This window comes from Canis lupus, chromosome 25, assembly GCF_003254725.2.
Source record: "Canis lupus dingo isolate Sandy chromosome 25, ASM325472v2, whole genome shotgun sequence".
NCBI classification, from domain to species: Eukaryota; Metazoa; Chordata; class Mammalia; order Carnivora; family Canidae; genus Canis; species Canis lupus.
Window position 1 is genome coordinate 3,904,421 of NC_064267.1, and position 72,089 is coordinate 3,976,509.

At 38.2% G+C, this 72,089-nt stretch overlaps 1 protein-coding gene and 1 long non-coding RNA gene across 38 annotated transcripts; one reads left to right on the plus strand and one right to left on the minus strand.

Moving 5' to 3' along the window:
- Positions 1-8,557: 8,557 nt before the first annotated feature.
- Positions 8,558-45,604, minus strand: SERTM1 (serine rich and transmembrane domain containing 1). Of its 37 annotated transcripts, none has more exons than XM_049101208.1 (7): positions 45,467-45,597; positions 43,609-43,659; positions 33,291-33,568; positions 31,939-32,039; positions 30,750-30,807; positions 30,504-30,527; positions 8,558-11,437 (listed from the first exon to the last, which is right to left on the minus strand). In XM_049101208.1, the coding sequence occupies exon 7, from the start codon at positions 11,245-11,247 to the stop codon at positions 10,924-10,926; it is 324 nt and encodes a 107-aa protein (XP_048957165.1). In that variant the 5' UTR covers positions 11,248-11,437; positions 30,504-30,527; positions 30,750-30,807; positions 31,939-32,039; positions 33,291-33,568; positions 43,609-43,659; positions 45,467-45,597; the 3' UTR covers positions 8,558-10,923. The 37 variants fall into 37 exon arrangements, 34 of the variants coding, with proteins under 34 accessions (XP_048957165.1, XP_035575607.1, XP_035575596.1 ...); XM_035719714.2 differs by lacking the exons at positions 30,504-30,527; positions 33,291-33,568; positions 43,609-43,659; positions 45,467-45,597 and adding exons at positions 12,978-13,076; positions 14,492-14,630; positions 16,040-16,164; positions 32,537-32,633 and having other exon boundaries at positions 30,750-30,811; XM_035719703.2 differs by lacking the exons at positions 33,291-33,568; positions 43,609-43,659; positions 45,467-45,597 and adding exons at positions 12,978-13,076; positions 14,492-14,630; positions 32,537-32,633 and having other exon boundaries at positions 30,750-30,811.
- On the plus strand, positions 32,750-35,840 carry LOC125753622 (uncharacterized). The gene is made up of 2 exons (XR_007405872.1): positions 32,750-33,585; positions 33,846-35,840. It is a non-coding gene; the product is annotated as an uncharacterized LOC125753622 (long non-coding RNA).
- Positions 45,605-72,089: the final 26,485 nt, after the last annotated feature.

Here is a 72,089-nt window from a genome sequence, read left to right on the forward strand (position 1 = left end):
CAAGGAAAAAAAAAATGCAGAGAAAGGTATTGGAACGCAGTGACCAGAGGACTGCCTGGGGGAATATGGGGTTATAATGCAAGGAGAAGAGAGAGATTTGAGGTGGGGATGTTCAACCTCCCATCTCAGTGTGTCACATGCTGCAGGGAGTTCAGACAATGGAGCAACAGAGACTTGTCTACTGGACTTAATAACAAAAAAGTTGGTGACTGTCAGCACTACAATTTCAGTCAAAGGTGTATGTGAATGCAAAACCCAGACTGTGGTAAAAAAGGAGTGAACGAAGCCAAGAAGTGGAAGCAACTCTTTCAGAAAATCTAGATGATAGGAGGAAAAAGAGTGAGAGCTGGGATCCCAATTGCTGCCTTGGACAATTTGCATTGACTCACTCAAGGACCTTCTTAAAGACCAGCCTTTATTGACTGGATAATTTCCCTCCACAACTGCTCTGACTGTTCCTGGCAACCTTGGTCTCCTCCTAATTCCTGAGTGATGCTCCCAAGGTCTTATCATTTTTCCTACTTGCTCTCTCCCTCCTGAGTTAATTTAGGACAAGGGAGTCCCATCCAGAGAATAACAGTGTATTATAAGGAAATGAGCACTTTTAAAAGCACTGCTCTTCATATATGATGAGATTCTTTGGCTAAACTGTTGTGTCAAATCTGATATACTGAAAGTGGCATAAATGTGGGAACAGAGAGTGTTATTAAGATATTTTAGCTATATTTTAGAATAGAAGTAGTACTGAGAGTAAGAAAAAGCCATTCCATCACCAAAGCAAATCTAATCATTCTAAATGTTTTTTATCATGAGGTAGTGAGCTCTGTCACAAATGATTGGATCCTGCATACTGATTTCATAAATCAATTTCTTCCATCAATGCTTTCTCATGGCATTGTAATCATAAATCAAATTGTATGAAGAAGCTTTTGGAAGATTGGAACATAAATGTCCCCTTGAACTTTAGTTCTGCTGGGATTACAAGTCAGGACAGTTGTGAGTAGTCCAAGTACAGGAGAACAAGCTCACAGATGTTGCTGATTCTGAGCACAAGGTAGACAAGTCTCTAAGTGAGATGGCTTTTTGTCCCTGGGAAAAGTTGAAGAAGTCAGTGGAATCCATGGAGAAGAGGAAACTTTGCAATTAATGAAGGATAGCGTCCGAAGGAGGGGGGAGATCATGTGGTGGAACACATTATTCTCATAAGTTGGAAGGAACCCAAACCAGGAGGCAGCAAAATTTCTAAAAGGGAAAAGGAATTCAGGCAGAACTGTGGATTTCATTCAGCTCTGTAAGGGGTATAGGATAAACTGTCTGCACGGTCACTGAAGCAAAGAGTACAAATAAGCTTGAAATACTTTGATATTTATATGGAAGGGCTGATTGAGAGCCTCAATAGTACAGACAGAAAAATTTTAAGTCTCATAAATGCCAGGTTTATTGAACTGAATAGGATCCTTTTTCCCATTCTACAATTTGTTGGGTTCTTTGGCTTATTCCTACTTTCCTTGTGTCCTCATGAACATTTTCATGACATATGGTATGCCCTACTTTATCAAACTACTTCTCAATTCAAAAACTCAGTGATCCAAGCCATGGTTACCTATCTTCCAGTTTGACTTCTTTCCGCTCACTTTTCTAAGCAAGAGAATACTTGTTATAATTTCCATGATGAAATAGAACATTGGAACGATCCTTAGAAACCCTCCAATTCAAGTAGTTTCTATCAAATTTGTAGATGGTGCCTATGAAATCATTGTGGATCAGTTTTCCTCACAGGTTTAAGGGCCCTAAAGCTGGTCTTCTTCTGGGAGTAGAGTGAATTTGTTTTCTGCGTGGTTGGTCTTTCACTCCCTCATTCATTCTACAAATGTTACTAAGCCATCTTACGTGCCAAGAACTGGGGGAAAAAAGTAAGATTTTAAGGTTTGCAAAGCACTTTCAAATGTATTATTATTCCAACTCTAAAATAAATGTGTGAAGCAGATGATCATGTCATTCTCCTGCTTATGAGTGCTCAGCAGCAATCCCCAGCTATAAGATAATGCCTGAACCTAATATGGCATTAGATTTAAGCCCTGGCTGTCTGAAACTGTCTCCCACCAGTCCTTGGAAGTGCCATAACTAGCAATTTTGTCATCCCAGGGTCATCAGCAGGAGGCTTACCCTCAGATCCTCAGAAATGGAGGTGTATGGGGGTAAGATGGAAAGGAGTGACCTCTTCACATAAACTCTTTGCTCTTGATCTTGTATTTCAGGTTCCTTTTCTCTACCCAGTAAAAGTGCCCTGGAGGGTATCTAGCTACAGCCTCTAAGGTGCTGTTCAGAGACCAGGACACCAAGAATTAAGGTGTCATACCAGGAGTAGAAGGCTGAGACACTTTGAAAGGTGGTCCTGTGATGGTCTGCTTTCCTGCCTGTGTGTTATGTGCTAATGACGTGGAACACTATACAATTCCCAAACATGCTAAGTAAGCCCACTCAGACCTCCATGTCTTTGGACTCGGTGTTGCTACTGGAATACTTTCTTCAGCACCCATCCATGTAGCAAACAGCTGACTCAAGCATCCTCCACTTGGGAACAGACTTCCTTGTTTGTGTGTCTGCTGAACCTTACTTCCTTTAGAGCTAGTTTTACAACTACTAAGTTCTTTTTTTTTTTTTTTTTTTTTTTTTTTTTTTTACAACTACTAAGTTCTAATAGCAGTTTGTCTTCACTTGTAGTCATTCAGCTGAGTCTGGGTTGGCATGACACCATGCATTCATTTCTATTAAGTGAAAACAACCACCAAAACATTTGGAATTGGATAGCAAAAGCAAGTGGTTAATATTATTTTTAAGTTGCCAACCAGTTGTTTTCATACATATATCCTTTGTGTGAGTAAGGAGAGCATGTAGATCACATCAGTAGATGGAAGACAGAGCAAGAAGTCAATTCGCTGCGTAAGGAATCTTTTTTTTTTCCTGTTCTCTTTTCCTCCCACATAAATCTGTGAAAGCTTTGTCTTGGTTTATAGATTTGTTGGCTGAATCTGAGTGATTGAAATTATAGAGGTTCAATAACCATTTTTACTCTGTAATCTTCAGATGATCATCCTTTAGATAATAATTTAAAATTTAATTTGGAGGAAGATGGACTTCTTTGTAACTCAAATAGCATCTCCTCAGAAAAGTCTCACTTTCTACTCCTGTCTAAACTTTCAATCACATTTAATTCTTTCTATCTCCTTTTCCTACTTTATTTTTTCTCCTATTCACTTAAATTATCAAACCTACTATATATTTTACTTGTTTATCTTATTATTGTCTGTCCTTCATTAAAATGTAAATTTCTTGAAGGGTTTTTGTGTTTTGTTTACTTTTGGATCCCAAGAACAAAAAACAATGACTGGTATATAGGTGGTCAAGAAATATTTGCTAAATGAATGGACACCTTCTTTTCATCAGAAATGAATCTGCTGCAAGAAGGGGTACCCTGTGGCTCTTGCATGTTTGTCCCCATGCTCCCAGGCTGTCCATGGGTCTGAGATGTGTGTTCACACTCCAGAAGCAGGGCTCTTTCTTAGTATGCACAGGTTCAGCGTCAAGCACGTCAATGACAAAGGGGGCCATGTGGAACCTAGGTCCATAGTTAGGTAGGAGAACAACACCTGGTGCTCTTTTCTCCATTTTCACTGACCACGTGTTCATACTGGTCTGGGGCGTACTATAAACTTTAAATGTTTAGTTATTTCTTCCTCAACCTGCCTTTGTGAGTAAACATTTTCCCAAATATTTATATTAAAAATGGCTATTTCTGAATGAAAGGAAGAGAGGAGTAAAGCATAATAATGAAATTGTAGAACTTAAAGCCCAATTTCTTTTTAGTTGAAGCTTTGATTCTGCCACTTACTACTTTTGTGATTTCCTTAGTTTCCTCATCTGTAAAATGGGAATAAGAATGATACCTACCTCATAGAGTGTTATGAGTGAACACATAAAACTCTTAAAAGATTTTGACTCTGTAAGTGTTGGCTATTAATACTATGTATTATTCCTGCTTGAATAATGGCCTTGAACTAAACCAGTTTACTTTTATTACTAGTGGTAAACATGTTTAGATATTTTTAATTTTATTACAACTGATATTATAGTAAATGAATCTGGCATTTTATTTTTTAAAAAGATTTTATTTATTTATTCATGAGAGACACACAGAGAGAGGCAGAGACACAGGCAGAGGGAGAAGCAGGCTCTCTGCAGGAAGCCTAGATCCAGGCATTCCAGGATCACACCCTGAGCCAAAAGCAGAAGCCCAACCGCTGAGCCACCCAGGCGTCTCAAATCTGGCATTTTATTAACCAGTATTCCCTCTGGACTGGCATTTATGCATGTAGACCACAAAAATAATGTTTAGGGGCACATGGTTGGCTCAGTGGTTGAGCGTCTGCCTTTGGCTTAGGTTGTGATCCTGGGGTCCTGGGATCGAGACCCCCCCACATCAGGCTCTTCACAGGGAACCTACTTTTCCCTCTGCCTATGTCTTTGCCTCTGTGTGTGTGTGTCTCATGAATAAATAAATAAAATCTTTTTAAAAAAATTATGTTTATAATGTTATATGTCTGGGTCCCCGGGACATCTTGAATTATCTTCTGAATTATCAGGGTTACTACAGCTCTGGAGTTGAGTGAATTTTATGGTCAAAAGAAACTAGAAGCTACTTTTGTGAAAAGTAGTAATCCATAGGTAGCAATGTGCAAAAATGCTTTAATAAGTTTATATTCTTGAATGCAAGGGATAATTAGTACGAAGACTACTCTAAATATAAGGAAATAAGGACAGTCTGGAAATCAACAATATTCTGTGCAGCCAAACAGCTCATACTGGGAGTTCAGAGGTGCTGGTCAATTAGGCCAACGCTGGATGATTTGGGCAAATAGATAGAGGTGTCCATGTTGCTTGACTCATCTCAATCTGACTTTCCTAGATCATTCATTGGACTGTAACCACAAATCCCTCCAGCATATTTATTATGCTTCATAAATCAAATGGTGCTCACCAGCAGTTTTGGTTCTTGATCTCTCTACCATTATTGCTTGCATTATGACACATTACTCTGTCCCTAACATGCACAGTCCTTGGGAAGGGGATAGGCTGAAATAAGTAAATACTGCTGTTGAGTTCTTCCCTTCATGGGTCTTCACTGAGGTTGTGGGGAGAGACTCATATAGGGAGTAAATGAAAGCAGAATAGTAGAGGTTGAATAAAGAAGAATAGAAAAGAGATTAAATTCATGAAGGCTAGGAAAGTAGATGGTAAGCAGAAAAAAAAGGGGTGGGGGGATTTGAACCTTCAGGTGCCAAAAGTTCTAAATTATGTTTGCTTGATGTTTGCATAGACAGTATTTACTCACTACATAATGAGCAATATAGCATCAGCTTACATACAATTTCTACTTAATCCTCACAACTTATAAGGAAATAACTAATCTCTTTAGGTTACTAAGATCTGGAGGCTCAGAAAAGTTGCCGATGGTCACAGAGGTAATATTTAGGGCTTAGGGATTTGAACAAAGCTCTGAATCCGTACCCTGTGTTCTGTGGCATGTAGAGTTAGTTAAATAAGGCAGGCAGGTAGTTGAGAAACTATTCAAAAATGTCACCTATTCACAAGAGGCTAGAATCATAAGGAATAAGCCATATAGTGCATAAAGAATGATAGCTTTCTCGGGAATGGATTTTTTAAAGGAGTAAAATTTTAAATGCTTTAATGCTTCAACTTTACTCAAGTATTAGAGTTTTATTGGAACATTAGTCACACATGATGTTGAAAATACTGGAATAAGAGTTATCATGGACTAAAAATGATTCAGAGAGTATAGCAAGGGCCAAATGGGGACAAGTAAAGGGAGGAGAGGAAGGGACTGGGAGAGGTGTGTGTGTGTGTGTGTGTGTGTGTGTGTGTGTGTGTGTGTGTATATAAGAGAGAGATAGAGGAAAGGAGGAAAGGAGGTGAATGTGTGGTGGAGGAGGAAGGGAAGAGAGTTGTGTGCTAACACTAATTCTAAGCTAAGACCGTTTCCATGGCTAGAAGATGAGCAGATATGATATTTGTAGCAGGGAGAATAAGTCTCCACCCACTCCCATACCCCATCCAGGTTGGATCTGAATAGGGCTTTTTGTCTATCTCTAGCATATTTTCCACAAAACAGCTAGAGTAATATTTCTTAAACATAAATTCAATTATTTAATGGCTCTGCTTAAAATCCTTCTGTGGATTCCCACTGCACTCAGAATAAATCCCAAACTCTTACTATAACCTACCAAGCCTTACATGTTCCATCCTGGTGCACCTCTAACTCCCTTCTCTGCACCACAGCTCTGTGACTTCTCTATTCCCATAAGCTGAGACATTTCCTGCCATAGGGCCTTTGTACATTCTACTTCTTTTGGGAGAATATTCTTCCCAACATACTTCAATATTTATGTATGATCTCATCAAAAAGGTCCTCCCCTACCACCCTATCTTAAATAACTTTCCCTTGTCTATCATTTCACCATTTTATTCTCTTCCTAATGCTAACTGTAATTATGCATCTTGTTTATTCATTTGTTTTGTGTCTTTTTCACTAGATTGTAAGCTAGCTTGAGGGCACGTACCATATCTGCTTGCTATGTCCAGTGCCAAGGGACTTATGTCTCCTTACAGTGTTCAGCATGGCAAAGACCCTACTTCAAAATGGATCTTTTCTGAGATAAAGAAAAGCAGACAGTGCTTGCAATGCTTTGAGGAAGTCTTTATATAGTCATATGTGACTAGGGGGGTCAGTGAGCTCTGTTGCAACAAAAAAGGAGTGATTATTCCTTTGAAAAGGTGGACATATAGGCACAGTTTTAAAGTAGAAGGATGAGCATAGGAACTACTGTACTCTGCTTGCCATTAAAGGCAGGGTGAAATTGAGGTAAATGGACTCTGAAAATTGAGGTATGGTCTTTAAACCTCGAGAACTCTTGTTTGTTCATGGGAGTGCTGTATGTGTATGGAAGAAAGTGTATGTGCGTGAATTTCTCTGTGTTTGAGTCTATGTACATGCACACAGACACATGTGGGATTTAAGAGCTGCCCACTGGATAACCAGAAGAAAGAGAAGCACAGTTATTCTCTCACAGATGGAGAGATTCCAAGTCCTGGGAGACTTGGAGCTTCCCTTGAACTCCTCCCCCACAGCCTTCCCTCCAACACCCACCCACACTCACCCCCTCCACACACACACCCTTGGAGCATTCTACCCTGAGTAATGCAGGCTCTGGGAAATGTGGTACTAAAGGCTTGGTTCTCTGTGTTATACCACCTGGGATGGATCCTGGTGGACTTTCCAAAGCAGAGTGAGACCTGGCATTGACTTGAAGTGGCAGCCTCTCCAACAGGGAAAGGCAGACCTCAGGCAGAGCCAATTCTAGAAGCTGGCATTTCTCCCTGAGAATGTTTTTCTTTCTTTCTTTCTTTCTTTCTTTCTTTCTTTCTTTCTTTCTTTCTTTCTTTCTTTCTTTCTTTCTTTCTCTTTCTTTCTTTCTTTCTTTCTTTCTTCTTTCTTTCTTTCTTTTTTTTTTTTAAAGATTTTATTTGTGCATTTATTTTAGAGAGAGACTGTGTGCACATACCTGTGTGAGCAGGGGGAGGGCAGAGGGGAAAGAGGGGAAAGAATCCCAAGCAGATTTCATGCTGAGCTTGGAGCCCAACACAGGGCTCCTTTTCATGACCTTGAGATCATGACCTGAAACCAAAAGTTGGAGGCTTAACCGACTGAGCCACCCAGGCAGCCCAAGAATGATTCATTTTTTAGATGTGCTACTGTTGCCTTTGGATTGTGAGAACAATCTGGTATACTAATACAGTATAAAATGTCTTCTCTGATTTTATAAATCCCATCAGTTTGCCCCTAGTCCTCTAACCTCATCTGTTATATGTGCATGGTCTCATGAAAGTGGTGTTGTGAGAAAGAAGGGAGGTAACTTTCCTCATGTCCCTCTTATACTGAGCCGAGTATGATTGCGGCAGTTTTCCACTGAGGGGGGGTGGGCTGGAATTCAGTCTTACAGGAAAGTGAGTAAGATTGGGGTGGGAGATGCTGTGAGCTGCGCATGGAAGGGGAACTTAGCTTGGAGAAACAGCAATTGCTTAGGCAGTGGACGAGAGGTAAGACCTGTCTCCACAAATACCCTAGAGCAATATATGTGACCCTTCCTTTGCCACCATGTGTCACACTGATCATAAGCATCACCTGAGGTCCTTGTTACAACTATTAGTTCTCCAGCTCCACTCAGGAGGTCTGGGCTGTGGCCTGGGAACCAGGATATTTTCCAAGCATCCAAGTGAATCCTCTGATCAGGGAAGTATGGGACTCAGTGCTCCAAGGCTAGGGCACTCTTGCAGGGGCAGAGGGAAGCTGACATTGGGGTCACTCATTAGTGACCCTGCTTCAGAGAGGATTCTCTCTTCAGAGAGAATGACAGAAAAACCTCCTTAGGAGAGCAGATTGTAGACCACCTCACTGAACACAGTAAGAGAAGAACCAGAATTTCAATGGACTCTACTTCTTTATTTATAAACCAGTCTTCCAACCTTTCTGAACTTCTTAGACAACATAAATTCATCTCAAACTGTACAATCTTTTATCTTGGTCAACCTGACAAGTCCTAATTTTTATTCATGAATGTTGCTTCTAATTACATTGCTTAACCTGGAGAGCAAGAACCATTGCGGCAGTGGGGGGCAGGCAGGGGTATGCCTGCAGTTTTTAAAAAGCAGTTTTACTTTCAGAAGGAAAGAGTATAAAGTTACCCCTTAGAACACATCATACTCAGATTGTCCTATTGTGTGGCAAACTTGTTCCTTTATTATTATTTTTTAAATCACTGTATCCATATCCTTTCTTCCTTAATAACCAAAATAGCGCAAAATTATTAATCAAAAAGCAAAAGTGATAACACAGATGCCTCTGTAATTCTGTAGCTTTCACACAACTTTTAATTGGGAGTGTGTGAAAAATATATATACATTAGTACATACACATACATACACACACACACACACATATTGAGACACTGCTGATAATGATCTAAAATAGTGGAGTTCTTCTAGTCCAGCATTTATACTACATAACACTGCAACGCACTGCCATACTTTAAATGGCAGCAAAGGCAAATTTTTCACTAACTACACGTTTTAGGGCAGCAACTCTGTGCAGGTCTTACAGTGTCTGGGGACATTTTTGATATAAGTGGTCTGATTTAAGTGAAGCTTCTGGATTAAGAAAAAGAAACCTTTGGATCCTCATTACCAGTCCTCATCTCTCTTAGCATGTTAGCCTGACAAAGATATACCTTGTAAAAATGTTGAATTCTTTATTCTGTTTGAGTTACTAGAGAGTATCACCTGCACAGTCAATCCACAGGGTTTACTGAAGCTCCACTACTTAAGATTAGAAAATGTTTTGAACAAGAATGATCCAGTTGCCATGGGAAAACAGGGCATAGTGATGCAGTGGGCTCTGTAGGCTGACGAAGTTCAGTGTTTATGCTGTGGGCCATTTATTTTTAAAATTAAATTAAAATTCTTGCTCTGAAGAAGCTGTAGTTTATTTGCTTTGTTTTGTTTTTAGGGGAAACTTGATTTCTTCCATATTCCAAGTCTGTGCTCACATATATGCTTCATTTCATGGACAAAGCCCCCAAGCTCAGGGCATGGGCAACCACAGTATGGTGGCTCCCAGGATCACTAAGCTCCCAGCAGTGATATAACTTGACTGTCTATGATTTTTAATAAAAACATACATCCTAGAATTCTAATGCAAAGTCTTATGTTGACATAGAACAACTAATTATCAGAGACATGTAACATTCGTGGAGTATATAATAACATGTATATTAGTAATTTAGTCAAGTAAGTTTTGCAACCTAATGAGTGAACAAGCATCTGACATCTGGGAGCCTTAACAGAATTCTGCACTAAAATTATAAAGACTATGAAACTGAATAAAGGAACATGCTTACATGACTGCTAGGAGTTATTACTGCAGAAAACAGAACTAAGTGAATATTTTCCTTATGCTTAATTTCCACTAATGGAAAGTATAGATATAAAACTCCTTGGTGTCTCTTAGGGTGTTTCTCTTCGTAACAGCAATTATCACAAAGAATTATACAACTGTAGGGGTATTATGACTATAACATAAGTAGGAAAAAAAACCTCAAGAGGCAAAAATACATCACAGACTGCATCATAACGCATATTTGCCTTGCTATTAAAAGTTAAACTCTTCCAAAACTTTTCCATGACTTAATTCATCAATAAATGTGATTTTCATTTTTTATATTGAAAATAAAACATTTAGCATATTTTGCCTCCGGTTTTAGGAATATTATATATTAAATCTAAATTGACTCCTTTTTTTTTTTTTTTTAATTTGGTGTTTCCACTTTATCTTTTAAATATGGAGACTATCTTCTAAGGAGATCAGACTTAATTTTGCCAGTTTCTGCTAGCTTGGTTGGTGTCACGGTTTTGTAAGAGAAATGAAGCACAAGAGTCCATATTCAGCACCCACTGTGAGGCTGCCTCAGTTGAGTTCTACCTCAAGCGTCCAGCAGAGTGAAATGAACTGATATCCACCTTGAAGAGGTCCACTCCGACTTGTCAAGTGGTTTGTGTGAAATTCTGCCCCTTGAGGTTTGCACACATATCTCTGAGTCCGCATCAACTCCTACATTCACAAATGAAAAGCATCATGAATGGAACAAGAAATGAGGGGTGGAGGAGAAGAAATAGCTCTAATTGGTTGGAAAAGAAAGGGGTTATTTCTTTCATGAAGCAACTGCTTGATATGACACTTCCTGCAAGGGAAAACCTAGGCTGCTGCAGCATTCAGGAATCCTTCCATCATCTTCATGAGGAAAGGTTTGAGAAAGTGGACCTTTGAGAGGAAATACTACAGACTTCCAAGTTGGTGAAAGAACTTCCAGCATCGCTTGGATACTCCGGGTAGGAGGAGCTGGAGGAGATGATATTTTTGAGCCTCTGGAGGGCAATGATTAAAAGCAGAAGCAGAAATGCTAAAAGGCTGAGGAATATGGACACATAGATGTAGACATTTGACAGGTGGCCTGAGGAAGGGTCCACTGATGTGGAGAGGGATGTGGGAAATAGCTCAAGGAAAGTTCCATTCTCCACGTTACCCGAAAATACAGATGAAGAGTCAGGTTCAGACATCTTTATGGAGGATCAAAGAATGCACAAGTATGTTAAAAGTCAGTTTCACACAGGGGTTAAAAAGGACAGAATCAGCATTTTTTTTTTTTTTTTATGATCGCATCAGCAAAGATTGCAGGCAGTTAAATCAGCACAACAAAACTTCTTCGTTTTCCAACAAAGGCAGCAGGGGATCAGGTGTCCTTTGTCACTGTGAAAACAAACAAATAAGCAACAAAAGAACAGCTGAGTGCATTATTCACAAAATATCACATTTAAGTCTCGTTTCTAGTTTTCACTTCAAGAAGGGAAGAGAATGAAATTACTTCTCCAGAAACAGATATGTTTATGTCATAATATTACAAATGATGATATAAAAATGAATTTTTATTTTATTTTACCTCCACAGTACCTAGGTGCCAGGATTCTCCAAGGAACTAAAATAAATAAAAAGGAAAATACATTTCTGATGTGCTCCATCTGCTGTGATTTCAACAGATGCTCCAAGTGGATACTCTGAGAATAGGACCCAAAAAGTCAGTGCCAAGCCTTCCTTCTCCAGAAAATTAACTCTGTACACCTCCAGCCCACGAGCACCTTCCCAGCCAGTATTTATCTCTACCACACTTTGAAGAATCACGCCACGCATGTAATGTAAGTTTGCTTTTTGTTGAGCATTTATAATTTGATTTGTTCAGAAAAATTCATCTTTTGAAATGAGGGGTCATTTCTTCATATTTCTTTTCATTCTTCCTGTGCACGTTCTGCATACTTCAGTACTGAGTAAAAAACTTCAGATTAATTTAGAAAAAAGATCAGATTCCCTCTGAATGGTAGAAAGTAAAAGGTTCCCTGTCAAGAGACGTAGGTTTGAGGCCTGAATTCCCCCTTACCTTTGGGGAGTTGGGCAAATGGCCTACATTTTCTGAGTTTCACTTTTCTCATCTGCAAAATGTATAGCATTTGCCCCATAATCTCACTATGTTTTTCAGGGATCAAGAAAATAGGCATGGAAGCACTTTGTAAATTGTAAAGAGTTGGGCCCAAAGAAAAGTTATGGTGTGTGTGTGTGTGTGTGTGTGTGTGTGTGTGTGTTAATGGGTGTGGAGAAGGAACAGTTTTCTCTCGGCCAGGAGGCAAAGAATGCTCTTCACCATATACTCCCTCCTAATGCGGTCCCTGTGAGGAACACCAGAAGCAAAGCAGACAGGTAGGTAGCGAGTGGGATACCACATGACTCCCCAGGCTTCCATTGTGGGTGCAATGTGTCTCAGACACCTTCTCCTCTATGACTGGAAAAGTCACAGCCGGTTTCTGCCTGGGCCTCCAGCCCACTTAAGTCCACCTGGGGGTGAGGAATACAGCCTGAGGGAGGATGATCCCTCCGGGCAGATGACTCAAGTCCAGAAAAGATGTTCTCCCTAGCTCTTTATGGCATTGGATCCTTTTGTTGTAAATTTTTAAATCTTCATGTATCAGAGGTAGTGAAATGCTAACATGAAAAGATCCACTCTGCCCCCCTGGCTTTCCCTTTCCCTAAACTCTACCCTGCACTTTGTCTTGAAAGCTTGCCTTTCCCTTCTGTTCTCCAGATCTAATTAAGTACTGATTCTTTAAGGGGTTGACATTGGCTGCTGTGGCCAGAGCTGAGCAGCATTAATGATCTCCGGAAAGGAGGAGACACTTCTGAGAAGGCTGTGATACCATGCAGGCTAATGATCTTAGTGAGTTCCTCAGAGTAGGCCACATACCGTGTCTTAGTAGTTCCTAAAATAATTTGACTCCTACTCCTCATTATGCTTTGCTTGGTGATTTTAATTCCATTAGGCTGCTACAAGCTCCTAACGATCCTTTAAAAAAAAAGAGAGAGAATCACAGTGGGACTCAAATGTGTCACACTGATTTGGCAATCCCTTGCCTTTTTATAGTATGTAAATGTCTTAGCCATTCATCTTTAGGGAAAATAGAGCTTCAGAGGCAACATGAAGTATAGGAAAGAAAACTAGGATAGAAACCTTATGGGCTGAATAGGAAGAAATATTCTTTGTTCTGGAAAGACCTCCCAAGTCTTCAGGAAGGAAACTGAGAGACAAAAAGCTAATTGATTTGACAAAAGAAACATCTCATTAGAAAATAAGCCAGGACTTTGGGCTTTTGCTTATCCCAATTCTTTATGCCATCTGGTCTCAATTTTCCTATCATTTGAGTTGTAAGGATTTTACATCCTCTCTTCCTAGCATAGGTGAAGGGACTATGCGTTTTGTGTTTCTCACAGACCCTTGGTAGAGCAGATAGAGTAGGAATTATTCTTCTCACTTTGTGGATGAGGAAACTGAGGCACAAAGATATGATTTGCTCAGGGTACACAGCTAGACAGTGACAGAGGAGGGACTAGACTCCATGCTTTAACTATGTTCTTAGTTTTCTCAACTGCAACGGAAAGAGGAAAATTATGAAGACTTGTGCCATTAGTTCCTATCTGCCACTTACCCTGAGCGAGCTCACAGTTTAGTCTTTTCAGTTTTCCCATTTGTGCAATAACGTTCACCTTTCCTACCTTGCCAAGAGGTCCTGAGGTAGGCTGTGAGAACATTCCATAACCATCCTTAGGAAATTATAAAAGGCTATCCCAAGTAAAGTCCCAGCAGACAGGTAATTCCTTCTGAATGCCTAGAAAGGCTAAAGGAACCTTCAAAGTCTCTGCTAGCCTTACATTTCTGTCATGTGCAGGTCACAGATTCAGCTGGAATTGGACTCACTACCCAAATCATTTTCTGGGGGTGGGGCCAGAGGTGCAGACAGCGTCACTAGCGTATCAGCAATTTAGAGACAGAGCTCATGACTGGCTACCAGATGACTTGTTAAAACAAAGGCATTTTGTTACATGTAAATATTCCAAGAATACATTTCATATCCTGAAGATCTCCTTCTTTCAGACAAAAGTCCCACTGTGAACTTCAGCTATCTATGGAATAGTTTATAGGACATGAGACTTAAGAATTTGGGGAAAGCACCTCATCTTCCAAGTGCTCTTGGTAGAATGGTGGACATGAACAAATGAAATCTTGTGTCACTATTTGACATTTCTCAATTAAATATATTCTCCTTTAAGTGTTCTCCCAGTATTTCAGATTTAATATCATTTCCAGAATACTTTGTAATTTTAAATGACAGATACAAAAATTTCATTTCACTGTTCTACTCTGAAACAACAGAACATATGCACCGTTAAAGATCATTTTAATTTGATGGCATTGATTCTTACTCTCTTATTGAAGTCTTCAAAATTGATAAATCCTTTTTCTCTCTGGTGAATGTTTTGATAGTCTATCTATAATGTTCAGGATGAAGCCAGTTGTATGTGTTCAGGACTTGTGACCATGTGAATGAGGTCAAAGGTGGCACTGTGAAAATGAAATCGAACAAGTATGTTTCAAGATGATGCGTCTTGGGCTGTTTCTCCGCAAACAGATCAGGTTTAAAGAAAAGAAGAGAGAGACTTCATCTTAAGTGTGTAGCCTTGACCTGTCTCAGGGCAGCACCAGCGTACTGTCATTTTGGTGGCGCCTAAAGCCACATGGGCATTATGATGCTTCTTTTCTGAGCCATCCTCAGAATGTGACTTTGGAGAAAGGAAAATGAGACAGCTGGATCATAACATTATAAATGAAGATCTGTGTAAATGCTCTGGTTCATAGCTTCTTTCCCTTTGTCTCTTGTAATAAAAATCTGTGCTGGGAAGAAATCTGCAAAAGGCAGTCAGTCACCGATGGAAGTGAGGAAGAGTGGAACTGTAATGTCATTATGAGCCCAGTGAGGTGGGGAGATGGAGAGACAGCAGATAACAGACAGACCTGAGGGTCTCTGGTTCCATGACACTCAGCAGCATGCCTCTGTGCCTCCTCTGGAAGGATGGAAGCTTTCCTTCCCACGGAGTGATTATGAGAATCATAAAGTTTTAGACGAACAAAAACGTACACTCTGACATGTACCTTCATGCCTGGTAAAAAGAAAAAGAGCCAACAGACCCCAATCTCTGAGTCTGCTCACACAATTAATCAGTGAGAGACCTCTGGTGGCCAGCAGGAGGGCGAAGCCTAGGCCATGGCTTTGACTTCTGTAAAATAATGGCTATGGAACTCAGCCTACAGTCAGCCTCAAATCTGGCACTGCAATTTCTGAGTTTCTGAACTTTATTCAAATACATGTCTATGGGAGTAACAACTATTTGAGAGGTTTTTTGTTGTAGAAAACTGGGATAAGATGCTTTGTTGCTTTGCAGATATAAAGAGTGCCCTGGCTGTTAGGATGTCGAATCAAAATTTTATCATTATCAAGTCCTGCTATGTCATTCTCCAAAAGGCAGTCCTCTCAAACCATTAGTAACGATTTGATAGATTTGATAAAGTATTAACATGACATGGCAAAATGCCTGTTTCTGTCTACAAATACAAACTTTGATATTATAATGTAATGATATACTGGATCTCTTTCTCTATAGAACACATAGAAACTACCATTTCCAAAACCAAGTAGCGACCTTATCATGTTGAAGCAAAGCTGTTTTCAGTTCTACTTAGAAAATAGTATGCTTTGTATGAGACCTAGAGCCATTCTCTCCCATTTGCACAATTATCTTCTCTCTTAATGCTTTTTCTTTGGCTGATGGCCTTTTAGGTCATGTTAGATGAGAGAAGGTTGGTGCTGACATACATACTCCCCATCTACTCTTTCCTAAATATAAATTGTCACTTGCAGTCAATGGCAAACACTTACCCACTGGACTCGCTATAATGCAAATAAAGTTTATTACCTTATGTGCTATCCTTATTCAAAGATGATTCATCCATCCATATATCTGATAACTGTTCTTACTTATTGGTATACTGTTTTAGGAGGGTAGAATTGTATGTGAATTCTGTTTCTGGTTCCATGTAACTATCCAATAAAAAAATAAAATTAAGTAAGGAAATAAACTGAGTCTTTCTCTTATCAAATATTGAATCAGAGTACCATCTTATGAGACGAAATGTAGATGAAGAGTCTGAATAATACACTGGAATTCATGGATCTAAACTGGATAATGTAAGACAAAAATTTAAAACTAACATTTCTCTTTACCCACTGTTCAAATGAATGATCAGAAAACAGAGAGTTTTTTCATAGTACTTTGGTAAAAACTTTTTAAAAATGACAAAGTAATAGTTTCATATCAGATAAAAATTTATTTTAAAATATTTTAATAATTGATTTCTAGGATAGGTCATTAAGTTGCTTTGGATTCAGACCAGTCTCCTGTATTTTTCTACCCTGGTGATGACTTTTGTCTATTTGGATTACTTTTGGGCTCAGTAAAAGACTTCCTTAGCAAAAAAAATATACTCAGAATACTTTTAAGCTAGATCAGGGCAGCCCTGATGGCACAGCGGTTTAGCGCCGCCTGCAGCCCAGGGCGTGATCCTGGAGTCCCGGGATCAAGTCCCATGTCGGGCTCTCTGCATGGGGCCTGCTTCTCCCTCTGCCTGTGTCTCTGCCTCTCTCTCTCTCCCTCTGCATCTCTATGAATAAATAAATAAATCTAAAAAAAAAAAAAAAAAAGCTAGATCAATTATTTTTGTCCTAATTTCTTTAAAAATTAGTTATCCACATAAAGTACAATTTACAATATATTCAGAATATACCTTTCTTAATAGATAAAATGATGTACTGAGTGAAGTTAAAAAAACACACACAAGGGATCCCTGGGTGGCACAGCGGTTTAGCGCCTGCCTTTGGCCCAGGGTGCGATCCTGGAGACCCGGGATCGAATCCCACGTCGGGCTTCCGGTGCATGGAGTCTGCTTCTCCCTCTGCCTATGTCTCTGCCTCTCTTTCTCTGTGCGTGTGTGACTATCATAAATAAATAAAAAAATTAAAAAAAAAAAACCACACACACACAAGAAAGTATTTCAAAAAGGGATATGAACGTGACTATTTGACCATCCTCCTTGTACAACCTCACATGTAATTGTAGATAAGACCTATCACTGCTTTCCTGGAAAAATCAAAGTATTATTCTTAATAAATTGGTGTTATATTTATATTCCATTTGAAGATTTTATGTCCAAAACACTGCCTTAGTAAGAATGATTATTTAAGAATGACACTCCTTTAGAATAAGATAATTTAAATGGATAATTTCCTGTTAAAAACATAGGTCAAATACAAAGCCACGGTCTAGGGGTAGCATTTTCATGATTCTTTTATGACGTTTAGAGAAGACCAGGGAGGGCTCTGTCCTACCTTTTGGGGATACTGGACCCCTCTTGGCTAACATTATTAGTCTAAATCAAAATGAGAAAAGTAGCAGCTTGAAGGCTGAAGGAAGCAGGAGCTGTTTAAGCAGCAGCAAAACAATGAAAGTTTCTTTTAGGGAGGAGAGAAAAGGTCACTGGTTTAAACACTTGATTTAAAGAAAAAGCAAATAGCCAGAGGAATAATGACTTGAAGATCATAGGCAAGGTCAAAATGAATCAGTGGGAAGAAAGAAGGTAAGAAGACTGGCCTTTCAAGATGTTAAAGTATTTTTAGTAAGGGCTTTCAGGTCATTTCTCTCCCTCCACCCAGATCTGATCATTTCCAGTATTTTAGAAATATAATACGAAAAACATTTGTTTTGGAGCAGCTAGAATTGGTTAAATCAGAGCATTAGTATACCAAAAAAATCTGACTTACTTTAGTAAGTCTAGATACATTTAAAAAAATTCTCATTAAACTATGCTCTGGTAGAAGAATGGAATGGTGTTTTCCCCTTTTCCACTGTCTCTCATTCTCCCTCTAGAATTAAAATAATTTATATCCAATATATTTTTGGTCTAATCAGAAATTGCTCATAACAGTCCCTTTATACAGTATGACACTGGGAAAGAGTTTGTTCTTATAAATGTAATTTTGTGATTGTCACAATTTTCTTTAAACCTTCACATTGTAGACCTCTAGGTATCTCCAGTCTACTCTCTCAGGCTCCAGGGAACTTTGGGTTCCTCTAAAGCTGCTTTAAGAGAACAGGGTAGAGCTTGGAAATTTGGTTTCTCAACAGCCATTTGATGAAGTCCACTCTAAATCTAAGCAGATTCCTCAGAAGTGGGCAGCCATGGGCCATAATGCCCCTCACAATAATCAGAGGAAAACATGATATTATATTACTCCCTAACAATATTTTTATTTCTACTGCTGCCTTCCTCTTTAAATACATGTATTCCTCACTTCATAGCTCATTGTCATCACTGATTCCTCTTTATCTTGATTTCTCATTCCAGTTCCTTCCATCTCCTATGGGTATCCAAGCTAATGTGTTTAATGAGGACCTTTCTGTTTGCATGTTTCTATAAATGCCTGTCATTGTTTTGTATACATTTTCTTGTAACTTCTTCTCATCTCATAAACTTCCAATTTATAAGAATGGATATATAGTAAATATTTCATTCATTCCATAAATTAAACTCCAAGCTTCATCTCTACTTAAAATATCTTGATAATTGAGGGAGGGAAGAGAGGAATATAAATTATATGATGTATCCAATTCTCTATTTTTGCACACAGGAATATGTCAAAGACTAATAGCCATCCTCTATTCATAAAATCACATGCACAAATACAGTTTAAAAAAATAGTGATGACATAGTTTGTCTGAAAAGAACTTCAGTGTTAGCAAATTAATTAAGCAAGCCCCTATTCATGTCTATCTTTATTGACAACTACAGTCATGTATTTGTTTCAGCTAAGGTGCTTTATAGTTTATTCCTTAAAAATAGATTGGAATATCACAAATGTATATAAATGTTTTAGGTCTTGCATTTTAAGTCTGCAGCTCACAAAGTTTTCTATGTGATGACATTTTTAATCAAGGCACAGCATTTACTTGAATTAATGAACCATTGTCCCTCATAATATAACTACAAATAGAACCTTAGTTGATTACATAGTGTGTGAATTACCCATCTCTTCTGGGTATTAGCCCAGTGTTTAGCATAATATATGTAGGAATTTTGCTAAATAAGTTGTCTTGTTTTTTCAGTCTTCAATGGCTGACAGTCAAAGTATGATGATGCTTTCCACAGTAAAGTGGATATTTTAGAAAGAATGAGTAGTAATTGGCAGCTTAGGCAGGCTGTTTTGGATACATCCAGTTTTGGCCATATTACATGATTTAGGAGTCAAATGAATACTAAGAAAAAGAAATAGAAGGCCGATTTCAAGATCTAGCCCCTTAATGCAGTGCCAGATCCTTGGACCAATTAAAAGAAAAAACAGCTTCATTATAAAGGACATTATTAGGACAACTGGGAAAATCTAAATATAGACTGCACATTAGATAACTGTATTAGGTAAAATTAAATTCTCTAAGTTGGATATAGGAGAATGTTACTATTAGCAAATGCATGTCAAACTTTGTGGCCATAAATGTCATGTCAGCAACTAACACTCAGCTATTTCAGCCAAAAGAAAAAAACAGTACACACATTTATATATACATACAGAAAGATGATGAAGTAAATATGTCAAAATGTTAACAATTGGTTAAACTAGTAAAAGAATATATAAATGTCTATTACTATTTTTACAACTTTTCAATAGATTTGGAATTTCTCAGCATATGAGTTGGGGAAAAAATGACTTATCCCTGAAGATATTAAGAAAATATGCTTTGGGTGCTGGGGTGGTTCAGTTAAGTGTCTAATTTTTGGTTTTGGCTCAGGTCATGATCTCAGGGTCATAAGATGGAGTCCTGCTTTGGGCTCTGCACTCTCTTCCTCTCCTCTGCCCACCCCCCACATAGACTCTCTCTCAAATAAACACATAAATAAATCTAAGAAAAGAAAATATGCTTGGCATAATATGCAGTAAATCAGCTAAAATGTTAGAAGCTTCTAAAGAAACACAATGATAGAACCTGGTTCTTCAAAGGAAGCTTTCCAATTGCATTAGAAAAGCTCAATTATTTGCTGCTATCATGAGCTCCTTATGCCCAATTAGCCATGGGTACTAGAAGTGAAGCATGAGAGGATGAGTTAGAGGAAATTTAATATGCCCAGGAAACTGGATCCATGGTGGTGGGAGATGCTGCCTAAAGACCAGGAATGGTGACTCGCTAGCCAGCCTAACTCATGACTTCACTGCTGCTATCAACCACTGGTCTGAAACTCAGTCTGGACCTCCAGAATCATGGAATCTAATTATGTTCATCTTATATCATCAAGTCATCTTCAGAAGCGGCCACAGATATCTCTCCTATAGTGTAAACACCCAAAGATAAGGACTTTGGAGGTATACTGGGTCAAAAGAGAATAGTTTTCTTTTCCCTTTTTTTTGTTTTTAATTGAGATATAATTGACATATAACATTATATTAGTTTCAGGTTAAATAAATAGGTTCTGATACCAGTTCCAACTTGTGAGATGGGACTGGGAGCCATTCTCTACACCAACAAGCAATTCTAGGAACATTAGCTGAGTGCCCTACAATTCAACTAAATTTTAATACTATCTATTGAGAGATAGCATCAGATGCCATAAGGTCAAGGGTTCGATCTTACAAGATCCTCCCACACAACATACACACTTCAGACATCAATCCTAAGCCCAGGTTGTTACCTGTGTTTCTGACTGGCAATAAATCAGAGGTTCCCAAGCCCCTCTCTCAGGTTCAATTAAATTGCTAGGGTAGCTCGCAGAACTCAGAGAAACATTTTACTCATTAGGTTACCGGTATATTATAAAAAGATATAACTCAGGAATAACCAGACAGAGGAGATGCATAGGGCAAGCGATGGGGAAAGGGCATAGAGCTTCTCTGCTAAGTATGCCATTCTCCCAGCATGTCCATGTTCTAAGCTTACCCAGAAGCTCTCTGAACTCTGTCCTTTTGTTTTTTTTACATAGGCATATTTGATTAAATCATCAATGACTGGAGATTGATTCAACCTCTTGCCCTTCTCTCCTTCCCTTCCCTTGAACTGAAAGCTCCAACCCTCTAATTACAGGGGTGGGTTCCTTTAGTAACCAGCCCCCAACCATTAGGTGTGGTTCAAGAGTCACCTCATTAACATAACAAAAGACACCTTTGTGGCATTCATCATGTAGGAAATTTCTAGGGTGCCAGAAATGGGGAGGAAGACCAAATATATATTTATTATAAATCACAGTATTACATAGGTGCACACCACAATGATTTGATATTTGTGTATGTTGCAAAATGATCACCACACTAAATCTAGTTAACATCTATCACCTCACATAGTTTTTTTTTCTTGTGATGAAAACTTTTAAGATCTATTCTTTTAGCAACTTCCAATAAATAATACAGTATTATTGACTATAGTCACTATTCTGTACCCTTTATCCCCATGACTTATTTAATATGCAACTGGAAGTTTGTACCTTTTGAACACCTTCACCTATTTCACCCAGCCCCCCACCACCGGCCTCCAGCAACCACTACTAGTCTGTTCCCCCTGTCTCACTTTAGGTTTGTTTTGTTAAGATTCCACATATAAGTGACATCTATGGTATTTGTATTTCTCTGACTTATTTTACTTAGCATAATGCCCTCAGGTGCAAGAAAGAGTAGTTTTCTAACAAAGACAAATGAGTTGGACTCCTGGGAAGCCCAGTGGGAGCCCACAGTAGTCAGTGAGGCCCAGATTCTACACAGGGACTGCAGGAAACAATAGCAGCAAAGAAACTTAAGTACAAGTGGGAGACTCTTTAGGCAGCAAATGTCAAACAGGCTTCAAACAGTAAGTTCCACAGATCAAAGAACTCCTACTCCTTACAACTCTTAACCCAGCCGCCACTTCCCTGATCACCCTGTTTTGGTGAGTCCTCCAGGGTGGCAAGATGCTAAGTCTGACCACAAGAACCCTCTTATAGTCCAGGATCTATGTTTTTTGAAATAGGAGCCAATAAACAATTTAGAAATTGAATCATCATGCAAAATGCAGCTACAAATGAAAAAATAGAGGATACTGATATTAATGGTGCTTTTGCCAGTCATCATCAATCATATGACTGCAAATATAGCTAGGTACCCTAAAATGATGAGTACTAGATGAGTCAGATTTTAGACAGAGGTTACATAAAACACCAATCCTATAAGGAGACAAAGTCCTCTCTTATGGCTCTGAAATTATTCATCTACCAGGATTTCCAGGTATACCAGGGAGGGCAGGGGACAGAAAAGGACATTATGTCCTTCATCAGGAGAGCATGTTCCCATGTGGGATTTCCCATGGTCCTGCTAATTCTTGGTGTGAACCAAAGAGCAGAGCTTGTCTCAATGCTCTCTCTTTTTGTTTGTCTCTCTCTCAGGCAGTACAGTGAACTCAAACGTCTGGCTAACAAAGAAAATGTCTACATGTTCCTCGTAACATGGAACAAAATGATATGGCAGGCTATCAAGTGTGGGAGGAAATCAAGTCCTCAGCAGCTTGTTGTCATTTTAGATAACTCAAGACGAGAATCTGTCAGAGACAATAGGGAAGCAATAAACAAGTGTAGGCTCAAATTCTCCCAAAATGTGTTAAACTTAAAAATGTAAGGAGGTGGGGGCGCCTGAGTGGCTCAGTCAGTTATGCATTCAGCTCAGGTCATGTTTTCAGGGTCCTGATATGGAGCCCCACATTGGGCTTTGCACTCAGCAGGGAGTCAGCTTCAGATTCTTGCTTTCCCTCTCCCTCTGCCCACCCCCAACCCTGCACTCTCTCTCCCTCCTTCTCAAATAAATAGAATCTTCAAAAAATATATACATAAGGAGGTAAAATTGAAAAAAAAAACAACTAGGAATTACTTAAAGAAAACAGATCACTGAAATAGTTATGTATTCTTTTAAAAATATAAATAAATATGGTTTTATTCAAGGAAACCATGAGTATCTTTTAAATGAGATTTAACTGGCTTTGTCCTTTATCAGAATGGAGCTCTGTACTTTACCCTTAAGGTGGTAGGCTCTGTGTTTTTTATTCACTTGTCGGAATAGCTTTGGTCAGAAACACATGTTCACATGTCACTCACTACTCTTATATCTAGTTCTCTTTTATTTCAATGGTGTGGGCTGGGATGTAGGGGGTAATCTTGCCAGAAAAGTTGTGGAAAGTAGAGGGAAAGAAAGAAGGTGAGAGAAACGTCCCTGTATCATTGTGGAATGGGAACATCTTCAGAACATCATAGGCAGAAGGTACACCCAGGATATTATGTAGGAGAATGTCCAGCACAATAGTTTGGGAAAACAGTAATATCAACATGAACGACAGTGGCCAATATTTGTTAAATAAAAGCATATACTAATTTTACATGTGTGTTCATGTGCACACACGGTGCATGTGTATTTTTTCTAATCTTCACAGGTCTTTAAGATAGTTATTATTATCCTTCACCTTTCTTTAACAGAAGAGAAAATTAAGGATCAGAGAATTTAAAAGATTACCCCAAAGTCATCCAGCCACTTAGAGGCAGGACTGGAATTCAAATCTATATCCCTATGTCTCCAGATGCTCCATGCTCATTACATCTCTTCTCTCTGGGGAGCCTGAGGTTAAATGAGAGATAATTTCAAGACTTGTGGCCATACGTGCTGTTCGTGTGTTTCTGCTGTTTCTTCTTCCTTCCAGGCATGTTGTAAGATTGTATGTTTCCATCCCCTGTGTTTTGGCTGATGAAATTTGGGAAAAGTGACATGTCATTCTGTGTAGAAAATGTAAGAAATATAAGTGTGAGATGCAATAACTGTATATTAAGTATGGGGCAGCTTCTGTCCCAGGTAAACTGGGTGAGCACCTTCATTCCTTGCTGGCCTTTTTAATACTTAGTGTAAAAACTGAATGCACTTGTTGTTTTAAGCCATAATCTATCTTCTACTGACTAAGATCTTACTGTACTATGACAGCAGAGGTTATGCTGGATATTCAAGAAACTGACTATAAAGAAATCAAATTCTGAATATAATTGAGAGTTGCATGAATTGTCTATGTGATATATTAAAACCCCCTTATAGCACTGGTGAGAAAGAAGGTTGTAGAGGACATTTTGATTAGCTTTAATTCATGTAAGAGTGAGGTTTAAAGAGATGAGAATTAGCCACTGGTATAGTCAAAACATATTGCCTAAAAGCCAGGGCATGATGTACACTACTGTATAAGGATAGTCCTGAGCAGCTGTCACTTAACATACACAACTTCAAGCGGGAATAGGTGAGAGATAGTAAAGATATTAAGACTAACTCGTTACTCCTAATGGGAAAAAACAAGCAGTACTGTTCTATTATACAAGTAATGGACAGTGGTATTGCCTTTGGTTAAGAAAAACTATATTTTTTAATGCATTCATTTATTTATTCAACAAATACTTGTTAACTATGTATAGGAAGGTGATAAAATATCATCTTATATGCAAGAGTCTATTGCCCATACAATTTTTATAGTGACCATCTTGAGTAAGAAATCTAAAAGACCTTTCCTATATTATCTGTGTTATATTATATGTTCATTTTTATCTGGCCACGTGCTGCCTTTCCAGTCTCAATTTTTTTCCCATCGTTCTTAAGATTGGTGGTCCAAGTAAATCAAACTATTCTTGATTTTTCATAGTTTTATTTTTTAAAATATGTATGCTTAATCCTTATATTTGCACATGTCTTTCTTGCTAATTCCACCCAAAACCCAGTTTGCTGATTGATTCTTCAAGACTTCACTCAAACTTTCCCTCCTCTGTCTCATCTAGTTATTCACTCATAATACAAATCCCCACCTACTTTCTCTACACAAATTCTGGATCTTTCTTCTGTATCCTTGTGATAATTTCTGTATCTCTTTACACTAGCATTTCTCACATTTTATTATACTTCTTATATTTGTTTACCCGTTGGCCTAAAGCTTTGATGGGCTATGAACTCCTAAAACAGAGGACTACCATTTTACTCATCTTTATAACCATGAACCAGCACAGTGTCTATTTATATAAAGATGCTCAATAAGCATCTGTAGGATAGTTGCATGAATAAAAGAGTAAAGGAATGAAGAAATTTAAAGCTTCTGGGAGAGGTATTCCATGTTTGTTTTATTTTGGAATGCAACATAATATTTATTGAATGAATGAATAAATGATCTCATATAAAATCATATCAATTACTCAAAGTACTCAATATTAAAGAATAATTGTGAACACACCCTAAATTTTATAAGTATTTTAATTATGGCAATAAAATGTATCATTTTAGGTTCCAGAGCAAACTCAGCATACTTTTTATCAAGCAGTTGCCTCTTTCAACAAAAATTTTATTTAGTCAAGTATCTACTGGGATAACCAAGGAAAGGATACAAGAATCCACTATAAATATTAAATTCACTACTGTGAACATAGCTGAGGAGTTGTAACAAATGTATTCTGAAGAGCACAATAAAAATTACAAGAGTTTACCATAGTGAGTCAATGAAGACCTGACTGGATGTGAAACAGAATACATTGTTTTGTTTTTTAAGATTTTATTTATTTATTTGAGAGGGGGTGGACAGAGACTGTAAGCAGGGGGAAGGAGAAGGACAAGAAGACTCTGTGCTAAGCATAGAGCCTGACGTGGGGCTTGATATCAGGACCCTGAACCTAAATCAAGAGTCAGGTGATCAACTGACTGAGCCACCCAGGTACCCCAGAATACATTGTTTTTAATTTCAAATGTTCTTTAAGTTAAACTTCATGATAATCCCATCCTTTGAAAATTACTAAATCCCTTATAATCACAACCCTTAGCACTGTGTTCATCTGGGGAGATAAAAAGGGTCAAGGACAATACCCAATTTCCAATACCCACAGAGGAAGGCTATTATAATTCAGTACATTCAGGAACATTATATGCCATGTACTCTGTTAGTCACTCGATCTCAAGGATTAATTCACCCTCACCTCCAAAAAAAAAAAACAAAAAAACAAAAAAAAAAAACAAAATCAAAACAGAACAAAAAACAAAATTCAATAGAAAATCAGCACAGAAAGGGGAAATGTTTATATTTTTATAAATTTCACAATTTAACTACAAAGCTCCACACTGGAGATCATTGCTACTCAAAGTAGCCACATGCCTCCCTTAGGAATTATGTGGGTTATGAGTCCTTGTGAGATGAGGAACTTGTAAAGCACTGCTTCCTGCATCCAGAATGTCTTGCTTTAAAAAAAAAAAAAAATCAGCTAAACTACAAAGTGTGCTTAGTGCTTTATTTGATTTATATTCTGGCTCAAGTTCCATATCTCAGGGTGAGTAACTAACAATTCAAGGGCTGGCATTAATTAGGTACATGGACTGTATGCACTTCATTTAGATCATAGCCATGGTGTTGTGAGCAGTGATATCCTAAGCAGTATGGTGCTAGGAAACTAATCCAGACCTCAGCTTCCTGGAAAAATAATAAAAGCAATAAAAACACATGAGCACAAAAGATGCAAACTTTTTTCTTTTCATTTGTTCTGGAACTGATTTAAAATATTTATCATGTATCTAAGTTATTCCTTCTTTTCCTATGGCCTCTCTCAATATTAACTTTCCTCTATTTAAAAAAAAAAAAAAAAAGTAAACAATACCAAAACAAAAATCAACCAAGCAACCACAAAAGGAAATCATTTTTCATAGAATTGGGTAGCTATAAGTCCTTAAATATCAGAAAACTGAAGTCTCCAAAAGTTAAGTAAATTAAATTTTGAAGGTCATTGTTTATATGCCTTCTGGAAAACGATGGCAGAAGGAGATAGCTGGTGATTGAAATCACAAATGAGGAACCCAGAATTCTTTTTCTGGCTCCAAATCTACTCTAGATTCAGAGCTAAGCCAGGTGGCCAACAAGAAATTAGATGAAAAACATGTTATTTGGTTTCTTTTGTTATTCAGAGGTTAATTCATCATATGAATCAAAATATTTGCCATACAGGGTCCAAATATGAGACCAAAACATATAGGGATAATAAAGAGGGAACAGAGGAAAGATCTCAAAAAGTGATTCCAGTAAACCAGACCAACTTTGTTGGCAAGTAAACAAAAGTAGACCTTTTGAAGGCCTGAGAACCCATTAATATTTCCTGGTCACTCTAAAAGTCACAGTGCCCCCTAACCTTGGACCTGACTCATGGAAATTGAGGTCAGCAAGCTCACCAAGGACTTTCTCATGAGGAATAGTTAAAATGACAGGTTGCCAAGGTATGTGAAGGCCATTAAGGAGAGTATTAGTAAATATATATTTTTTGGCCTGGGTTCCATTTACAAGGGTATTTTCAAGTTGAATACATGAATCATAAATTATATACTTATGACTTTGTGTACTTCTCTATATGACTGTTAAATATCAATTTAAAAATGTACTTTTTAAGGGCAGAAAATATCATGTGCCAGGTATATAAAAGATACTCTGGGTCACAGCAAGGAATGTCTACTACTTGTTGGATGAATTATTTGAGTGCTTCCTTTTTCATCCAAAAATGTATGGTATTGTAGGCTAATAATACAAATAATACATTCTGATAATTTACCCCATGGGAGAAGACTAGGTAAGTTTAAAAGGCACATGCACAAAGACATATTCTGTAGCTAAACATTGGAGCCACGAAGATATCCATGAGTCAAGGATTGGTTAAATACATGATAGAAGAATCATGTAATGTAGGACTCTAATATTATAAAAATGACTACATTTTCTTATATGGAAAGATGCTGGACATGTATGGCTAAGTCAAAAAGTAAGCTTCAGAATAGTGTATAGTATGATTCCATTTTTGTAAAACAACAACTACTACTACTGCTACTACTACTAGGCACACATACACAATGGTTGGCTTTAATTCATGTATAGCCAAAGGCATGCAAAAATAAACTAAACAAGGTTATGCACCAAGTTGTTAACATTTTTTTTAGCAGGTGATGTATGTTTGTTTACATCCTATTTTGTGCATGTATCTAAATTTTGATACAAAGAAAATATATTGTTTTATAATCAGAAAAAAAACAATAAAGGTGTTTTCATTAGAAAAAATAGAAATAAAATTTAATGATAGCATATGTAGAGAAATCATGTGCCAGGTATATAAAAGATATTCTGGGTCATAGCAAGGAATGTCTACTACTTGTTGGATGAATTATTTGAGTGGTTTTTTTAAGCCCAGAACTCTTTCCCCTCCTCCTCTTTTTTCCCTCTCCCATCCCCACTCCTCCTCCTCCTTTTATTGTACTGCATATACTTACATATACTACCAGCATATATTATACAAAACATTTGAAATGGTTCATAGGTACCTTTTCTTTCAAAGTTTAAGATTCTCTGGCTGAGACAAGAAAGTCAATCTGCCTAGTGGGGCTTAAATGCTCTTTGTATTATAGTTGCATTTCATAGGATATTGTGAATGTTTTATCTAAGAAGAGAATAGATCCAGTTGCTATAGTCCTGGTCATGGGGAAATTGAAAGTGGGTAAGAACAATACCAGTTTAATTGGCAATGGTTAATAGATTCCCAGGCAGTTCTAATCAGTGCCAGAGTAGTGTGGCAAATTAATCAGGAAAGCTGCTATTTTGGCTTTCCCTGAGGAGTGAATCTGTATGTTGAATGAATGGCCTTAGTGTTTTAACTGTGGTGTAAGTCATCTTTCTGTCTCTCTGAATTTGAAACAGGTCCTTATAGCCATCTTATCCTTATCAAAAATTGTATTCAGGCCTATTACCATAAGTTATCCTGTTTAACAAGTATTAGAAGCTTACAGCTTCCAGACCCTTTCACTATTATCCTTAGCAATATCAAAGAATCAACAATATCATGGCATCAACAATCAAGCCCGTAATGCAAATTATTAAGTCTGGACTGACTGATCTCCTATCTTAATATAACTTAGTAGATGAAAATTTAAAAGTTAGGAACTAATGATAGTCTATCCTATTCCTGATACAAATTCAGAGCTTTGAAATATTGGCACTGTTTTGGCTTGGTTGTGTGTTTCATGCTTAGAGATACTGTTAACTTGTATAGGGCTACTTAACTATTCAGAAATCTCCATTTTTTGTTGTTGCTGTTGCCAAAAAAACTTAGACTAAATAGTGATGATTTCCTGGCTCCAAATGTGAACATGAGCATAGATACTATACATAAAGAACTGCTGAAGGAGGCATTCTGTGTCCTATGACAGAGCAACTCAGAACACTATATCCCATGAATGAATCTGCCACAAATCCGAATCAAAACTGAAGAGGTCCCAGAACTTGGCTCATTTGCCTGCTACCGTGTATCTGAAATGATCAGTAAATGCATAGATAGACTTCCTGAGTTCTAAATCAAAGGCTGGTCCACATGTGCATGTATCATAGACTTCTGTGCCTAACTTGTGGCTTAATTTCTTGAGGTACATCCGTTAGCTAGAAGGAATCCTGCCAACTCATGCACTTAGTTCAGTTTCTTCTTTATTAGGTTCCCTATTCTATTAACTAAAGGTTTTTAAAAAAAATTTTTAGCTGTCATCAGGAATAATATATAATAATAAAAGTTAAGCCTGTGATGCTTTATATTAACATAGCAATATAATAATACAATATGCTCCACATATGTATTTGAAGAAAATGGCATTCTTCTGTAACAGTACTTTTTGACTTCTAGCTTCATTTAACAGATGTTTACTGAATGGCTCATGGTTGCCAAGAGCCAGGCAAGTGGGACCTACCACAGTACCTGATGTCAAGGGCCTTTTAAGAATGTATTTTTCCAGGTTCTTAAATTACTGTTTAAAAAAACTCAAATGAGGGACACTTGGATTGGACTCAGTGGTTGAGAGTCTGCCTTGGGCTCAGGTTGTGATACTGGATCACGTCCCAGGATCCAGTCCCCCGCAGGGAGCCTGCTTCTCCCTCAGCCTGTGTGTGTCTCTACCTCTCTCTGTGTCTCTCATAAAGAAATAAATAAAAATCTTTCAAAATAAATAAATAAATAATAAACTCAAAGGAGCAAAACACAAAAATTCAGTCATAATTTTACATTTTGCTTCTCCCTAATAACAAATTAAATATAAAAGTGTTTAAATAAAGTCTACAATTTTTTTAAAAAGGATATTAAAATAAAGTGCAGGGAAAAGAGCAAGCCTAGAGAAGAAGGAATATTATCAAATGGGCTGAGACTAGATCTAAATAGAGGCCAAATCAGAGAGTTTTGCTTGGGATGGGTTAATCTTTCATTCTTAGAATAAATGTATGACATTACTTAATGATTAGTATGATTAAACATTCTTACCAATCGCTGTCCTCCTTCATCTGCCTTCATTAAAAAAAAAAAAAAAAAAGAAAGAAAAAGAGAAAGAAAAAAAAATGAAAAGAAACCTCTTAGGAAACCTGCAAATAAATCCTCTGATGGATTTGATGCCACATGTCATCACACCATTATTTATCCCTTAACTCCTGACAAGCTTGTGCACATCATAGACATCCAATAAAATCTGTTGAATTGAACGAACAGCAGGGAAAATGGAATGGATCTTACCTTACATGAAGCTTCTTTAATGAGAACCATGAACATGTGTCAATCTCTTCAGAGCATTCTGCCTTATGTAAAAGGAATCAAAAATAATAAATACATAAGCCAAATAAATAATAAGCCTCAAAATCAAAACACAAAAATGTAATACCCCACCCGTTTTCTGGAATTCCGTATTCCCAGAATACTTTGGAGGTTGGCAGATGGTTCTCCATCCCCACAATGCCCAGCATTTGAAGGACATGTCCTGTGGGAGTGGTGGCACTGCAACTCGGTTACAAGGCAGACTCACCAATATACGCTTCAAAAAAGCAACGTGATTAAGGGATCGACTAGGTGCTGCTTATAAAGTATGTACGTGTTCGAGAGGTGGGGATAGCGGTAAGACGCCTCCATACTTGGAGAAATGAAGCATTTCAGTTACAAAATAGAGGCAAGAATCTGTAGGAGCTAGATTACAAATAACCTAGAACACTCAGATTAGTTGCATACCTTAAGCTAATTAAATACCCGTTGGGTTTTTTTGGTTGGTTTTGTTTTGTTTTTAAGGTGGGTGCATTGGGCAGCAAGGCTGCGTTAAGAAGTAAACCTTTTAAGAGAAAGGTATTACTTGCCTTTTTTCCTGTTGATGGGCTGCTGTCTGACAATGAATCTAGAAATATCTAAAGCAAAAAGCTCCTGAGGAGCAACCCTGTAAGAGGTGGTCCCTCAGCTTGGCCCCGGGACACCGTAACTGCCCGTTCTGCGCCCTTTGCACCTGTAGCGTGGGCCCCAACAAATGCGATGCCTTTGAGAATGTCCAGAGCCTTCGGAATACACTATCCGCCGCAAAGAACCACCTAACTACTTCAACACTTTAGCAAAGAATTTTCCAAAGGAAATTTAACAGGCAGAGGAAATGAAGGAGGTTAAGAAACAAGCCGTGCCTCCGGAGGCGGACAGAGCCGAGCCGGGCGGCCCCGCGGCGGAGCCCGCAAGCCCGGTCCTCAACCCGCGGCTTCTGCGAGCGCTGCCCGGCGCGGGCCGCAGGGACTCCCCTCGGCTAAGCAGAGCTCAGCGCGCCCGTAATCCAGCACCTCGGCAGGGAGACAGCATTCCGGGAGCTGGGGGGGGGGGGGGGGGGTCTAGTAGGTTTTTCGGGAACTCAGAAACCACCGCTGGGGAACGCAAGTGTTCACCGCCAGGTAAAACTTACCCGGATTTGAAGCACCTAAGACGGGTGCAAAGGCTCTGCGGGCGCGCGAAGGTGCAAGGCCGGCAGTGCACGCGGGGAGTGCCCGGAGGGGACAGACGACCCTGTAAACCCGGATAGAAGCAAAACAAACAGAGGTGACCGCACACACCACAAAGGCAAAAGCAAACAGATGCACCTAGAAGCGCGTTCCGCAAAGTGTGGAACTGCCTACACTTGACGGCGGAATCAATGCTTGCAGCAGCGCTCGCGAGGGCAGATCCTCCCGGCTGTGTCCGGGACAGGAGCGGGTCGTCCCGGGGCCGCGGCCCTGCGCAGCCCCGCCGGGTCCTCCCGAGGATCGCGACCGCCGACCCGCGGAGCCTGCTGGCCGCCGAGGGGATGCACTCAGGGGGCTCCCAGGACGGAGCCACACCCCTGGGAGCCGCGGAGAGCCGCGGGGGGGGCGCTCGGAGGGAGCGGAGGCCGCCCCAGGAGAGGAGGCAGGGCGCTCCCCGCGGAGGGCGAGCCCGCCCCCAGGGCCCGGCGCCCCGGCCCCCGCCCCGGCCCCGGCCCCCACGCCCCGCCCCGCTCGAGGCGGCGCCGGGAGCCTCGCACTGACCTGCGAGCCCGCGCGCGGCGACCTCCCCTCCCGCGGCGCGCCGGCCCGGCCCGGACTGGAGCTGCGCTGAGCTCCCCGCCCGCGCCCCGCCCGCGCCCCGCCCGCGCCCCGCCGCGCCCCGCCCCCGCCCCCGCCTCGGCGCCCCGCCCCCGCGCGGCCGTCCGGGGAGCGCAGGGCTCGAGCGCACCGGCTGCGGGAGGGCGGGCGGGAGGGCGGGAGCCGGGGCCGCGGAGCCGGCGGGACTGCGGGGCCCCCCGCCCCTCGGGCCGCACAGCCAATGGCAGCGAGCGCGGCCCGCTCCCCGCTCCCCGCTCCCCGCCGCCGCCGCCGCCGCTCCCGCCGGGGCCCGCGGGCGGGGAGGAGCTTGAGCCGGGGTCGGAGGGTCCCGGAGGGCGCGGAGGCGTTGGCGTTGGCGTTGGCGCCGGGAGCCGCGTGTGCGGAAGGCAGCTGTGGTGCCGTTACCTGTGTGTGTGTGTGGGGGGGGGGGGGCAGCGGGCGGAGGCATCCACTTTCTGCCAGTTTCTTCCCCTCGGGAACACCTGGGTCCCGCGGAGCCCCGACGCCGGGTCCGGAGCCGCGTCCTGCGGGGAGCGTGGCCGCGCGCGTCCCTCCCTTCACGCCTCATCTCTCGCCCCTTCCGAATACTCCGCCAAATCGAGAGATGAAATGAATCGGACGGCAGTTCCCAGCACTGCCAGGGACCGGGCAAAGGTAAAAACCCCTCCCGGAACCTGGCTTCGAGAGGGTCACAGACCTTGAAAGAACTCTGGGAAGGGCGCCGCCAAGGGACCAGTGAGACCCGTGAGCTTCACTGAAAGACTCTGGAATTCCTCTTTTTTTCAGCTGAAAAACTGTTATTTCAACTGATCATTCGATGTCTGTGGTCTCTTCTACTCTGACATTCAATGATCCAATGGGCTTTCCGGCCTGTTGGCCTGGGGAAGGGCTGAGCTCCTGCGAGGTGCTGGGGCGGCTCCTTTCCCTCCATCTGCTCCCTCCTGCTGCATCCACCCGGAGACCGTCCACCTGTGGCTACGAAAATGAATCATGTAAATCAGTATAGAAGGATGATGCTCACGTTTTAGTGACCATGTAAACTTGTACAAACACTCCTACTTACCAGCGCCCATCTCCTGGGATTATGCTAGTTGTGCTCATGTTAGGGGTTCTCCAGATAGAGACAGATTCTGAGGCCCCCTTAGTAAGTGAGCAAAGGCTCTCTCTCTCTCTCCCTCTTCCTCCTCCAGGGGAATTGTGGGTTTGTGTTCATCTTTTCTACGTGAATCTTTTTGTATCTTCTAAAATGCAGGGCCATAGAATGAGCGGCATGGAGAAGAGGGCGGACAGAGACCTGCTTCTCTTCCAACACATTTCCGTTTGACACGTTCACATGTCACTTTCATGAGTTTGTTACATTTGTCTATCCCTCCGTGTTTTACCTTAGATTTATACTGAGCCTCCTCTCTAATAGTAATATCCATGAAATCATTGGTTTGTTATATACCAATTGTATTTCAGTGCAAAATAAGTAAGTAATAAATAAGTAATCTGTTTAGTCTTTTCTTGACATTTCCTGAGCTTAATTGCCTAGGACTGCTGTGAAAAATGACCATGACCTGTTAAAAAAAAAAAAAACTAATATGAGAGACAAAGCTGCTTTCATCTTTATTCTTGATTTCGTATATAAATGATCTAGAGAATGTTAATTGTCAAATTCACTTACATAGAGTGTCTTCAAAAGTAGGTCAGTCTCACCACTCAAGTTCCTAGGAGTTCACAGGCAGTTTGGAGAAATAGTTCTAGCTTCTAATGAGCATGATCATCCCACTTCCAGTCCTTTTCTGTCTTATCAGAGATGGATAAGATTGGTTTTGTGTTTTGTTTGTTTGTTTTAACTGTGGTATTTGGAGTCAGAATCATTAAATTCTGATCCTGTCACTTATGATCTTTGTAACTAAGCCAATCACTTCATCTCTCTGGGTCTCATTTTCCTTATGTACAAAATGGCAATAATAGTATCCACATTAATAGGTTGTTTTAAAGTTTAAATACACATACATGCATACACACACACCGAGTTCCTAGCTATTGTCTGGCATGTAATAAGTGCATAAAATTATTAGTTCTGTCTTTCCTTCTTTGCTGTCATCAAAGCAACATTTAGAATTACTTTGTCCATTCTCTAATTTCCATCTAGGTTATCAGGAAGCTTGTGTTCTGTTCCTAACACTCCCTAGACTAGTTCTCTGCTCCCTTTCCCTGATTCCTTCATCTCTGCCCTGTTGTGATGCTCCCTCTCCAAACTCTATCCTATCTCTCATGACTTAATCTCTCTTCTTTCCAGCAGTTCTCACATTCCATCTGCCACAATGTCAGAGCTCTGTGCCCTGTAGAGAAAGTGAGATTTACTCTAAGAAGAGAGTAGGTCATAAAAATTCTTAATACTTTTACATTTTCATGATGTGTCAATAAGTCCTTTTTGTTTGTTTAAATCATGGTCCTCCTGAAAACATGGAGAAATTTATGTTATCTAATGCTATGGAAAAATTCCTAGAGCCACAAGTACTATTAAATTCAACAGACATTTTTGGAGCATCTGCTATATGCCAAGCAGTGCCCCAGGCACTAGGGAGATAAAAATAAAGAAGACAAAGTCTCTGCCCTAAAATGCTTATAGTCCAATCAGGCTGGCAGATATATAAATACCTAAATTGAATATAAGCGTGCCTTGTAGGGCTTTAAGCCAATAGTGCCCATGAAAGAATTTCCTTTACTTTTTCAATTATGAGGTTGTCTTGGACCAGCCAATCAAAATTCCCACCCTGCCCACAGTCCCCTGCTGAGTGAGGATCCATGTTCTATGCCTGAGCGGAGCTCATTACTCAAAATGGGCTTAATTGGTGAAGCCAAAAAGACCATATACACATTCTCATTTTTCCCATGTCCACTCCAACCCCAATTGCAGCTAGGGTGAGAGCATGTAACTTCAATTTGGCCAATAAAATGCCTTCCTTAGACCTAGAATTGGGAATTGGTCATACAAGGGAGCCGAGATGAGAAGAGCTCTCTATAGCAGTGACTGCAACAATGTCCAGTTTCTAGGGCCAGCAAGGGGAGGAGCAATGAGCTTGGGTTTCCAGTGCCCAGGTGTCAGTTGCAAGTTATGGCTTCTGCTGCTCAGTGATCTCACGTGTCTAATTTGGAGGTATGATTGGCTGGGCTTCTGGATGTTCCCTGTTTCTGTTCATTCTTTGAGCTTCTCTCTGGTCCAGTATCCTTTCATTAAATTCAATTTTTGCTTAAACTAGCCAAATGAATTCTTAGCTACTAAGAATACTCTGTATATACTCGGTATAAAGGCTCTACCTCAATAAGAAGAATGTTAATTAACTAATTTAGGTAACTTCTCCTGCTAGGACATTCAAATTGGAAATATTACAGTTGGTCAATTGAAATCCAGAGCAGAAGCTAAAAACACAACCCATGGACTATGAGACAGCAAGGACTATGTGTAGGCTGGAATTATGAGTAAGCAGAAGTTATGAATAAGCAAAAGTTATGAGTTAGCAGAAATCTGCATACATGCAGAGGAGAGGAAGAGGTGGTTGGCTGAGAGCAGCAAGGAAACAGAAGCAAGAGGAACTGAGTCCACATGATGGTGAGGGAATAAGTGAACCCTGCTCTCAAGGGGACTCCAGGCTAACCCAATCCCTAGATTTGCCTTGAATCCTGTACTATTTTCCAATTTCCAAACTAGTTTTCCTTTTCTGATTAACCCTGGCTATTTCTGAGTTAATCAGAAATTTTGAAATTCCAGTTGTTCTTATTGTGATGTATACCTTTATAGAAACTCCCTTATTCCTTGAAGTAACCAGGATAAGACTCTATTTTATATGACCAAAGCATTCTGAAGATTGCAGGCATGATATGGCTAGGACCCAGGAAACAACAGTCAAATAGTGTATCTTAAAAGTCACTGGTCTTCCTCTTCAAAAATGTATTTTCTTTTTTTCATATCTTACTTGAAATTTCCAAGAGGACCTTCCTCTGGGCTGAAAAATTAATGGTTTATCAGAAGCCCCTGTTTAAAATGTACTCAAGTTTCTTGTGGGAATGAAAAGCCAGAGGTGTTTCTCTCTACATTAGCCATTAGCATGTGAGCAGATCATATGAGTTCATTCTTAAATTTGAACTCTTAAGGGCCTGATACTTAGGGGTTCAGCTAGGTATAGAGCAGAAAAATTGGGCACTGAGAGGGAAGAGTGGAGAGCAGATATAATAGAAAATGGCCATGAGAGTCCCTGGAACATTATAAAGAACTATCCTATGGAATATTCCTATAAGGGAAGGTCCTGGTGGCAGCCAATGTAAAGAGTGCCAGGGAACAGTAGGGCCAAAATGGCAGCCATACAACAAGGTGGACACTAACACCAAACATTCTCACTTCGCAGTCTACCTTCTGCCAGTTCCAGAGTATGACCTTGCATAATTTTTGTTCTGCTTCAGCTTTTATGGGAGATGGGGCTGGGCTGAAGCGGCAGAGAAAGATGACTATCGTATATGCCCATCTTGAGATAATACTCGGAAATTATACCAACATTAATTATACCTTGGGGTTACTTGCATGAGTCCATGGCCTTTGTTTTATCTTCCGTAACATACAGTGCCCTCTCATGGCTTGTGAAAAAAAAGAAAAATCTGTATGTCTGACCTAATCAGCGAATGACACACAGTCTAGAAAGCAAAAAAGTAATTCTCTTAAAAGGACATGACACAAGTAGGAAGGAATTTACACATGCTGCTGTGTTTGAAAGGAGAGAAAATGCATTGAAGCTGTTTTAATGAAAGCAAGAGTCTGAAGTTATCCCTAAAGAGCTTTATGTTCTCAAAGTCTAAAATGTACCTCAGAGTTTGTTTGTTTTTCTGAGAACAGTGGGTAGAACTATACTTGGAATGGCCGTGAGTCACATCAGGGTGAAGGGAGAAGAAAAATATTAATGCCACGGACACCACTTTTCATAGGGTGTGCTTTAGCCGCTGGGTGCTGTACTTGCCCATCAGCTCTGTTTGTGTGGCCAAATGACTTACTGTGGGTTATAAATCAATGTTGAGCAATGTGAAGAGCAGATGGGGAGTTTAATGCATCCTCCACATCTCCGTCTTGTGACTGGCTGAAGTCCATGTGCAATTTGGAAAAAGATGTTTGAAAAGGATATTCATCATTTTAAATTGCTCTGTGGGAGCTTTGCAGTTCATAATGTGCCACTTAGGTACTTCTCAAAGATAGGTTTTCCTTGACATGGATTAGAATTTCATAACAGCAAAATGGCAACTGGAGGTATTAGGATAGAAAAGCTAACTTTGAATGAATTAACAAGAAATTGGGGAGGGGGGTGTTGAATTGTGAAGGAGTTAAAGGGATATGAAATATTTAGGCTGAATTCTACCCCATAATATCTAGTTCTAGGAATTCCCAGTGGTTGGCAAGACAGTTTTGTTATCCATTTCTCAGGCTAGCCCTCAAATACTATTGGGAAAGTCTACCTAGGCAAGAACCTTCAGCATGACTAAAATATATTCGCTCTTGAGGAAAAACTATTAAAAACCCAGCAGTATGGCTAGCTCAGTTGGTAGAACATGTGACTCTTGATCTTGGAGTCATGAGTTCAAGCCCCATATTGGGTGCTTTTTCTCCTTACCCATCTGAGATTCCATAGTTCGTCATTCTAGTGGTCTTCCAACCAGGTGGCCATAAGGTATAGGAAGACTTTCCAAAGGAGGACTTGTGCAGAGATAGTTTTAAGGAACCCATCAACCTTCATGTCAATTATTTTTCTTAGATTGATCTACCTGAGTGAGAACTCACAGGCATTTATAATACTGCTTCTGCTACACATGAGAAAGGCATATCCTCGCTAACTCCAAATCTTGCTAGGGTGTGTTCAACTGGAGTATAAAACCTCAGAGTGCCAAATAAAGTAATAAATCAAAATATTAATTTTGGGAAAGTCAAAAAAATAATTAAGTGAAACACTTAAGATTTTCCTGGTTTCCCTGCTTTCCGTGTAGTTTGGTTAAGGGGAAACATGATCTTATAGACAGTGTAAGTATAAACAATATGACATGTTAGAATGTTCTGAATTCAGATATTGGATAGAAATGGAATGGTGGCTTTAACAATTTTTGTTTAATGATTCTGCCTCTTTTATTTCTGATCTGGTATCAGTGTGGAAGGAGAATTTTTTGAGAGAAAAGCAAGGGAAAAAGTGCTGAAGATTAAAAGCATTTTTTATATTCTTTTTTTTTTTTTACTTTAGGTATTCAAGATACTTATCTCGTACTTTTTTTAAGAACCAAAGTTTTTAAATTTTAGAACAATTTTATATTTGCAGAAAAATTGTGAAGACAGTACAGAATTCTCATATACTGCATACCCAGTTTCTCCTGTTATTAATATCTTACATTATTATGGTATATTTTTATAATTAATGAACCAATATTGTTACAATATTATTAACTATAACCCATATTTCATTCATATTTTGTGTGTTTTACCTAATACTCTTTTTCTGTTCCTGAATCCCACATTACATTTAATCATCATGTCTCCCTAGTCTCCTCTGGGCTAAAGTCTCTCCAACTTTCTTGGTTTTGATGTCTTGAGAGTTTTGAGAAGACTGGTCAGCTATTTTGTAGAATATGTCTCAGTTGGGATTTGTCTGATGTTTTTCCCATAATTAGACTGGAATTATAAGGGTTGGGGAGGAAGACTGTATGGGTAAAGTATCATTTTCAACACATATCCAGGGAACAAACACTCAACATGATTTACCACTGTTGATGTTGACCTGATCACCTACCTCAGGTAGTGTTTGTCAGGTCTCGCTCCTGTAAAGCTACTCTTTTTTTCCCCATTTCTGGGACTTTTTATTAGCCAAAACAAAAAGAATCTTTGAACTGCCCAAGGAGAATAGATTTATGGTGTTGATTTTTATAAATATCAATGGAATGCTTTTCAAGACTACTGATTCTTTAGATAGTTAAGGCAGAAAATTTGTGATGTAAGTGCATTTGCACCTTTCAATAAGATAGTTAAAAATATTTTTTTTACTAAATCATGAAATATGTGTTCCAATTACTATTAATATTCATCTTATTTCATCTTATAAAATGTTCAATAATTTCTACCTCCTATTAACAAAAAATAATGCTATATGTTGACTACTGGACTGGTGAAGTTTGAGTAATACGTATTTTTTTTCCTTTAATAAATTCAGACTTTCCTCTGATCACTATGTATAACAAAATTAATTATTATTTCTGATTTTATATTAATTTTCCTTTAAACACTGCTAAAGCATATAAAACAAAACTTGATACACATATACAATTTACTTACCAAAATAGGGCCATGTGTTCTTATCACATGCCTCATGTCATAAAAAAAACTAACCATTTCAGCTAGCCATCACACTGCATTATTACAAAATAAGTATCAAGAAACAATATTATTATTGTCTTGTTTTTATTATAGCTGATTAGAAATGATTATGAAATAATTATATTGATTCTATATCATTTAAATCTTATCTGCAGAACAAGTAATATAGTTGGCAAAACATATTCAGCAATTTTTTCTCAATATTTTAATATCCTAAAAATACATATGTAGCATGATTTTAAAGTGAAGTCAACCTCTTTCTGAAAGCAACTAATTCTGATATTGCTGCTTGATTTGACATTGAGTACTGGCTTTGTCAGTTGGATTGTGTGAGAGACTTTGTCCATATACTGAACGACCTAGATCTATGGCTTGGGTGACTGATGAAAATATATAAAAACATGTGATTAGAGGGGGCAACCAAATACAGAAAATTGGGGGACACCTTGTATTATTTTTTACAATTGCATACGAAACTATAGTTACCTCAAAATAAGTTTAATGAAAAAAGGATAATTAAACAGCATTTCATCAACCAAACTTCATGGACAAAGGTGTAATGAAATTAATAATATCCACTTTTCTAAATTTCATTCTGAGTACTTTGGATTAAACAAAGTCCCTCTTAGTGAAAGAATAGCAAGTATGATTTATATTCAGATAAGCTTTGGTAAAGCTCTTTTGGTATACTTCCCAGAAATTGAAGAGAAAAAAAATGCTTCTAATAACCAGATAACAAATCACTTTGCAAGTTTGGGGATTTCCAATTCTTTGCTTTCAATAAACTGAGTTGTGAGAAGATAGATTATTATGTTTCTTATGATAGATCTTTGTATGACTTTTTTTAAATTTGCTTTTCAACTCAGAAGTTCTAAGAGATGAGTGGCATTTCTATAAACTCTTCCCTTTCAATCTACTTAGTTATGAGAAAAAAGTTTCTCAGTACATATGTATAACAATAAAAATAAAAATATAATAAATGGCCTATATTTTCTACAATTTAATCTAGAAATAAGTAACATTTGCCTATGGGTAAAAATAATTAATTGGCAAAAAGTGTTTTCATTTTCAGGAAGTGTTTGTATGTTTAATAGTTATTTATCAAATTTTAAAATATATTTATGTTTTGGTAAAAAGTTAATATATGAAAATTATTTTGGTTCATTGTATATTAGTATTAATAATTATAATGGTAATTAATCTGGAAGAAAAATTTCAACACTTAGAGCCTTATACTCAAAGAAAATTTAAAAATTACATTAAGCTTCAATTTCTATACATGTTTATTGCAGAGAAATGTGTGAAGGTGATAAATAAAAAACTTGTGAGTACAAAAATATGTTATAAAATTCAGTTGTCAGGGAGAGTAAGCATACTGAAAGTATAAGTTCAAGTAGAAGGAAAATGATGTAAAATTTCAATTTAGGAAGCCCTTTTACTTTATTTCATTTTTTAAAAAGATGTACTTATTTATTTGATAGAGAGAGAGAGAGAGAGAGAGAGAGCACAAACCAGAGGGATAGGGAGAAGCAGACTCCTTGCTGAGCCAGATGTGTGGGGCTGATGTGGGGCTCTATCCCAGGACACTGGGATCATGACCTGAGCTGAAGACAGACATTTAACCAACTGAAACACCCAGGTACCTCTAGGAAGCATTTTTCAATGTATTTTTAATGGTGATGGACACCAAATTTATATGGTATTATAATTCATTGGTTACTGCTATAAACTGAATGTCTTCATCCTCTTAAAATTCATAAGCTGAAACCTAGTTCTCAATGTAATGACATTAGAAGGTGAAGCCTTTGAGAGATGATTAGGTGATGAGGGTGGAGCTTTAATGAGTGAAATTAGTGCTCTTATAAAAAGACCCAGAGAACTCCCAAGTCCTTCCTCTGTGTGAGGACACAGAAAGTAGATGGCCATCCCTGAACCAGGAAGTGGGTTCTCACTAAACATCAAATCTACAAATGACTTGATCTTGGACTTCCCAGCTTCCATAACTGTGAGAAATAAATGCTGTTGTTTGTAAGCCACCCAGTCTGTAGTATTCTACAGCATTACGAATGGTTATAGCATTACCAATGGCCTCGACACTTACATTTTCTGAAAAATTATATATTGAAGTGCATTCAGTGTCAAAAAGTGTGTCATATTTCAACTTATAATGTGAAATTTAGATGTTACCTTAAAAAATATATGGAGGATGGGGATCCCTGGGTGGCGCAGCAGTTTGGCGCCTGCCTTTGGCCCAGGGTGTGATCCTGGAGACCCGGGATCGAGTCCCACGTCAGGCTCCCAGTGCATGGAGCCTGCTTCTCCCTCTGCCTGTGTCTCTGCCTCTCTCTCTTTCTCTCTCTCTGTGTGACTATCATAAATAAATAAAAATTTTTAAAAAAATGTATGGAGGATACATACTTTTTCAAAATTCCTCTTACGGGGGTTTCAAGCAAAAGAGTTGGAAGGCCATGCAATGCTGTAGTTATTCTCTTCCAAACTCCTTTAAGTCCTTTGTCCCTCTCTCCTGTCATTGTATTCATCAGGCATAAATCTAACCTGGTTCAACCCAACTATTTACCAATTCCATATCTGTACTCAGGCAGTTCACTGTTACTGAAGAGAAACATGAGATCATGCTGATGGTTTCACATTCAATCCATGATTACAACACTCTAAAGGATGTACTACATTGCCTAGCAATCCTACTAGTCTGGCATGTTCAAGTTTCTACTTTAAAACAATTATTTCACACGTTCTTTTCTTTCCTCAAAATTCCTGTATCACTGCCTCCACATCTCAACTAGCAACTTGGAACTTTACCTCATAGCTCCTTGAGAAAATAGTTGAAATAAAAAAATAAAATAAGAACTTCCTCATCCTCTCTCCAGCAAGCTGCATTTGTATCCATGCTTTGCTTCCCCACTTACTACTGTGGTGACATTGCTCCTGTGGAAGTCTGCATTCCTCTTAAGACCTGGTCCCCCATCCTCTCTCATCTCCTTGAGGATACTGTCCCTGCAGTTACCTCCTACTACCTATATCATTACCAATACCTCTTTATGTCACATTATTCCCATCAACTTAATACTGTGCTTTCAGATGAATGGATAAAGAAGATGTGGTTTATGTATACAATGGAATATTACTCAGCTATTAGAAGTGACAAATACCCACCATTTGCTTCAACGTGGATGGAACTGGAGGGTATTATGCTGAGTGAAGTAAGCCAGTTGGAGAAGGACAAACATTATATGTTCTCATTCATTTGGGGAATATAAATAATAGTGAAGGGAATATAAGGGAAGGGAGAAGAAATGTGTGGGAAATATCAGAAAGGGAGACAGAACGTAAAGACTGCTAACTCTGGGAAACGAACTAGGGGTGGTAGAAGGGGAGGAGGGCGGGGGGGTGGGAGTGAATGGGTGACGGGCACTGGGGGTTATTCTGTATGTTAGTAAATTGAACACCAATAAAAAATAAATTAAAAAAAAATACTGTGCTTTCACATATCCTGTCTTAAAAAACCCCTCCCTTCACTTTATGTCCCTGACTAATCCTCCCCATATCTCTACTTTCCTTCATAGATAAACTTCTGAAAAGAGTTCCCTATGTTACCATTTCACTTCCTTACCTTACATTCTCCACGCAGTCCATTCCAAAGAGACTTCTTCCATACCACTCCCTGGAGATATTTCATTAAGGACAATGATGCCAAATCCAACGGCTACTTCTCTCTTCTTATCTAACTGATCCATTTATCAGTTCTTCCTTCCGGAGAGCTTATCCTGGTGTTTAGGACTCTACGCTCCACTGGTTTTCCTTGCACTTCACTGGCCACTCCCTCTTAATCTCTTGCCTTTCTTCTGCTCATCTTTACCTTAAGTTTGGAGTTCTCTCTGATTAAATCTTAATTCCTCTTTCTTATCAACAGACACCTTCTTTGAGTACTTTATCTGGTAGTTAAAACACCAATTTTATGCTAATGATTTTCTAATCTACATATCAAATTTGATTTCTTTCCAGAAGGACCTATTTGGCATCTTCATTTTTATATCCAACAGGATATCTTCAGTCTACCATGGAACTGGTCAGCATGGAATTCTGGATTTCTAAATCCCTACCCCCACTCCTAACCCCATACCTGTATTCTGTCCCATATTCTCAGTCTCAATTGATGGAGTAATCATTTGCTCAGGTTTTAAACCAAAATTGAGCAGTTACCCTTGATACCTCTCTTTTCTTTTCTTTTTTTTTTTTTAAAGATTTTATTTATTTATTCATGATAGTCACAGAGAGAGAGAGAGAGGCAGAGACACAGGCAGAGGGAGAAGCAGGCTCCATGCACCGGGAGCCCGATGTGGGATTCAATCCCGGGTCTCCAGGATCGCGCCCTGGGCCAAAGGCAGGCGCCAAACCGCTGCGCCACCCAGGGATCCCTCTTTTTCTTATTATTATGTCCAATCCACCCAGAAAAAAAAAATCCATCTTCTAAATCTTCAAAATATATCCATGCTGACTCTTTTAATGTGTTGAGAGTTGCTTTGTGGTCTATTAATTGGTTAGTTTTTGAAAATGCTTTGTAGATACTTATGAAGAGTGTGCGTTCTTATTGGTAGGATGTTCATAAGATCAAGTTTATTAATTATATTTTCAAGTAAAATCTTCTATGTTCTTACTAATTTTTTGTCTTAATCAGTTTTTGAGATGAGTTTTAAAATGCTATAAGTGAACTATCTTAAGATAAATCCAGTAGTTTCAGCTTTTGTATATTTGAGACCACATTGTTAGGCATATATAATTTAGAATTGTCTATCACAAGGTGAATTTTAACTGTTTATAATTTTATAGTATCTCTTCTTATCTCTAAATAATGATTTTGCCTTAAAGTATTTTCTCCAATACTAATATATCTGCATCAAGACTGACTTAATAACATTTATTCTATCCTTCTACTTTGGATGTTTCTATATCTTTATATTTTAGGTATTTCTCTTGTAACACCTCTTGTCTAGTTGACAATCTTTGCCTTTCAACTGGAGAGTTTAGTGCACTTACATTTAATATGATTACTGATATATTTGGAATTATTGCTATCACTTAATTATTTATGTGTGTGTGTGTGTGTGTGTATGTTTAATACTACCTGTTTTTTCCTCCTTTCTTGACTACTTTTGGAATGATTTGTTTGTTTGTTTGTTTGTTTGGAATGATTTGTTTTTTTAATGACACTTTTTCTCAACCTCTGTTTGGAATATATACTCTCTGTTCTCTCAGAGGTTGCTCTTCAAATCTTAAACTAGACATTCCACTGAAAGACTAAAACGATTTGATACCCTTATTCTTCCCCTAAATATCTTAGATAACTTAAGCTTTGATAGCTACCCTATCTTATATTTAATTTTTTTCCTATTTTAATTTTATTTTTAATGATCAATTTAGATTTTCTTCATGGTTCTATGTAGTAAATTTTTTTTTTTAGTTTTACTCACGTTTGTCAATTTCTCTGTTCCTAGTTCTTTGTCCCATTTCAGTTTTTCTTTTTAAAGCTAATTTTTAAATTTGTGAGTGTATGAGTTCAATTACATGTTTCAAAAAGATATGTTGAAGTCCTAACCCCTAGTACCTGAGAATATGACCTTATTTGGAAATAGGTTTATTGCAGATGTAATCAAGATTTAAGATGAGGTCATAATAGAAGAGAGGAGACCCTTAATTCAGTATATCTGGTGTCCTTATGAGACAGGTAGAATGTCAGTTGAATACAAGGGTAAGAAAACTTATTCTGTAAATGACCAAATAGTACCTATTTTAAGTTTTTTGGAGTCATATGCCATATGGTATCTGTGACAACTTTACCTTGTGCTATTACCTGTCGCCTACAGCGACTACAGACAATGTGTAACAGATAGGCCTTGCTGTGTTCCAGAGAAACTTTATTTATAAATTGGCAGATTGCCTTTTGGGCAGATTTAGCCAAATTCTGGTGTAATACATGATCTGTGACCCACAAGAAGCCTGATGCTGTATTGGGAAGTTGTTGAACCTTGAAGATATATTAAAATGTATTGATTTATCTGATTTATTTATACTTTGAATGGACGTTTTACCCATGTATGATTTTGTTACATGATACACTAGTCATTATAATGTTGATTCACTGAGTTATATAGATCTTTCAAATGCTGGCATATTTCACCGTACACTATAAAATTTTATATTCATTAATATCACTACTATGTCATCAGAAAAGTCTCTGAGTACTGGAAAACTGTCAAGCTTACATTGGCAGGTACAATTTGTCTAAAATTCTAATTTTTATTTTGAAGCTTGAATTTTATCATTGGCAACAAAACTGTCAGTTGTTTTCCTTGAAGTGATAGTCTTACTTGGTTCATTATTAAGAAAATGTCAACTAAATACCCAAGTCTGAATAAACATGGTTCTTCAAGTAAAATGATATTCTCTCAAAAAAGTGGCTAGTTCAGTTCACAACTCAATCTTACAAGTGCTTTTCCTTGAAAGAGTTATAGTTCAGTATTTATTTTTTCATACTTCCCATTTCATCAAAGAGAATATTAAAAACATGTCTATTAAAGGGCTGATATTTATACATATTAAATATTTGTATTGTTTTATACTAGATATTTAAAGTGAAACTCCTTTCTGTTTTTTTTTCCTGCCAGTGAGTGGCAGTGAAGTACAATGTATATTATACTAGTACAATAATTTAACATTAAACTGGTACATTTTACCAGTTACAGTTTGGGGCCACTGCCTTGCTTCGTGCTAAGCCAAGAGTTCTACCCACTATTGCTTTTGCATCACTGATGCAAAATGCAATGAAAAAGGGAAATAATGTCTTAGTATTATTATAAAAATAGTTCTGAGTTTTTAAATACTCTGAACATTCCTCAGAGACCCTCAGAGTTCTGTGGCCTTTGTGTAGAGTACTGATGTCTTAGGGCATTGGCTGGAAGGCAGTTTCTTCTGAAAAAGTCTTCTCATAAGATTTAACCTTGATCTTTATCTCCCATCTCCATACCCCCTTTCCCTTTTCCATTCTTGCTCCTGGATCCCCACCCCCAACATCTCCTACCACCAATGCCTTTTAAGGATTAGAATGAGCAGTTATAATTTTTTTCTGTGGGGAGATTTTCTTCTTCTGGCTTTGGTTTTGTGGAAAATTTTAGAAGATTTATTTTTAAATATTGAAAGTTTATTTCTTGCAGATGATAAAAATTAATTCTTTTTAAAAAATAACATGCTCCGTATCTTAACTACAGTGGAGGACTATCATTGTTCTTATAGTTGGTGAATTTTCTGCAGTGCCAGATATGCTAGTAAGTCATGAAATTAACAGAATTTTTTTTCCTTACTAGATGCTGTTTATGTGTTCTTAGCCCCCCTCTTACAGGATAATTGACAAGAATCAATACATCAGAATTGGATCCATGTTCAAGTTGTGATCTTCAGCTCAGCAGAATAGAGTCAATCGGATAGATGGTGTTCAGAGGACCCTGCAATTCTTTGATATCTTTTTTCCCATACTGGTTTGAATCTCTTTGTCACATTATCCATTATGGCATGCCCTGGCTTCTAAATTTTCTGTGTCACTGAATGTAGTTTTTGCTGACAGATTTCAGGGTAGATCATACTTTTCCCCCTGACTTTTATTTATTTATTTATCTATTTTTTAAATTCAAGTAGCCAACATATCGTACATAATTAGTTTCAGATGTAGAGTTCATTGATTCATCAGTTGGAAATAACACCCAGTGCTTATCACATCATGTACCCTTCTTAATGCCCATTGCCTAATTACCCCATCCCCCCACCTACCTCCTTTTCAGCAACCCTCTCAGTTTGTCTTCTAGAGTTAAAAGTCTCGCAGGGTTTATCTCCCCATCTGATTTCTTTCTGTTACATTTTCCCTCCCTGCCCTATGATCCTCTGGGCTGCTTCTTACATTCCACGTATGATAATTGTATTTCTCTGACTTACTTCGCTCAGCATAATACCCTCTAGTTCTGTCCATGTCAATGTAAATGCTAAGTATTCATCCTTTCTGATGGCTGAGTAATATACCACATCTTCTTTATTCATCTGTTGACGGACATCTCAGCTCTTTTCCTAGTTTGGCTAGTATGGGCATTGCTGCTATAAACTTTGGGATGCCCCCTGATTTACTTGATGCTTCAGAACTTCATGCAGACCCTGTGAGAGTACCCTACCTAGTAGCGAGGTTGGAATTAACATCCTGCCAGGGCACTTTTGTTGCACTGATCCACCTGTTATTATAAAGGTCTGTGCTGCTACATCTGAAGTAGGGCTTTTATTTGCCTCTGCAACTTAGTTGCCTTTGGCAATTGGGGTTTAACTGCTGATATCCCAAGGATGATTTATGCAGACTACTTGCCTGGCTTTGGTGAAGCTAATGAAACTCAGAAATGTCAACTGAAAAGATTCTTTAAGATTTATTTTCTTTGCAAAGAAATTTTTCATGCTGTTTTAAAGGGCCTGAAACTTACATGATTTGGGAATCCCTCTAGGAAAAAAATATATGGAGTTACAAAAATGATCTTAGTTAAAATGAGAAAACACAACAAATTATGGAAGGCTTAAAGATTCCGAGATCTCTTCAGGCTTATTTCCAGAAATGAGCACATCGGAATGCTTCCTAATTAGAAGCCAGTTTATATTCCCTTCCAGGACACTAAATCCCAGCAGCTGTGACATTCATAGCACTAGGCAAAGGAGGTCCCTGAAGGGGCAGCTTCATTAGCTTCACTGGAGATATATCTTTATGTTGGGAGAACTTTCTGTTCTAAACATAGCCACCTCTCAAATCCTGCTGTAGAGCATGGCTATTTTTCAAGTGACCTTAAGTTATACAAAGTTGAAGCCTGAAATATGTTGAAGTGACAAAGACAATTTGGTTGTTTCTTTCATTAAGCTGTGTCATACTTCAAATGACATTTAAAAGCTCTACGTATTCTAAAATTATATTTAATATTATTAGACATGGAAACATCCCAGAGGGCACCAAATGCCATGTTTATCTATAGGAAAGTTGTAGCCATTACTAAAAGGAAATACTACAGATTTAAAAAACTTGATTCATGACTCCCATTAATTTTTTAAGAAGGTCTGCCTCTCAGGAAGGCAATTTTACAAGCAACATTTTAGTGAGCTCTGTTGGAGAGCAGGTAATTCATTATCCCAAATTTCATGTTTATTATATTAATTGATTTACATCCTAATAAAAGGGCAAGCCCCAGGCATATGTTTTATAGTGAAAGTAAGACCTTAGAAGCATGAAATTAGAATGACTTTAGTTAAAACAATAGTCTTAGGCAGTATCTTATAAGTGATTTTTTTCTTTCCATCTGCCAAGGTTACTTAGTGATAGCCTGTCTTCATTGTGTCACTGAATTCAGTAAATGCATGAGTAGAAATAAGAAAATGTAAAAAAAAAAAAATAGCCTACAGACTTGTGAAACTTGTGAAAAAATTACATTTTACAAATATTAGATGTAATAAATAGATTAGCCATTCATTAACAGTGTTTATATATAAACATCTATGGTTGATCACCTTTTTTAACATTAGAGCAATACAGGTGGCTTTCATATGTGGTTCTCATTACTGGGATAAAACTAGAACATTCTGATAATATGATGATTGAATCAATCATTCAGATGATTTGTTTTCTTTATATGTTATGGAAAATCATTACAAATATATCATCAATTGAGTGATTCATCAGTTTGATTTTGCAGTGGTTTGAATCAGTCTTACAGAGAGCTGAAACTTCTGCATTCATCTCTTGATGAAGTATATTTGAGATAAGCATACTTTGTAATTCAATGTAGAAAATGACAGAATCATAAGGCTCAAACTTGAAAAAGGATTGCAGTTCATCTGTGTAACCTTGTGCTTCCATCCTTAAATTTCCTAGATAAATAATATATCTTTTTTTTTTTGAGAAATGGGCAGAGTATTTGTATCCTACTTAATATTTGCCATTGGAAGGATATATTTTATATTTAATATAAATTACAACACCATGGTCTAATTAAATTCTGCAAATATTTATTATCTACTACTATAAAGTTCTGTTAGGTCATGACTGAAGTCAGGAGGGTTACAGATTGAAGGATTGGGATAAATCTCTCAGAAGAAGAAAGGGATACTCTAGTGAAACAGTTAGGCATAATGTCAATGTGCATGTCAGCCTTTGTGGTTCCATGCCAGCCATCATAAATGAGGAGACCTGAGAAGATAAAGTTCATCTGGGGAGGCTCAGAAAGAGTGGGACTCATTGAATGACATTGGGTGGCATTGGAGGGAAATGGTTGTATTTGGGTAGGTGGGGAGTAAAGCAAAGAAATATATATATATATATATATATATATATATATATATACATACATACATATATATAAATTATATATAATTTATAAATTATAAATATATATAAATGTAAAAATTATATACATATAAATTACATATAAAAATTTTTTTAAGGAAAGCATTATTTTAAATGGAAAGAACAGCATGGGCAAAGTGTAGAGAAAACTTTGGTATCTATTTCACTAGTAGAGATAAAAAAGATTGTTCCTTTTGTACTAGGAACTTATTAAGCATTCCTTCAGTCTTTCCTTTTCCAATATAAATAATCCCAAATTCTCCGACTTTTCATTCTACACCTGTTTTCTAGTCCTCAGCCCTTTCTGAGGTTCTTCAAACTCTCTACATCATTCATAAGCCCTTTGGCCTAATGTGTGAAGTTGGTCAGAGGCTGGAAGATCTGACTTCTCATTCTTCTAACTGTGTGATTATGGCCAGGTCTTTCCTGGGCCTCAGTTTCCATTTGTAATTTAAGGCTCTGAATTATGGTCTCTTTATTTCCCTCCATTTCAAAATTCTGAATATTAAATTGTGAAACTAGTATTGGATGCAAGGTTCTAGCCATGTGGAATAAGTTTTAGGGTTAATTTCCAATATCCTTCATCCTGTATTTCTCTTTAGATATTCTAATAGCATAATTACCTTTAAAAACCGAGTCCTCCAGTGGCTAATATTCCATTGTATGCATAGACCACATCTTCTTTATCCATTCATCTTTTGATGGACACCGAGGCTCCTTCCAAAGTTTGGCTATTGTGGACATTGCTGCTAGAAACATCGGGGTGTAGGTGTCCTTGGCGTTTCATCGCATCTGTATCTTTAGGGTCAATCCCCAGCAGTGCAATTGCTGGGTCTTAGGGCAGATCTATTTTTAACTCTTTGAGGAACCTCCACACAGTTTTCCAGAGTGGCTGCATCAGTTCACATTCCCACCAACAGTGCAAGAGGGTCCCCCTTTCTCCACATCCTCTCCAACATTTGTGGTTTCCTGCCTTGTTAATTTTCCCCATGCTCACTGGTGTGAAGTGGTATCTCATTGTGGTTTTGATTTGTATTTCCCTGATGGCAAGTGATGCGGAGCATTTTCTCATGTGCTTGTTGGCCATGTCTATGTCTTCCTCTGTGAGGTTTCTGATCATGTCTGGAGGGTATTATGCTGAGTGAAATAAGTCAATCAGAGAAGGACAAACATTATATGGTCTCATTCATTTGGGGAATATAAAAATATTGAAAGGGAATAAAGGGGAAAGGAGAAAAAATGAGTGGGAAATATCAGGGAGGGAGACAGAACATGAGAGACTCCTAACTCTGGGAAACGAACAAGGAGTGGTGGAAGGGGAGGTGGGCGGGGGGTGGGGGTGACTGGGTGACGGGCACTGAGAGGGGCACTTGATGGGATGAGCACTGGGTGTTATTCTATAATTTGGCAAATTGAACACCAATAAAAAGTAAATTTATAAAAAAAATAAATATTAAAAAAAACCTCTGAGTCCAAGAAAAATGTTGATACCTACATAAAAACTGGGTTTCCTTATCCTAGACTTTATCAACAAAATACCATTTGTATAAAATGACCATAAATACAAACTTACCCTAAGTATGGAAAAAATGTATTTTTCTTTAAAGGATAATAACACTTGGTTTTGTTTAAACAATTTATGCTCATTATAAAGAATTCAAGCTAAGAGATAAGTGAAAGAAGATGATACCATCCGGAATAGCCATTATAAGGTTGGGTGATCATCATCCCAGACTTAAGGAAGTATTTTTAGAATACATAACACAGAAACATAACTACCAAAGATAGTTAGAAGCCAAAAAGACTTTATTAACATCTTAGGAGTTCTTTTTTATGAGGTAGAGCTATTTTTTTAAAACATATTTTTTTCCTCCTGTCTCATCTCTTTCCTCTGTGGATATACTTCTTGAAAGAGTCCATTTCAAAGTCTCCCAGTCCCTACAACATGAAGCCTAATTTTGCCTCTGTCATTAATACTAAGGTAAACGATGACATCACGTTGATAAAGCTAATGGAAACTTTTTAGTTCTTTTCTTTGTTTGACTGTTGGTTAGCACTTTTTTTTCCAGTTTTATTGAGATAAAGTTGACATGTAACATTGTGTAAGTTTAAGGTGTATAACATATTGGATTTGATAAATGTATATATTGCAAAATGGTTACCATAATAAAGTTAGCCAACCCATTCTCCATCTCACACAATTACCATATTTTTGTTATTGCTATTGTTGTGGTGAGAACTTCTAAGATCTACTCAGTATATTTCAAGTATACAATATAGTGTTAACTGTAGTCACCATGCTGTGCATTACATCTCCAGAACTTATTCATCATATAACTGAAAGTTCACACCCTTTGATGAACATCTCATTTTGCATGCATAATAGCCCCTGGCAACCACCAATCTACTGTTTCTTTGAGTTTATTTTTTTATTCCACATTAAGTGAGATCATATAGTATTTGTCTCTCTCTGTCTGACTTATTTCATTTAGCATAATAACCTCAAGTTTCACCAATTTATATTCCTACCAGCAGTGCACAAGGGGGTCCCTTTTCTCCACTTTCTCAGAGCATTTGTTGTATTTTTGTCTTTGTGATACTAGCCATGCTAACAAGTGTGAGGTGATAATGTCATTGTGGTTTTGATTTGCATTTCCCTGATGAATATTAATGTTGAGCACCTTTTCATATATCCATTGGCCATTTGTATGTCTTCTTTGGAAAAATGTCATTAAGTCCCTCACCCATTTTTAAATTGGATTATTTATTTGTTTGCTATTGGGTTATATGAGTTCCTTATATATTTTGAATATAACTCATTATCAGATATATGATTTGTCAATAATTTCTTCCATCATTGCTTTTTCATTTTGTTGATTGTTTCTTTTGCTGTACAGAAGGTTTTTAGTCTAATGTAGTCCCACTTATCTATCTTTGCTTTCATTGCTTGGGCTTTTGGTGCCATATTCAAAAAATCATTGATAGGACCAATGTCAAAGATTTTGTCCCTATGTTTTCTTCCGAGAGTTTTAGAGTTTCAGGCCTTATCTTTAAATTCTTAATATTTTTTCAGTTAATATTTGTTAATGGTTTAAGAGAGGGGTCCAGTTTCTTTTCTTTTGTTTGTGTATGTGTGTGTTTGTGTATGCATGTGCACATGTGTTAATTGATGAGCTTCCCTGAGGTCTATTAAATAACTAACATGTAATATTATATTAGTTTAAGGTGTATAACATAATGATTTGAAAGAGGTCTATATTACAATACAGTATTGTTATCTATAGTCACATTGCTGTACATTACATTCTCGGAACTTATTTGTCTTATAACTGGAAGTTTGTACCTTTGGAGCACTTTCACCCATTTCTCCCACCCAGTTTTATTCTTTTGAGTGTGGATATCCAGGGTTCCGAACACCATTTATATAAGAAACTATCTTTTCCCCATTGAATATTCTTGTCTTTGCATCAAATACTAGTTGACTGTATATGCTTGGACTTATTTCTGGACTCTGCTTTTGTTCCTTTGGTCTGTGTATTTGTTTTTATGTCAATACCACATAGATATATAGATACATATATCCTGAGTTCATATGACTCATGAACACAGGATATTTTTCCATTTGTGTCTTCTCCAATTTCTTTAATCAGTGTCTTACGGTTCTCTGTGTGCAGATCTTTTACTTCCTCAGTTTAATTTATTTCTAAGTATTTTATTGTTTTTACTAATGTTGTAAATGGTATTGTTTCTTTATTTCTTTTTCCAGATAGTTCATTGTTAGTGTATAGAAATGCAACTGATTTTTGTATGTTGATTTTATGTCCTGTAACTTTACTGAATTTGTTTCTAATTCTCATGTTTTTTTGATGGAGTCTTTAGGATTTTTTTTTTTAAGATTTTATTTATTTATTCATGAGAGACACAGAGAGAGGCAGAGACATGGGCAGAGGGAGAAGCAGGCTCCATGCAGGGAGCCCAACGCAGGACTCCATCCTGGGTCTCCAGGATCACGCCCTGGGCCAAAGGCAGGCACCAAACCATCGAGCCACCCAGGCACTCCTCTTTAGGATTTTCTATATGTAATATCATAATATCTGTAAAGATAACTTTACTTCTTTATTACTGATTTGGATACTGTTATTTCTTTTTCTTGCCTAATTCCTCTGGCAGTGAAAAAGCACCAAGTGGGTGAATGAATTAGAAAACAGGACCCAGCTACATGCTGCTGATAAGAAACTTAATTCAGCTTTAATGACACAGAGGCTTAAAGTAAAGGGATGGAAAAAGATATTCCATGCAAGTGGAAACCAAAAGAAAGTAAGAGTAGCTATACTTATTTAATTAAACTCAAAAAGAGGGGCAGAGACAAAGGCAGAGGGAGAAGCATGCAGGGAGCCTGATGCGGACTTAATCCTGGGACTCCAGGGTCACGCCCTGGGCCAAAGGCAGACAGTTAACCACTGAGACACTCAGGTGTGTCCCAAGGCAGTAGAGACTTTTAGTCAAAGTAACCAGAGACAGAGTTTATCACATGATGATAAAGAGTTCAGTTCACCAAGAGGATATAATAATTGTAAATGTATATACACCCAGGAGTGGAGCTCCTAGATATATTAAGCAAATATGAACAGATCTAAGGGAAAGAGTAGACAACAATACAATAGGACTTTAATGCCCTAGTTTCAACAATGGACAGGTTATCCACAGAAAAGCAATACAGAAACATTGGATTTGAACTACATGTTAGAACAAATGAACCTAACAGACATACACAGAACATTCCATTTGTAACAGCATCAGAATACATTCTTCTCAAGTACATATGGAACATTCTCTAGGATAGATTACATATTAAGTCACAAAACAAATCTTAGCAAACCTAAAAAGATTAGTCATACAAGTATCTTTTCTGACCATAATGGTATGAAACTAGAAATCAATAACAGGAGAAGAACTGCAAGATTCACAAATATGTCTAAATTAAACTATATACTTCTGAACAATCAATTCAAAGGATAAATGAACAATGAAATTGTAAAAAATCTAAAAACAAATGAAAATGGAAACACAAAATACCAAAACTAAGGAGATGCTACCAAAGCATTTCTAAGAGGGAAGTTTATGATGATAATTGCATATATTAACAAAAAAGAGGATCTCAAATAAATAACCTAACTTTATACCTCAAGGAACCAGAAAAAGGAGAGCGAACTAGCCCCAAAATTAACAGAGGAAGGAGATAATAAAGATCAGAGAAGTAATTAAAATAAATAATAGAGAAACAATAACACAGATTAACAAAACAGTTGGTTTTTTGGAAAGATAAAATTGGCAAACCTCTGCAAGATTTACCAAGAAGAAAAAAGGGAGGGCTCAAACCAAATATAAATGGAAGATACTACGGAAATACAAAAGCATCATGAGAGACTACTAGGAATAGCTAAATGCCAACAAACTGGACAACCAGAATAATGGATAAATTCCTACCTAGATAAATACAACCTATCAAGACTGAATCATGAAGAAATAGAAAATCTGAGTAAAGAGTAATAATGAGTAAAGAGGTTAAGTCAGTAATCAAAAAACTTCTGACAAAGAGAAGCCCAGGACCAGATGGCATCCACGGTGAATTTTACCAAATATTTAAACAAGTAATGCCAGGCATTCTCAAACTGAGTCAGGTGTTGTTTATTGGTAATTTTTCAGTTCCACTATCTTCTATACTTGGCCTTATATTTGAGGATACAGACCTGGGAATTGCATATAGGGTTCTGGTTGCAGTTGATCTTCTATCAAAACAAATGCACTTGCATGTGTTTGGGAGATGAAAGGGAGGGAGGGAGAGCCATTCTCCCTCCAGTTACAGTGGCGGTTGACACATGGCCCATCGCAGATGTAAACAGTGACTGGGCTTTACATTTCACTGCCAATTATCAGTTTGGTGGTGACACAGCACCTATGTCATTGACAGCTGTTGAAGCCTCCGGACTTCTCGGTGGCAGCAACACCAGCTTTCTGACCTCCAGATTATAGCTGCATTGGTGTACCTAAAATGCCTCTTGGTTATATCAGTCATTCCTCTAGTCTTTGTAATTATTTTGCAAACACCTTGTTTCCTTTACTAAATGCCTTTATGCTTGATACACCTTGTGCAGTTTCTCTTTCCTGAATTGAATCTTGACTGACATAGGTCCTGTTTTGTTCTAGGGCCTATTTTGCTTGTTCTTCTCTTATATTATCTTATTTAATTCTCATTTTAAAATTCTAAGAAAAAATTATTTTCATTATACAGATGAGTAAACAGAGGTTTAAGCTGCTGCTAGAGGCAAGGAAAAAATATTCTCAGCAACCACAGTTTGTAGATGCTCTATTTTCTACTTCAGCTACCTATTAAATATCAGAATCAATCCAACAAGCCATACATCTGAAAATCTTCATAGATTCCTCCCCTCCTTCTCCAGTCCCCACTCTCATCTCTTCAAATCCTAAGCCTGGTGATTTTCTTTATGAGATCTCTCTGAATTCAGTCCCTTTTTTTTTTTTTTTTTTAAATCGTATTTCACTGCCTTGGTTTGGGCCTTAATCATTTTTCTCTTGGATTATTGTAGTTTATCTTCCTAGCTGGAATGTCTGCCTCCAAACTCATCTCATTTTACCTATCTTTCATGCTTCTGTGTGGAATTAGAGTTTTAAAACAAAACTGTTGTTAATCCTCTGCCTAAAATCCTTTGGTGGCTCTCCATGACATTGGATGGTGTCCAGACCTCTCAGCCAGCCAGAATAGCCCATTGTGTTACCCCCCTGCAGGTCATCCCTTTCTTGGCCCCTAGCCCACACTATGTTCTCTCTCTCCCCAAGCAGAGTAGAGCAGTGGCAATGTCTTCTTTATTTTCATACTCATCTTTGAGCCCAACACAAAGCCTAGCGCTTTATAGGGGACCAATAAATATTTACTAAAAATAATGAATGAAGGGAAAACATGAATTTGGTGGAAAATCTTTGAGATTTTTGTCAACAATCCAAGTAGAGGCTGAAAGAAAGTTATCCCAGACTAGACACTCTAAAGAATTCATTATAATAATGGAGAAACAAAGGTATTGTGGTCTAGTCTACCAAAGCTTATTCTTAACTTTTTCTTGGCAAGACACTTCTCTTTTCACACTTTTAAAGCTTATTTTTCTTTCTTTCTCTAGATTCTGACCTAAAAAGAACTTTAAATATTATGTTGTGGAGGGTTGCTTTGGAACATTACTGGCTGCAGATTGTTCTCTGACCACAGAGAACTTACTGAATCACCCTTCAGGATGTTTTCTCTGCCTTCTACTTATTTTTCCCCACTGTAGAGCAGTAAGGAAAATTAAATTGTTTTTGCTGCAAAGCACAAGCCAATTATATATATGCTCTATCAGAATAAATGCCATCCCTCCCTTCCTTAATCTTAGATAACATGGAGTATTGTAACCTATTAAAGTATTTGCTTAATAGGTAGGACGTTTGGAGAAAGGAAAGGCTAAAAAACTGTGCTTGAAATGATAAAAGGAAAGGAAAAGCACAGAACAGTGCTTGAAATGATAAAGAGGAACTATATAGAGGAGACATGAGTCAAAGTCACAGAGATATTTTCCCCCATGGTTAGTGTCTTAAGCATGGGTGCTGGAGTCAGATGCCTGAGCTCCAATCCCATTTCCACTACTTACTGGCTGCATCACCTTGTAAGTTGGTTAACTTCCTCAAATTCTCATTTTCTCCTTTGTAAAATAATAGTACCTGCCTCATAGAAGTGTTATGCAAATTAAAGATGATAGCATAAATAAAGTACTTAGCACAGTATCTGACAAAGTTAGTACTATTACTTGGCTAATATCTGTTAGCAGTGAACCCTAAAGACCCACAACAGGAATGGCTTAAACAAAATAGAAGCTTATTTCCTTTTCATGTAGAGATCTCCAAGTAGAAACCCCAGAGCTGGACCTCAAGGTCTTGAGGGACCCAAACCCTTTCCAGTTCACTACTCCACCATTCCTAAGATATGACTTTCCTCCTCATGATCCAAGATGGTGTCAAGAGCTCCAACCATGTTCTCAGCAGCAGGATGGAGGAAATAATAAAGAAAAAAAGGTCAAAATAGTGGCATGTCCTATTAGCTGTCTTAAAGGAAACATCTCAGGGGATACCTGAGGTAATTTTGTCCACACACTAAATGCAGGACTGACCTTCATTATCATACAACCCCATTTCAAACTTTTAATTTTTCAAGCATCATTAAAGTTATAACCTATAGTCTGCTATGGCTCTCTATGATTATGAAATCTTTTTTCTGTTATGGTTCAACAATACTGATTAACTAAAACACAGAACAATATTACTAAATTGAATATCACTCGGTGTTTTGCATAAGGCTACCTTTGAAATACTGTTGTGTCGGTGTTGTGGATATACCAGAATTGTTCAGATTTTAGTCTACACTGCAAAATATGAATTTCCGTCCCCTTTGCAAGTCAGTGCAGTGTTAAGCCCATAGGGCGAGGTTTACATTGTAGGCAGATTGTATAACAAAATGCTTCCATCAAGAATGCTCTGGGGCAGAAGTGGCCAAGGAAGGAAGTGTGACAGAAAACAAGGTGATGTGGCAGGAAGATTAGCTTTGTTCCAAGATTCACATGAATAATAGATGCAGTGTAATACAGAATAAAACAATGGTAAAAAAAAATTAAAAACCCACTGAAATGATAGCACCTCAAGGTCACACATCACACTAGAGATGTACAAGCAGGATGAATTACTGCCATAGGGAAGTCTGAAATGTGGTTTCTGTGTCTCCTTGCTCTGTTAAATGACTTACTTGGCAGCTATTTCTTGTGACAAGCAGTAGGATTACTGGGTATAAGGCAATAATTGGAGTGTAGGATCTCTTGGTCTGTGGCATGTTCTGCTTTGTAACTGATCAAAATGCTGTATCTAGGGACATCTTACTCAATATTTTTAATTACAGTAAAGCCTCTGCCAATTCAGTTTTATAAATCCTTGTGTTGCTGCCTTTTCATGCCAATCAGTAGAACACAGTCTTATAGAGTTGATGCAAGACTGGGTGTATTTGTGAACTAAATAAGATTTTATAACAGTATAATTGGGCTAATTTTGACAAGCAAATATGTTAGCACTATCAGTACTAAATATAAGCCCTAGCAATGACTAAGATACAGGAACCTAAAAACAACAGAATCATGTTCTTCATTTGAGATATTTTTTTTAAATCAGTTCTCTCCTAACTGCTATAATAAATAGGCTGATGGAGGTAGGCAGGATAACAACTTTCAGATGATAGACTCACTACCCCTTTGGTTCATTCACTAGAGAAGCAAAAGAGTAAGTGGACATTGCTTTTTCTTATCTAACGTTTAAAGAGTTTTTAATGAGCTTCTTTTGAGTATCTAATGTAACAAATTATAAAATATATAAGTGATATTTAACTGTGGAAGACACTTTTAGTTACCTGTTAAATATCTTTTCACTTCCTTCTTGCTGCCAGAATCCAGATTCTATGAAGGGTAGGAACATTCACCTAAATCTATGCTTACATAGCTTGTTTTGCAGTTAGAAGTGTGTTGGAGTTGTGGTCAATGAAACAAAGGTGGAATTTGGCTGAGTTTTCTAGGAAAGCATTTGTTCTCGTGATAAAAATAGACAGACGCAGCTGGCATTGCTCTCCATTCCATTCGGCCTTTTTCCTTCCTTGAAACCTTGATGTCCGAAGCTGCAATAGCTGTTTTACAACTTTGAGGTGAAATGCATAAGGTAAAAGCCCAGAGAATAACTGAGTCTGGCTTTGATGTCTCTGAGAGTGGACAATGCCACAGCCTACTGCCTCCAAACATCTCATGGGTGAATCCCATTTATTTAAGTCACTGGAATTGGGTTTTCTGTTACTTAGTCATGTAACATCCCTATCAAAGTGTGTACCTAATCAAAACCCAGGCTCATATAGAATTTGTTGCTTGCTGCCAAGAATAATGTAGAGTAGAATATTTCAATGGCTTATGAATAAGTTAAAAGGAAGACACAAACCTTATTTTCTTCAGTCTTTCTATTTTATTTAAATTCAAGTTAGTTAATATATATAGTGTAGTGTTAGTTTCAGGAGTAGAATTTAATGATTCATCACTTACATATAACACCCAATGCTCTGTATAAGTGCCCTCCTTAATATCCATTACCCACATAGCCCAACCCCCCATCCTACCTCCCCTCCAGAAACCTTCAGTTTGTTCTCTGTAGTTAAGGGTCTTTTTGGTTTGCTTCCCTCTGTTTTTTTCTTTTCTTTTTCCTTCCCTTCTCCTATGTTCATCTGTTTTCTTTCTTAAATTCCACATATCGGTGAAATCGATATGCTATTTGTCTTTCTCTGACTGACTTACTTAGCCTAGTGTAATACTCTCTAGTTCCATCCATGTCATTGCAAATGCCAAGATCACATTCTTTTTGATAGCTGAGTAATATTCTGTTGTGTATATATACCACATCTTCTTTATCCATTCATCAGTTAATGGAAATTTGGGCTCTTTCCGTATTTTGGCTATTGTTGATAGGGCTGCTATAAACATTGGGTTCATGTGCCCCTTCAAGTCAGCATTTTTGCATGCTTTGGATAAATACCTAGTAGTGCAATTACTGGATTATAGGGTAGTTTTATTTTTAACATTCTGAGGAAACTCCATACTGTTTTTCTTTTTTTTTTTTTTCTTTTTTTTTTTATTTATGATAGTCACAGAGAGAGAGAGAGAGGCAGAGACACAGGCAGAGGGAGAAGCAGGCTCCATGCACCGGGAGCCTGATGTGGGATTCGATCCCGGGTCTCCAGGATCGCGCCCTGGGCCAAAGGCAGGCGTCAAACCGCTGCGCCACCCAGGGATCCCCATACTGTTTTTCAAAGAGGCTGTACCAGGATACAAACCTTATCTTTAAAGCTGGGCTGATAGGGTATATTCAGAATTCTGGGAGTTGAATTTATTATGCTGGTTATTCTCCATTACCACCCCTGAGATACATTCTCTGTCCCCTCTGGCCTCCTCTGTGCCCTGAGAGGCTGACCTATGAATTGTATCTCCTGATCCTCTGGCTTCTGTTTCAACCAGTGGTAAGTACCAATAGGAGAATGAAGATTGGGAGGTACAGAAAATAATATCTTAACAAGAACTAGATTTTCCTTTTTAGAATAACTATTCTGTGTTCCTGAATCTAGTGACTAGAGTTAGTACCAATGTTTAAAACTAATATTTTTGCTTTTCAAAATTAGCCCAAGGGCACCTGGGTGGCTCAGTGGTTGAGCACCTGTCTTTGGCTCAAGTCGTGATTCTGCAGTCCTAGGATCAAGTCCTGCATCAAGCTCCCTGCGAGGAGCCTGTTTCTCCCTCTGCCTATGTCTCTGCCTCTCTCACTGTGTCTCTCATGTATAAATAAATAAAATCTTTAAAAAAAAATTATGCTGTTAACTTGAATGTGTGTTTAGTTCCCAAACATATCTAATCTAATTGTGCATCAACTCTAAAACCTGACTTATGGATTGTCTTACAAAGGCAGAAGGACTAGAATTTTGTGATCTGAATCAGCAAAGATTTTACAACCCAATAAAAATGTTGAATAAAATGTGATAAGTGGTGGGAGAGTGAAGTTGGGCTGTGTCTTCTCTTCTCTCTCCCACTTTGAACAGAATTCTCTGGCAAAGTCTGGATTCTTCAACCGCACTCCCATTACCACCCCTCAGCTTCCACGTGCTCAAAATCCCTGAGTTCCCAACATAGCTTACCTACTGTTGCCCCTGAGGTGTAAGGGTGGTAACCATGCTTCTGTGCTTAGTTTCTAAAGGCATCAATACCTCAAGTCAGTTCCTTATCTTAGCCCACATTTAAATGAATCCACCCAAGATGGATTCTTTGTTTTCTCCCAGAATTCTGTCCAATACACTATTTTTAGATCTGAATTTCTAAAATTAATAATTTATTTGACAAAAGCCATCAATCATCTTTGAAAAAAATTGTCTGGATTTGGCCATTGACCTGATACACTCAACTGAGATCTTGTTGATTTGTGTAGTGCCATGAGCAATGTAGTCCATTAATACAAATGAACTCATTAGGGGCAACTTTAATATTTGCTAATGGGTTTGTATTCCATTCTCTTTTATGGCCATGATGAACAGTCAAAGATATTTCAACTTTATTTCAACTGCACAGATATATTGCCTGGGGTTAGGTATTCTCATCTAATACAATATTTGCAAAGCCATTTTATAATTATTTCTAAGTTTATCCTAATAACCTTCCTGTGAACAGGGTCAATATTATTATAATCCTTATTTTAGAACTCTGGTTTCCGAGGAAGAATGATTTGTCCCAGGTTATACTGCATGCTACTTAAGTTAGGTCTAGAACACAGAGTTTCTCAGTGTTGTTCTTGAGTTACTGCCTTAGCTTCTCATCCAAAAAGTAATGTACCACCTAACTTTAAAACAGAGCCTGTTGCATATCTGTGCCTTGTTGACAGTAACCCATCATATTTTAGCATGAATTCTTTCTGATTGCTCTGATAATGCCATGGAATAATTTTGTGTAACACTGAATGCACCTCTGCAAAGACAGAGGGACAGAGATGTCTGAGGTAAGAGTGGGATTTTCTAAAATTTGTCAGTTTAACTATACTTTAATAAGAGAGAGGTGTCCTGTCTCCCTGATCCTTTCCATTTCCTTCTCCACCTAGCAGGCAGTCACTTTAATGCTTTGGCTGTTTGTTTTCTGCAGTTACAGAAAACATAGAAGTGCCTATACTTCTATGTCTTGGTTTTTACATTTTAGATTTTTCTCTATTGACACTGTTTTCTGGAAGATAAGGGTTTAATTCTTTCAGTTGTTCCCCTCTAAACTTATACTGTCCCCATTTCTCCAACACAGCCATATCATAGTTTTGGTTCCATCTTCCTGAAGACATGGCTTATATTGTCTTATTCCAGTCTGGACTGGTCTCTTGCTTAGCCTGGTCTAGGCTTGGCCCTCACTTCACTGGCATTCTGGAAATTCCCTTTGCCTTTCTACGATGCCCCATTTCTTGGAGTCCATATTCTTTTCTACCGACTCGTCAGTTTTTGTTGTTGGGTTTTATGGGTTTTTTTATTTGGTCTCTTGTTCCATTTTGTAGTACCGCATCATTCGGTTGTTTCCTAAATAAATGCACATGGTAATAAAATATTTTAGACAATCACTTGATAAAAGCTTTTCAGGGCATAGAACTCTGAAAGGAAATATTTCCCCCTTAGTTTTTAAAGGCAGGCACCACTTCCAGGTCCCAGTGTTGCTGTTGAGAAGTCTGATAGCCGTATGATTCCCACTGCTTTGTATGTTTCCTGTTCTTTTTTCTTTTTCTGGAAAGCATTAGAATTTTCTCTTTAAGCCCAATATTCAGAAATTTTATAATGCAATGTCTTGATTTGGTTCTACATTAATCCATTGTGAGTAGCAAATAATATGCAAATTCATATTCCTCTTGTGGGAAAATTTTTGCATTTAACTTCATTCTGTTTAACCTTTTTGGAACTTTTATTATTTGAAGAGGCTCTGGTTGTTGTTGTTATCCTTTCTTTTCCTTTTTCCTTCTCTTGATTTTGTTCTATTTCCTGGAGAGTTTCGGAATTTTATTTTGTACCCCTACTAATCAAGTTTCCATTTCTATTATTTAAAATTTTTTTAAAGCACTCTCTTTGCATTTTTTAAAAATTTTTTTAATTTTTATTTATTTATGATAGTCACAGAGAGAGAGAGAGAGAGAGAGAGGCAGAGACACAGGCAGAGGGAGAAGCAGGCTCCATGCACCGAGAGCCTGATGTGGGATTCGATCCCGGGTCTCCAGGATCGCACCCTGGGCCAAAGGCAGGCGCCAAACCGCTGCGCCACCCAGGGATCCCTGCATTTATTTTTTATTGAAATTTTGTTTTTAGTTCTCTGAGTATTTCCTTCTGTTCTTACTTCATCAATGTAATCTCTTATATCTCTGAGATATTGATGATAGATCTTTTTAAAATTACCTTGTCCTTGTGTTGTTCTTATTTCTTCTAAGTACCTTCTTCTCCCTGTATATTTGCTTTATATCTCAAACATACAAATCTTAAAGATTTGGCTTTCTGGTCATATTTAAGAATGAGGCTATCCAGTTGTTAATTGGAGGCTCTAAATGCAAGTTTAGGGTTTAAGGTCTGTTGGGCTTGACTCTAGTGATCTTGCTGGTCCCCTTTCACTAGGGACCCCCAATTCTTCTCCATGGGCTGGTCAGATTCTTCCCCTAGAACTATCTTCCACTCTCCTACCTGGGCCTTGGCTCCCAGAGGTTGTGAGCTGGGAAGGGGTCTTGACATTTAGTACACTTTCACCTAATTCCTATTCACTGTGATAATCCCACCCATTGTCAGCTGTACAGTCCAGGATACCACCCCTTCTGGAGAGTAAACCTTTAGTCTTTGGTTAAGCTGCTTCTTAAATGTTCTTTTAACCAATTTTTCCATTTTCAGCCTTGCTTTTACCCCTCTTTTTAGAGGTAGCTGGTACTGTCAATTCCTTATTTGTGGTACAAATCACATTGCTTCCTAGTTCCACTTCTGCTAGCATAGATTTTATCTGTCTAAGGTATCAAGTGCTTCTCTATTTGATTTTTAGCTTCCGTGTGCTCATGGCAGTCCTTCAGCTCCAATGCTCTTTGCCCTGTGGTTTATATCAATAGTTGTCATTAATAGGAACTAAAGAGGGAAGAGATGTGAAGGCTTGTGTTAAATCCAATTTCCTTAGCCAGTATAGCCCTCAGTTTTATTCCCCAGCCCCTGGCCTTTAGTAGATACCCAGAAAAGTTTATTGGAAGAATAAATGAGAACTGCTTATAGAGAGGAAGCTACACATTATGTCCGTATTTCTTGCTTAGCTGTGCTTTGTAAACTGCCAGAGGTGAAAGTGAAACTATGTCTATCAAGTACATAGGTTTCTAGGTTTGATGATTAATCTTTGTGTCTCAAGCCTCTCCTGAAAAATCTGGTAATGTCTCTGAAAGTAGGCAACTCTGTTTAGGAGTCCATTCCTTTTATATTGGTGATTTGATCTTGAAACTGGAATTAAATATGCTCTGATGGGTACAGCCCTCAACTCTTGAGACTGGGTCAGTCTTTGAAATACCAGAATAATGGTGTGAATTTTACTCTACAATTTTGAGTGTAAAAATTTCACATTTTTTAAAAACCATAAGTCAATATTAATCTTCTTCAGGCCTCTATCCCACCAGAATACAATCAAATTCCATCCTAGTTATACTGGAGTCCCCTTCCTTTATGTTTAGGTGGACAAAACATTTCAACATCTAAGAAAGAGCCTTTCTCATTTTTTACTGTACTGTGTCCAAAATCACATGGTTCCAGAGGGTGGGCAGCTCTGCTGCTCTGGACCAAGGCCAAGCACTGAGTCTTTAGTCACACCTCCATGACCAGAGCAGAAATCCATTAGAAGTTCTGGCACCTGCTAGCATCTCTACTCCAAGGGAGTGGAGGGACTGGCTAACTCTTCCCTGTTCAATTGCCTTTTTGAGTATAGGAGCAGAAGGAACTCTTGGAATCTCCTTCAGGTCTTCCTGTTTCCAGTGACATTACCTCCTCTAGGATTATCCTCTCCGTCCTCTCCTCCTCTAGGATTATCCTGCATAATCTCCCACATAATGCTGGTCTTTCTTCAGGAGGATGTGGAGGAATGACACAGTGAAACTAGTCAGGGTTTTTTGTTTGTTTGTTTTTGTTTTTGTTTTTGTTTTTCACTGATTGGCCTGGAAAAAAACCAGTATTTTAGGAATGATCAAAACTCTTTGATGATTAGAATGAAGACTTTGAGCCCGAATGAGAGTGTATGTCTAAAAGAAACCATTCCAGCTACATTGAAGACTGCTCTGTTTTCTTCTTATGGTTTAATTGATTGCAGTGTCCCTCCTCCCATGCTAGGAAATACATCTTATGGAAAGATTTTTATAATTTTTTTTCCTAGATTAGACTCTAGCCAGCTGCCAGGGAATAAAACAGTAAGGGCTATACTAGTTAAAGAAGTTAGATTTGATATAGTCATTAATCTGGCAAGGGCTGAAAATGATATAATTACTACTCAGTTTCTTTGTATTCTCTATAGGGTGAATTTTTCTAATTTTATCTTTGTCAATTAAATTCTTTTCTCGTTTCTTTCTTGTAATTGTCATGAGAGAGTTGGGGAAAAAGAAATATGACTTTTGAGCAGAGGTTGTAGATTTTGTGTGCTGGAATTACCTAGAAAGTTTACAAGATACCAATCTCTGAAGCTCATCCCAGAAACTGATTTGATTAGCTTGAGGTGCAACCTGGGTGATGGATTATTAAAAGCTCCTTACTTGATTCAGATGTGCAGTAAATGTTGATAACCACTACCTTAAAGTACATTAAAACTGACATATGTAAAAATAGTTGATTTGTTCTACCTTAATTAAATCAGCAAGGCAGAAATTTAGGGGATGGGCATTTAATCTCAGTAAAAATTCTGGGAATAAAAGTACATTTTACAGTTTGTTTTGTTTTGTTTTATGAATGTAGCCAGCACAACCGCTGGCATGCCAAAAAAGGCATCACATGGAAAGGACTTGGAAGCAATTAGGAGATGGTTTTACTGTTTTGCACTGCCCCCAAATTTTCTTACCCTTGCCAGTTTTCAAGACAACGTTTGGCTTCCCTAAATGTTTATTTCCCCAGGGTTTGAATTGAGCTCTCACATATCATAGACTTCCTGGAGCACACTGCTGATGGAGGTGGAGATTTTCTCAGAAGAAAACAAAAGCCAAATGATGTTCCCGGTAGAAAAGGACCACATTTAAATGCATCTTTTTAAGTGCTGACTGTCTTCAACTGTCCTGTCCCTCTCTTCTTTCACAAAATCCCCACCCTCTGTAGCTCTAATATTACTTTTGTTTTGCTAAATTTATGTTCATTGATTTTTTTTCCATCCATGGTGTTCTAGGATGTAGTCAAATTTCTCTGCATCCAATTCTCAACTATAAACATGAAGTCCTAAATTAATTGTAATAACTTGTGCTCTACTTATTAATTACTGTTTTGATCATGAAGTCATGACTAGATAGAAATTTTCATTTAAAATAAGATAATAATTTGATTGATAATTGATGTAAAAGTCAAAAGAGTTGCCCTAGGGAGACCACAAGTGTGATATATAAAACTGGATGTATCAATTACACCAAAAACCATAAAATACCTAGGAAAGAACCTAACCAAGGAGGTAAAGGATCTGTACTCTAAAAACTACAGAACATTTATGAAAGAAATTGAGGAAGACACAAAGAGATAGAAAAGCATTCCATGCTGATGGATTGGAAAAATAAATATTGTGAAAATGTCTATGCTACCCAGAGAAATCTACACATTCAATGTGATCTCTATCAAAATACCATGGACTTTTTTCACAGAGTTAGAACAAATAATTCTAAGACTTGTATGGAACAAAAAGAACCCCGAATAGCCAGAGGGATGTTGAAAAAGAAAACCAAAACTGGGGACATCACAATGCATTACTTCAAGCTATATTACAAAGTTATGATCATCAAGATAGCATGGTACTGGCACAAAAATAGACACATAGATCAATGGAGCAGAATAGAGAACCCAGAAATGGACCCTCAACTCTATGGTCAACTCATCTTTGACAAAGCAGGAATGAATATCCAGTGGAAAAAAGAGTCTCTTCAGTAAATGGCGTTGGAAAAATTGGACAGCAACATGCAGAAGAATGAAGCTAAACCATTCTCTTACACTAGACACAAAGATAAACTCAAAATGGATGAAAGACCTAAATGTGAGACAGGAATCCATCAAAATCCTAGAGGAGAACACAGGCAACACCTTTTTTGAACTTGGCCACAGCAACTACTTGCAAGATACATCCATGAAGGCAAGAGAAACAAAAGCAAAAATGAACTATTGGGACTTAATCAAGATAAAAAGCTTCTGCACAGCAAAAGAAACAGTCAACAAAACTAAAAGACAACCTACAGAATGGGAGAAGATATTTGCAAATGACATATCAGATAAAGGGCTAGTATCCAAGATCTATAAAGAACTTATTAAACTCAACAGCAAAAAAACAAACAATCCAATCATGAAACGGGCAAAAAAAAGAACAGAAATTTCACCAAAGAAGACATAGACATGGCCAACAAGCACATGAGAAAATGGAGAAAATGCTCTGTATCACTTGCCATCAGGGAAATACAAATCAAAACCACAATGAGATCCCACCTCACACCAGTGAGAATGGGGAAAATTAACAAGATAGGAAACAACAATTGTTGGAGAGGATGTGGAGAAAGGGAAACCCTCTTGCACTGTTGGTGGGAATGTGAACTGGTGCAGCCACTCTGGAAAACTGTGTGGAGGTTCCTCAAAGAGTTAGAAATAGAGCTACCCTATGACTCAGCAATTGCACCACTGGGGATTTACCCCAAAGATACAGATGCAGTGAAAGACTGAGACACCTGCACCCCGATGTTTATAGCAACAATGTCCACAATAGCCAAACTGTGGAAAGAGCATCAGTGTCCATTGAAAGATGAATGGATAAAGAATATGTGGTCTATATATACAATTCAATATTATTTGGCCATTGGAAATGACGAATACCCACCAGTTGCTTCAATGTGGATAGAACTAGAGGGTCTTATGCTGAGTGAAGTAAGTCAATCGGAGAAGAACAAACATTATATGGTTTCATTCATTCAAGGAACATAAAAAATAGTGAAGGAGAGAAAATGAGTGGGAAATATCAGAGAGGGAGACAGAGCATGAGAGACTCCTAACTCTGAGAAATGAACAAGGGGTAGTGGAAGGGGAGGTGGGTGGGAGGATGGGGTGACTGGGTGATGGGCACTGAGGGGGCTCTTGACGGGATGAGCACCGCGTGTTATACTATATGTTGGCAAATCGAACTCCAATAAAAAAATATACCAAAAAAAAAAAAAAAAGAAGATGCGGTCTATATATACAATGGAATATTACTCAGCTATCAGAAAGGATGAATACCCACCATTTATATTGATGTGGATGGACCTAGAGGATATTATGCCGAGTGAAATTATGCCGAGTCAGTTGGAGAAAGACAGTTATCATATGGCTTCACTCATATGTGGAATATAAGAAATAGTGAAAGGGACCATAAAGGAATGGGGGGGGAACTGAATGGGGAAAAATTAGAGGGGAAGACAAACCATAAGAGACTCCTAACTCTGGGAAACAAACAAAGCATTGCAGAAGGGGAGGTGGGTGGGGTGATGGGGTAACTGGATGACAAGCATTAAGGAGGACATGTGATGTGATGAGCACTGGGTGTTATACTATATGTTGGGAAATTGAATTTAAATTAAAAAAAAAGAACTGGATGTATCAGAGGAGATTGATAGAAAGCATTGACTGTCTTGGCACTAAATCAGAAGACCTGAGTCCTATTGCTGCCTCTATTTATTTTTTATTTTTTAAAGATTTTATTTATTTATTCATGAAGGACACACACAGAGAGAGAGAGAGAGAGAGAGAGGCAGAGACACAGGTAGCGGGAGAAGCAGGCTCCATGCAGGAAGCCTCATGTGGGACTCGATCCCAGGACTCTGGGATCACACCCTGAGCCAAAGGCAGATGCTCAATAACTGAGCCAACCTGGCATCCCCCTGCTGCTGCCTCTATAGTGCAATACTGTATGGTGTTGGGTAACTCAGTTATGGAACTGTGCCCATGTTTCTTCATACATAAAACGGATTTCATGTTATTACCCCTCGCATGGTTGCTGTGAAGATTTTTTTCAGTACTTTTTCCCCACCACAGCACATTCACTAGGATACAGAACCAATTTCATTGTGCCCATGTTTTTGAGTAGATATTTTACTCTAGATTGTAGTATTCAAGCTTTAGTCTGTATCAAAATCACCTAGAAGACTTGTTGAAACATATTGTCAGCCCCCAACCCATATATCTGATTCATTAGATATGGAGCAGGCCCCCCTATTTTTATTTCTAAGTTCCCAGATGATGCTGATGCCTTTGGACAGGAGACCACACTATGAGAACTGCTACTCTAGAGCTTGTTTTCACATAGACAAGTCTTCAGCAAACTTTGGTGTTATCGGCTGAGTTGTGTTCCTGCCCCAAACGATATGTGGAAGCCTTAACTCTCAATGTGACTGTATTTAGATATAGGAATTTTAAGGAGGTAATTAAGACTACATGAGGTCCTAGTGAATTGGGGGCCTTATCCAATGGGCCTGGTGTCTTTACAAAATGAGAGATTCATACCAGGGATGTGCTCACAGAGAGAAAGGGCCATGTGAGGATACAGAGAGAAGATGGCCATCTGCAAACCAGAGAGGCCTCAGGATAAACTAACTCTGCTGACACCTTGGTCTTGGGCTCCCAGCCCTCAGAACTGTAAGAAAGTAAATTTCTGTTGTTAAGACACCTAGTCTGTGATACTTTGTTATGGAACCCTGAGCAGACTAATAAACCTAGTTAATGAAATTTTTAGTTAATTGATGATAGTATTTTTCTTTTGTTTTCTGCACTCCTCTCTTAAAACTTCTCCACAGCTGACACACTAATCTCACCTGTTTGTCTCTACTCTCTTGGTTTCCATCCTCTTCTGGGCATTTATAGTCATTTGACTAGGTCTTTACTAATTTGGCTGCTCCTGGGTGACCCATAACCCCATGCTATCTTTTCTTTTTGTGGAAGGCTATTTTCCCTGTGGATGGGACACCATGTAGCCCCCAAGCTTATTGTATCCTTTGCCCCCATCACAGTTTCTTCATTCTCTATACACAACTGAGAACTACTAGGCAACAGAACTAAACTGGATGGTCTAATTTAAGCTACAGTGTTACTAACTGAGAGTGTTTTACCCCTCCCCTGGGACTTCCAGATTAACCAATATTTTGTTGCTCACTTCTTGGGTGCCAGACTCTGGGTTTATTATTGTGAATGTATATTGTTGAATATAATACACATTATCCCTGCTTTCATGGAGTTTACACTTCTGAAGAATGAGGTAAATGAGTTTCAAGAAATGGAATGGGACCAGTAGGTGGAGAAGATGCCTCTTTAATCCCTTTAAATATTAGTAGGAAGAAGACCAAGGACTCCTGCTATGGATCTTTGAATCCCCTGCCCCTTATGCCTACCAAGGCCAGTTCTCCCACATTTTCTAGAGTCCTGCTTTAATTAGAGGCAACTAAATTGTTGGGTGAAGTTGATGGCTTCTAGTACTAGTTCATGGTCACCCAATTATTAAGGTTGCAGGAGACGGGCAGGGAAAAGAATGAATGTGAAAAGATCTTATGGTCAGTAAACAGTCTCCTGGATGCTGTGTCATTTCCCTATGGAATGTGTTCCATATTCTTTCTGAAGGTGGATTGTGGAACTAGAGAAGGAACACATGCATGTCTTTTAGTGATTGTTTGAGGGAAAGACATTGTATTTTTCCTCTTCAAAATCTATTAAATCAGTTACTTATGTTAAGTAAAATGGATATGTGCTATCAAATAAGTACAGGTTCATAACTTCATATCATTGCAAGAACACTTATGGCAGCTTGCTTGTC

Excerpts from the sequence above, each read along its gene's own strand:
- SERTM1 (XM_049101201.1), bottom strand. The coding sequence starts at position 11,247 with ATGTCTGAACCTGACTCTTCATCTGTATTTTCGGGTAACGTGGAGAAT.